Raw genomic sequence first — 72089 nt, 5'->3', positions numbered from 1 at the left:
GTGCACTGTGTACCCCCCCAGTTGTATCCTGCCTGTGGTCTGGGGAGCAGTGGGCTATTTACATTGTTTGCGGGTTTGTGTGTATGTTTCCTGTGTCCAGCTGGGGGGGTGTAAGGTCATGCTACGTGTTTCATGTTTCTTGCTTCGGCCCCTCACTTCCGTTGGCATAGCCTGTGAACATATGTCATTCTTGTGTGCTGTTTCCTATCATAGCTGTACATCTGTGTATATCTACGCACACACACACACACACACACACACACACACATATATATATATATATATATATATATATATATATATATATATATATATATGTATATGTCTGCAACTCTCTCTCTCTCTCTCTCTATATATATATATATATATATATATATATATATATATGTGTGTGTCTGTAAACCAATGCATATCCCATGCAAGCGCACTTCCACACGCTTACTGGTGTTTATATATGCTTAAACCTGCTTACTAGTGCCTTATTCATTATGACACTGACACTTCACTCCAGTTCACTTTTAATTGTTATTTTGCAGGTTCTACAGCAGACAGATGTCGAAATATGTTCATGTACAGATTACCAATGGAAAATGGTATGTGCTGCAGTGGGAATCGCAAAGGGGATGTCTGTTCATTAGGCAAATGCTCTAACCAATACACTATTGCTGTGCTGCTTCATTTGCATATATACTCATATACCCATGACTCCTGGTTCCCCAAACACCCACCCCAACACCTCGCTGACACTGCAGTCATCCATTCTCCAGTTGGATTCGCAGTGTATCCACACCACTACACAATGTCTCTCCCTACTCCTGTTGACCCATCCCATCGGTTGGCTCACTCCACGTATCCTCAGAAATCCCAAACTTTTAGTCCACAAACATTGGTGACATGAGTGACCAAAAGGACACTACTTGCAATTTTTGGGTTGTCCCACATGGGACACGCATGTCTTATTTCAAGAGTAGACTCTATACTTCATTACATCCTTAGTCCCGTTAACATGACACTACAATAAATTAATAAGTATGACTATGTGGTAATGCACAGGTTACACATGAGAGCCTAATTATGTATGATTTCGGCATAATTCTTTTACAAATAGACCGGTTTAGTAACTGGCATTGCCGTAGCAGGCAGATCACAGGAATGATTCCATGTGTGAGAAAGTCCTCACATTTGATTTTTTCAGCACAGCACTGACTTCGGACATTGTACACACTTCTGCATTTTGGCAGTGTTGTCCCTTCTCTCTTATGCACAACCTATTATTCTATCTACTGTCGTGGTTTGTAAGGGCACATTCATGTTATTTATGTCTGCAAATGGAATGAATGTGTTACAGACAATGTACTTCTACATATAGATGTATGCATGTGTGTGTATGCATATATACTTATAGCGAACTCACTGACCTCCACTAGGCGGTCCAATTAGAACCAGCCCATCCAACCCTGACATGCCTGGATCCATAATTTCATACCCATAGTTCCTCCACCCCACCCGAGTTCAATATACACACATACCATCCATTGTCCAGTTCCTATCGCAGCCATGACACACCTCCACACATTGCCCTTTCCCAAGCATTAAGGGCCCTACACGTATGTTGTCCCAACACATGTATTCTCAGGCTCTCCCACCATTTAGTCCTTGAACATACCTGCCCTTGCTTGTGTAATGGTCAGATGACCAAACATCCTATCAATTTTTGAGTAGTCCCACCAGGGACTACCCTCTGATTGTAAAGTAGACTTAAAAGATCAACAATGTTACTCCCACTGGTAATATCCTGCCTGTGGTGTGAGTAGCAGTGCTTTGCTCACTCCTGCTCAGCTGGATATGACATGCTGACAGCGCCATATAATACTGCGATTGCTGTTGATTCCCTTCTCATTCCTTTTGTATGCTTTCTTGTTAAATCATTCATTCTTCATATATATATATATATATATATATATATATATATATATATATATATATATATATATATATATATATATATATATATATATATATATATATTATATATCTGTACATACTTATATACATTTCCTATGCTGGGCACTGCTTACACCCACGCAAGTGCACTCAGACTTGCTTACTGGTACTTATATATGTTTACTGCTGCTTATTTGTGCTTACACCTGCTTACTAGTACTTTATTCATTATGACAGTACCACTTTGATGAATGACATTTAGTTAAACATCTCATGTGATACTCTTATGTTGGTTTTACAGCAAAACGACATTCATTCCACATGTGTTAAGAAAATGTATAACTGCAATGTGCAAGCTTAGATGCATTTAGGGTTAAAAAGAAATTAATATGTTTATTCTGCTTGTTCTGTGTGAAATATGTGCAGCTGCAGGAAACCTTGATAAGAGAACAATTGACGCTTGAAAGTCTACCATAGTCAGCAGAATGTGTATTCACACCAGGCCAGGGTTGTATCTTTACCCTAGGCAAATGTATCATATAAGATATATGTAAGAACTGAACAGCTGAAGAAGTGTGAGAAACAAAGGAGGGCTGAAATAGCCCAAGGCCAGGTTGTTTTTCTCAAAGATGTTTTTTTGCAAGACAGTAATTTTCTGACTATGTCAGCAGTAAATCTAACAATGTCTTTTCTGATCATGTCAGCAGTTAAACTAACAATATTTTCTTGTGTACATGCAGAGAAACTGTATAAGAATAGCATGCTGAACCATGGAAAATCAGACAAACCTTGTACCTACATGCTTTGTCTCCTTGCTGCAAGTAATAAAGGGTGCCTTACTTGAACCTTATGTGCATTGATCTTTGTGTTTTCCTTTACAGATTGGTCCTTCGGACCAGAAACCCTCACTTCACCTCGGATCAGACGGCCAGGTGGCTGAAACCGTACAGGGGAGAAACCAAATCGGTTCTTCTTATGTGAAAAGTCCTCCGACTGAATTGTCGTCAAAAGAGGCCAGCCACTTTCTGATCTGCGACTGAAGGACTGGTTTTCCGCGAATCAGCGATCAATCATGTGGGCTCAGGTAAGGTGAATCTATTTTTTCTGTTTCAAGATCAGGGACTGGATGTGTATTGTTTTCTGTCAGATTGTGTTTTCTTACAGTCAGGGATAGAAAAGGTACAATCTTGTCATAGATCAGGTGAAACAGATCAGTAGGCTTTAGACAGTCATTCTGAAGAGACTTTAACAAAATCCGTGGTACCACGTAAAAAAATATGAAGGCATCAGGTAATATTTTTCTGAACAGTCTATGCAGCAAACAAAATAGGGAAAAAATGGGTAATAATTGTGCAAAAATACCCGGGAACCCACCGTTAACAGAAGATGCAAAATATATGCAGTTGCAGCGCGCAGACAATGTCAGGTATTTTTCAAAATGGGTTATAAAATATGAGTTTGATGGAAAATTAGAAAAATCCTCACTTAGCAAACTTATTAAACAACTCAAAACTGATTCCAAAGGTCGGATTAAAAAACAATGACAGTTAGGAATTCCCCAGGCACACAGGTGGCTGGAGGAAGCAAACCGCAGAGATCAAAAGAACAAAAACGCAAAAACAATGTTTTTAGATAAAGAAGACAATAACTTGGTAGTGGCATCGGCACCTCTGCCTCCCCCTTCACTACCAGAGTACGGAGCAGGTGAGCAGATTGACCCACCCCCATTATATCCTATGCTCACTAAAGAAAGGGATTGTATAAAACTGAAACTAGCTAAAGTTAGAGAACCCATCAAAACTAGGTCTCGATTGAAGGGGAATAAGCAAGGAGAAGGCTCTGAATTATGGCAGCTAGTTAAGGATATACAACCTTTAGAAGAGGAAATATGCTCACTTATAGAAATTCTGAACGCTCAGGCAGGACAGGAAGATCAGACTTCAACTATCCTAGTATATAGACCTTGGACTCCAGAAGATATCCGGAAAGCTACAGAAGGGATTCCCCATCCGAAACTTAATTTCAGAAAATTCTTGGAAGATTTGCAAGGAATGAGGCTAAGTTATAACTTGAATGGGGAAGAGATAGAAAAAGTAGTTTGACAGATTGTAGGACCAGATCGGTACATGATTTGTGGCAACTGGGATCCTCATGATGCTGCACAGAAACCTCTTCCACGCAGCAGTGCAGAATTAGACACTAGAGTAAAGGGACTTACAGACCGCATCTCTGAAAAATGGAAACCTAGGGCAGACTGGGCTTTCATTAATCAATGTGTCCAGCAGGAGGGTGAATCAGTCGACCAATACTTTGCTAGACTGTTAGAGTGCTTTAACAACCACTGTGGAATGCAGGTTCCCGAAGATCAAAAACAAGATTCTCCATATGAGCAGCAGTTGAAAAATGCATTCTTAAAAGGTAGTAGTGCACCCATAAGCAGTTTCATTACAAAACACATGGTTGACCATCGAACAAGCAGATTACACTCACTACTTGAATATGCTAGACATGCCAAAAGGCATTTCAATAGCAAAAAGAAAAGGAAGGCTCAGGTATTCTCCGTGGAAGATGGAGCAGAAGTTTATGTAGTACACCCCGGGAAAAAGGGTAAGAAGAATGTGCAGGGAGGTAGACAGTCTGATCAGCGATCAGAAGATTTTGAAGGATGCAAAAAAGGGGAGAATGTTTTAAATGTGGTAAAAAAGGACATTTGGCAAGGGATTGCAGAAAAAACAAGAAAGCAACAACAGAAGATAAGGAAGGTGAGGACTGACTATATGATAGTCAGGGATCACTAGAAGGGACTAGTAAAGAAGGAACATATGAGGATGTGAAAAGGGAAGTAGAGGAAGTGCAGGAAAGTAATGACGATACAGAAGATGAAGTATTAGACTTAGCTTTATTGAGCTTGGAGCTCTATTTAGCAGATATAAAGCCAGAAATTACACTTTTGGTGGAAGGCAGAGAAGTTAAATTTCTATGTGACTCAGGGGCATCACGGACCCTGATACATCCCTCCGAACTGCCTAAAAAATCAGAGTCGTCTGACTACATATTGGTCAAAGCAGCTAATGGGCAGCTGTATCGGGAGCCGCTCTCCCACAATATCACAATAACTGATCCTGTTTCAGGATTGACGCAAAAAGGTAAAATTGTAGTTTCTGCAAAATGCCCTGTTAATCTCTTGGGCAGGGATCTCATGCAGTTATTTGATATAGCGGTGGTTCCGACTATGCAAGGTATGGAAGCACAGCGACGAGCTGACACCTTTGTGGTGCAATCGGGGGGTGAGACATTTTATTGGTACCGTCAGGACCTGGTTACGACTGGCCCAGGGACTGTGACCAAAGAACTGATGAATGTAGCCGTCAGTTAGTTTTCCTCCCTTGACACTGATAAACAGCACCTGCTGCATTGTACCCTGTATTTTTGTAACACACCAGGGCCTGATAATGAGTATGAAAAAGAATTATTTAAGCATCGTACAAACAGGTTGGTACTGAGAAACTTATACTGGGATGCAGAAGGGAATAGTGTAGCTAGCTGTTCACTGCCCCAGGAATTCTTGACACTCTATAAGTCCAATCAACTACCACATGTAAGCTTGACTAAGAATAAAAACATGCGGTGAGCAGACCTAGGGGAGATAGTTACAAGATGGGAAAAACAAACGGAACTGGAATTGTCAGGACAGGGAATACAAGTGCAAAAATTGAATTGGGTGACTCAAGCAAGCCCAGCTGTACATCTGCAGCCTCGCGGAGACAGCTGATGGATACTCCTGTTGACGGAAGAAGAAAAAGCCTTACGAGGTATACCAAAGACCCTCTGGTCAGCAGGAAAATCAGATGTAGGACTTATCCGTACTGCATGTCCAGTTAGTATCACGCCAAAATCATCATTTAGACCACAAAAAAGACAGTATCCCTTGAGAAAGGATGCAGAGGCAGGAATAAAACCTATCATAGCAGCATTACTTAAGGAAGGGGTGCTAGTAGAATCCCCTTATTCTCCATGTAATACACTTTTATTTCCAGTCAAAAAAGTCAATGGAGAATGGCGTATGGTTCAGGATTTGCAAGCTGTAAATGACACAGTAACACCAAGGGCACCTATGGTGCCGGATCCACACACCTTGTTGAACGACTTGAAACCTCAACAAGAATATTTCTCTGTGGTAGACATTAGTAATGTATTCTTTTCAATACCAATACACCCAGACAGTCAGTATTGGTCTGCATTCATGTTTCAGGGAAAAAGATACACATATACCCGATTACCACAAGGATATTGTGAGAGCCCTATTATATTCTCACAAGAAATGTCAAGTAACCTGGCAGGATTTAACCCACCAAGGGGTAGTCGGTCTTACTTTATGTTGATGACATTCTATTAGCAGCCGCCACCCTGCGGGATTGCAGGGAAGACACAGTAGCACTTTTACGATTTCTAGCTGCTGAAGGCACAAAGTGAATAAGAACAAACTGCAACTTTGGAAAAAACAGGTAAAGCACTTGGGATATGTAATATCCAAGGGAGGTAGAACTTTAGATGAGGACAGAAAGGAAGCAATTTTACAGGTGCCGAAGCCCACCACCAAGAAGGAAATGATGTCCTTCTTGGGAATGACTAATTTTTGTCAAAGCTGGATTCCAAACTATGCCTTGGGAATCTGCACCTTTAACTGACCTTATTTACAAAATACCTATGGTGGCGCAGGACTTGTTACAATGGACAATGAGGCAGAATCTGCTTTCTGTAAACTGAAACAGTTAATAGCCTCCTCTCTAGTTCTAGGTTTGCCTAATTACCATAAGCGTTTTTTCCAGACTGTAGATTGCAAGCAGGGTTATATGACATCAGTACTAACACAACAACATGGGGATAAGCAACATCCCATTGCTTACTATTTATCACAATTAGACCCAGTGGCATGATTTTTGCCACACTGTGTGCAGGCAGTATTTGCGGCAGCAATGGCAGTGCAGGCTTCGGCTTCAGTAGTCTTATTTCACCCACTCACTCTAAGGGTACCTCATGCAGTTGTGATTATTTTATTACAAGAAAAAGTAGCATATCTCTCTTCTGCTAGGCATCTCTCCTGCATGACCATATTGCTGAGCCAAGCTCATATGACAATTGAACGATGTACGACCTTAAACGCTTCTACCCTGCTCCCAACTGCTGCAGATGGAACACCACATTGCTGCCTCCAAATAATCGAGCAGAAGCATTACCTAGAAAAGCCCTCATGGATGTCCCCTTGGATACTGCCAAGGTGACATACTACATGGACAGCTCATGCAAAAGGGGCCCTGCAGGACAGAACCTAGTACGATATGCAGTAGTCTCTGATACTGAGGTTATAGAAGCAAAATCTTTACCGCATCATTTATCTGCACAGGCAGCAGAATTGATTGCCCTGACATGGGCATGTACCTTAGCGAAGGGTAAATGTGTAAATATCTTCACTGATAGCCAGTATGCTTTTTCCACTGTGCATGTGTTTGCACAACAGTGGAAAAACTGAGGAATGATAACATCTACTGGCAAACCTACAAACCATGCGCAGCTTATTTTAGATCTCTTAGAATCTATTCAATTGCCTCAAAGGGTAGCTATTTGCAAATGTACAGCTCATACTAAACAACAGGACATAATTTCAAAAGGTAATGCGAGAGCTGATGCAGCTGCAAAACAGGCAGCTACAGAGGTATTCCTTCTAGATCAGGAATTACAACCCTCTGAAACTCTGAACTTAGATATGTTAAAAACACTGCAGACACTCACTACACATGCAGAAAAACATCTCTGGATGAAACGAGGAGCAGTCCTTGAAAAGGGGCTGCACATCTCTAAAGAAGGAAAACCAATACTACCTTCTAACTTGTTCCGCTATGTGGCATTGTTGAGCCATGGGCAGTGCCATGCCTCAACAGGAGGGATGGTACAGCTGGTGAACCAAGTATTCACAATGCATGGATTTACAAACTATTCTAAAAAATTTTGTTTAATGTGTCAAATCTGTAACAAACACCATGCACGTGGGGCGATAAAGCCTAGGCAAGGGAGTTTTCCCACACCACCATATCCATTTCACACTATCTGTATGGATTTCATAGAACTAAACAAATGTGAAAACAAGAAGTACTGCCTTGTCATTATAGATATGTTCTCCAGGTGGGTGGAAGCTTTTCCAACTAAAAATCCGGATGCAGCTACAGTAGCAAAGGTACTTGTTAAGGACATTATTCCTAGGTTCGGTATTCTGGAAAGAATCTATAGTGACAACGGCACGCATTTTGTAAATCAAACCATACAGCAGCTGAGTAAGATTTTTGGTATTTCTCTTAAAAATCATTGTGCATATCATCCGCAGTCTGCAGGGCTGGTTGAAAGGCATAATGGCATACTGAAAAGCAAACTGAGGAAATTGATAGCTGAAACAGGAAAAACCTGGCTGTACTGTTTACCTTTGGCATTGTTGAGCATGAGAACTGTTCCTACAGCAAAAGGACTGACTCATTTTGAAAAGCTGTAGGGAAGGGCTTATTACACACCCCAGTGGAAACCTCTCATGTCATCAGACCAGGAAGCTGATTTTACACTAGCTGAATATATGAAAAAGTTGTTGAGTTCTAAACATCTGTTGCAGTTTAATTCTGTTTCAGGTCAGAAGCAAGCCGAAACATCAGAAGTGGCAGTGACGCCAGGAGACTGGGTGTGGATCAAAATCGTGAAGTGAAAGAACTGGGCATCGCCAAAGTGGGAAGGCCCCTACCAGGTGCTTCTGTCGACACCTACTGCAGTCAAGATAGCAGAGCGAGCTTCATGGATACACCTGACGCACTGCAAGCTGGTGAAAAACTTCGAGTTGGGCAAAGACCTTACCTCTCCATCGGGACCTTAAGCACAAAGGTCTGGCTACAAAGGGGGGTCAGATCAATAGGAACTGATCCATCTCAAACCCAGTGAGGCAATCATCAGTGCTAAAGGTCCTATAGGGCAGAGAGTAAGATCACATGTCCTGAACAAAATGACTGAATCAAGAGAGATTGAAATAAATCCTTTTGAAAGAACCAGAGAAAACAGGAGTGCAGAACAACCATTTCCACAGAAGTATTACATGACCATCCCGTTGACTGTACTGGTAACAATAATCTTTTTATTGTGGCCATTTCTTTTCTCAGCCATGCAAGTAGAATTAAATAAGCGTGCAGAGTGGCACCCGAACTTCAATACATACCAGGCAATCAAATACGTGTACGCTGAAACCTTTAATGTTTTGAATTGCTGGGTCTGCACAGCTCTACCAACAGCATATGGGGGTTTACTGTTAACTTCAGTTCCCCTAGGGGCTAATAAGACCTGGCAAAACCTAATTCATGACACATCGCAGGTCACATCAAAAGATAAAGTAGCATTACACTTGTCTATTCATCAAAATTGAACTGTGTGTTTTTATAAGAATGATACAGTCAAGGTAGGATGGTGCTATTGCAATGCAACAGTTCCCTATAGATGCTACACTAAACCTAATAACACCAGATCCTATTGCAACACGAACTATGATTCATTTGTCGAACTGATGCATAGGACGATCGAAGAAGTAAAACATGATACTGTTCTCTACAAACAGCTGTCCATAATTGACAGAAAAATGTTTCACGCAGGCCAAGGGTATGTTTATAGTAAAGTTACTACTAAAGTGGAATATTGTTACTTTATATGCAGAAGAAAAGCATATAAATGGCTACCCAAAAACTGGTCCGGTAGCTGTTTTTTGGGGTATCTGGTTCCGGCCATATGACACACGGCAGTTTTACCTCAAGGGAAAATTTGGAATGTCCGAGAAATCAAGAAGCCTGTTAATCCAGTGGGACAAATCAATACACCCTGGAAATACCATCATGACTTAGGCCCTGGGAATAACAAAGGACTGTCGCACATGGATCTGGGTGATGACATCATATCATGGGCAGGCATACTACCAGCATATGGAGCAACAAAATCGATCTGGGAGCTGAGAAAATTGTCTAAACTTCTCGAAATAATGAGTAATGCAACCTTTTCTGCCCTAGAATTGGTAACCGATGAACTGACTGCCATGAGAACAGTGGTACTTCAAAATCGCATGGCTCTTGACTTCACCCTAGCGGCAAAAGGAGGTACATGTGCTTTAATCCAGGAGGAGTGCTGTTCGTACATTCCTGACTACAGACACGAGATAGACAACCATCTTGAAGTAATTCAGCAGGTGTCGGCCATGACCAAACCAGGACCAAATCCATTGACGGACTCTTTTCAGAAATGGTTCGGGGTTGGGGCAGCATCCTGATGAACATTTTGATTGCCATCTGTGTAGGGATAGCCTTACTGATGGTGTGTGGGTGCTGCTGCATCCCCTGTATGAAAGGACTAGTTAAGAATATTGTGGACACTTCAGTTTCAGAAGCTTTATACCAGGATGCTGAACTTGAAGAATTACTCAAAAACTGAAAAATGCTTTCACAGGCTTAAACTGAATGACTCTCGAACTGCAAATCCTAAGTAGGAAATGGTTATGAGAAGAAAAGCTGTTTATGCTTGGTTTGAAGGTAGAATAAAGTACTAAAAGGGGGGAAATGTTAAGAAAATGTATAACTGCAATGTGCAAGCTTAGATGCATTTAGGGTTGAAAATAAATTAATAAGTTTATTCTGCTTGTTCTGTGTGAAATATGTGCAGCTGCTGGAAACCTTGATAAGAGAACAATTGACGCTTGAAAGTCTACCATAGTCAGTAGAATGTGTATTCATGCCAGGTCAGGGTTGTATCTTTATCTTAGGCAAATGTATCATATCAAGAACTGAACAGCTGAAGAAGTGTGAGAAACAAAGGAGGGCTGAAATAGCCCAAGGCCAGGTTGTTTTTCTCAAAGATGTTTTTTGCAAGACAGCAATTTTCTGACTATGCCAGCAGTAAATCTAACAATGTCTTTTTTGATCATGTCAACAGTTAAACTAACAATATTTTCTTGTGTGCATGCAGAGAAACTGTATAAGAATAGCATGCTGAACCATGGAAAATCAGACAAACCTTGTACCTACATGCTTTGTCTCCTTGCTGCAAGTAATAAAGGGTGCCTTACTTGAACCTTACGTGCATTGATCTTTGTGTTTTCCTTTACAACATGGAAAATGATATGTGCTATTGTTGGACTTGAATTGTGAATGCCTGTTCGTTAGGCGGATGCTCTAAACACTACACTATTGATGTTTACATTGATTCCACATGTTTTTCTCTATTTGAATGATTTTGATGTGTAAGCTACGCTTGGCGGAGGGCAGCGATGGGCAAATGTGCCGCGCTTTGCTTACACTTTCGATATTGCAGCAATACAAATGTATAACAGGGACACGCGGAATCTAATTGTGAAAGTTCTAGGGACGGGGCTCAACATTCCACTACGTGCTTGTGTGTTTACTACTTTGATTTTATTTCACTGTTCATGGACACTCTTGTATTCTTAGCGTACATTTTGGTATCCATGGACACTGAATTACTGACTTAAAATTAGGGACGGGCTCTAATAATAAGCATAGTAGGTTGTGCAACTGCCGGGGCATGTTTACACCTCTGTAGAGCACTTGTACATGCCCCCTGCACTCGCACACATTTCCTGTGCACGTCGAGGGTGCGGCGGCGCACCCTCATACATATTCATATGGCGCTACTGCATCATCTGTAATGAGGACACTCAGTGCAAGGCTAAAACCGTCCTTGTGCCGAGCTTCATGAATCCCAGGGATTATCTATCCTTATATCCTTATAGCTCAAATATTGCTTTAAATTCTTTTCTCTTTTAAAAACAAAATGTGGTGTCTCACCTACTAGATCAACCACTTCTTGACTAAATGTAAGTATAGTCCAGTTCTTTTTAAATATTTGCTTAACAAGACCTGTGTGTCGATTATATTTATTTATTTATTATTTATTTATTTCCAGATTGATTAGCGAGGAAGTCCACTGGGCCCAAATGACCCGTTTTCAGTGGAGGCCCGGGTAGAAAAGCTCCACAATACATTATACGGTACAGATACAAAAGTATAAAAGATACATTATATACAACAGTTTACAAATATGTACATTCAATGTCTTGCATAGTCAACAAAATTCATTGTGTTTGGTCTTAAGGGTTATAGAGATTCATTTGAGCAAACACTCTATGTATTAGGTGTGGAAACACTTTACATACACACATTTAAAGTAAATATGGAAACACTTTACATGCACTCATTTAAAGTAAGATGCTATTTACAATATTTTACAAAGTTGAGCCATGTTATAAGTAGCTATAGGAGTTGCAGATAGCTTAGATACACTCATAGGAAAATAGCTATGGGAGTTATAGAGAGCTTAGAAACCTGGGAGAAAACCTCCTGGGTGCACATACTTAGAATGATTTAGGTAGCTATGTTTCATCATATAGTTCAATTTATTCATAGTTCTATTTGGTTTGGCTATCTCCACCACAGCATTATCAACCTTGCCACTCAAATATGGTCAGGATGTATCATGCCTTAACCCAGTAACTATTCCCTTCATTTTTTGTACCATAACTTTATTGTAGCCCCTTTCCATAAAAGAATCTGCCATCTCATTCATGTCCAGCTCAAAAGTTACATCTTTCGTACTAAGTCTGCTAGCTCGCATAAGCTGTCCCTTTAAAAATGTGCCTGGGGTGTAAGATTTGTGGGTGTACATACTAACTCGTACATATTTACTATGAATTTTGGAATTAAAATACACATCATCTCTAGAAATAACTATATCCAAAAAATTAATTTAATCAAAAGATGTGTTCACTTCAAATCTCAAAAAGTTTGTGGTAGTATGCAAGAATTCTACAAATGCAATAAGTTCTTTCTTAGTACCATTCCATAACAGGAAGTCATCATCCACAAATCTTTTAAAGAACACTAGATGTTCATTTTTATAACACATCTCTCTTTCTGAGAATATGTATTGTTCTTCCCATCTTGCTAGAACTATGTTAGCATAAGTATTAGCTGTTGGCATACCCATAGCCACCCCCAGACATTGATGGTAATAGTCATCATTAAACATAAATATGTTATTATTCAAGACACAATCTAACATAGAACATAATAGATTCACTTTCACTATATCATATACCTTATGTGCTGTTAAATATTCCCGTACTGATTCAATTCCATACTCATTGGGAATAACGATAAAAAGTGACCTAATGTCCATAGTTACTAAAAGGATGCCAGAACTTACATTTATTAGGGACCACAAAAAGATGAAGACCTGAAGACAGCAGTGACTAATGTGCTTAATTTATCAAATTGTGTGCTGACTGCAGCACAACTGAAAATTTTGAGTAAAGACTTGACATTTGTGCCTTCAGTGGCAGCTGATTTAAATGACATGCTTACTGAATTAAGGTGCTTTGCAAGAAATCTTGATTTAAAGTTGCTATAAAAAATTCTCAATTTAATAATGTTTTAAAACAAACTAGTACATTTACACCTAATAGTATACCCACTGTAAAAGCTTTTGTGAGTATGTGTGAACAAGTACTGTATGAACTTTATTTTGTTAATCAAAAAGGAAGTAAGTTTTTTAACTTTAGTAGTGAAGAAAGAGATGCACTAACCTCTTTATGTTTGAACAAAGACATAATTATCAAATCAGCTGATAAAGGGGGAAAATAGTTATTATGGATGTAGTGCAATATAATGAATGGATGAATGAATTTCTATCTGATACTTCAACTTTCGTGAAAGTTGATTGGAAGTTTATATCTGATGTTGTTATGAAGGTTAAAACTTTTTTATATGAAATATTGATGGATAACTCCATTACATCAGAGACATATAATTATCTGGATATGGTTAACCCAGTTACACCTTTTATTTACGGACTACCCAAAATCCATAAGAGTTTAGTCAGGCCACCAATGTGACCTATTGTGTCAGGAAAGAAATGGGCCACAGTAGCAATTTCTAAATATCAGTGGTGGCTGGTGACTTCAAATCACAGGGGGGCTGCAGGAGACAGCTGAATGGGTGGGGTCAAGGGGAGGGGTGTGGCCAACCAGAAAGGGGAGGAGCTATGCACAAAACCACAAAAAACTAACTTTAATTAAATACGCTGCCCTGGATGGCAAACCATCATTATGAACGTCCAATCAAGACAAAAATAAGTGTAGAAGAATAAAAATATTTCAATGCATTGGCTGCATGACAGTTTACTTAATATCTAGATGGAAACAAAATGTTGTGAGGCATGAAAAAATAAATTACTTTTTAAATACATTACTGGAATGCCAGTCAAAATCAAGTATAAGAAAAACCAGAAGCACTCAACTCAAACCACTTCTCCTTGCACTGCAGTTCTAATTATAATATATTCAGCTTTATTAAAGTACCAAGTAACATGCTGAAAGTAGAAATCTATGTGATGCCCCCACTTGTAAAAATGTTTCTTATCCAAAAACGACCTGCTGCCTGACAACTTGTTTCATGGGGAAAACATGATAAAAATAAAAAATGAAAAGCAAACAAGAAACAAGCTCAAGATACATTGCTTAAAAGATTACTGTACAGGTTATGGACCACACATGTTTGGCATTCTGTTTAGTTTACGGGTAAAGTCTGTAGAGATGACTGGAAGTCTCCAACAAGTGTAATGAGCTTTTTAAAATAATGGAATCCTGTCCTTTAATACCCAAGGCTTATACATTATCTAGTCAAGTATTCTCTGCATGGCAACAACAGAAAGGCTTTCAATGTTGGCAATTCTTTAACAGTATGCTTATTAAAGCTTACTTGCATCTTACGATCTCAGACAAGCTTACCTTATGGTCATTAAAGCATTGCTACTTAAACACAGAGCAACAGGCACTTTGAGTAATAAGCATAAATCTGAGTAATAAGCATAAATCAACAGTACAAAAATATGACAGAAACCAGACCATTCTGCAAAATCAAGGACAGATGAAAAGCCACTGTAGTACTTATGCAGTGTGTCCTCCCCATCCAAGGTAGATACAACTACTCCTTGCCTTGCTTGGACACATCCAGAGTCACTACATGAGGGAGTGGGGTGCAACAAGCATGTCACAATTTGAAATTTCTCTGGCTGACTGTGATGGCCCTGACACATTTGTCATACCGCTCAACCTCAAGAGCAAGAAATCTGGACAAAGCCATACACAGAAGTGGGACAAAGGCCCAAAAATAAGGACAATTTTTAAATATTGCTCTAATAAACTTAGAAAGATAATAGAATAGGTATTGCATTAGTATGAATTTTCTGAAGGGTATAAAATCTGAAACTCAAATGTCTGTCATTTTCTAACTTCAGTCTTTAGTGATTTGTCACTAATTTGCCAAAAAACACAACTTTATGAAAAATGGACCAAAAATGTGATGCAAAAATAAAATAGACACACAATACAGCTGCTACCTGCCAAAGAAGGGACACTTTAATATTAGTACTGCTACCCTGAGCAGCTGACAAAATAAAAGAATCTACATGCATTTCAAGTAATCTATAACTTTGATTATTACAGTTATTTCTTAATTGTAAACCCTCCATGTTTTCTTCCAAAATTGCTATTTTGCAGAGGGATTATTAGGGGGAAGAGCAACATTTTGAGCCAACAATTGGGGACAGTTGAGAGGTTGGCTATGCCTAATTCTATAAAGCAATTTATTTGCATGTACCTCTCAACCTGTTAATGCAGTAAATCTGAACAAGGCCAAATATATTGGGGGCACATATAAACAGTACTAAAAATTGCTCTTGTATAAATTGAGACAGTTGATAGAACAGCTCTTACTTTAACATGCATTTTTCTGAAGGTTATGAAGTCTGAAACTTATTATTTAGTGACTTAATTCCTAAATGATTTGCCAGAAAACTCCAAATTTTATGAAGAACAAACCAAAAATAAGAAGCAAAAATCTATTCATTCTTTGAAAATCTGGACAGTTGGGAGGTATAGTTAGCTGGGCCTGCCTGAGTTTGCTGCCCTTCCCCCCTGACAAAATAATGGTTGAATGGAGCCTCTGCAGCCATTCCAATGAACCATTACTTGGCTATTTCACTCCATTTACCATAAACACTAATGTGCATACTGCTTTACTTCTATGATGAGTTGGACTTCATTTGAAAGTTTTATTTTGTATTTTACAGCACAAACACTAAGTCATCTGTTAAACAAAGCAATGCAGTCTCACAATGAAAACTTAGCATTAAAACTTCTCTGCCCTAGAAACTCACATTCATTGAAACAGCATTGAAACCCACATTCAAAGAAAATACATTTTGCCAGTGGCAGATAAAGATTAATTTTGGGCTGTTTTCAAATCATAGGCCCCTTGCATATGAAACATACATGTGCTCTTTGATACACATTCCTCATTGTACTAAAATTATATTCCTTGTACAATACAGTACACTTGTTAGAGGGTGTTTTAAATTTGTTTTGAACATTTTTCCAGTAAGCAATGAAAGAAACCATATGCACCCATAATGGCAAAACGCCCAGTTGAGAACATTTATCATAAAAAAGTCTACTCAGACTTCCACAGTCCACCATTATTAGTAAATATACACAATTCTACAGTCCACCATTATTAGTAAATATGCACAATTCCACAGTCCACCATTATTAGTAAATATGCACAATTCTACAGTCCACCTTTATCAGTAAATATGCACAATTCTACAGTCCATTATCAGTAAATATGCACAATCTCTGAAGTAAGTCATCTAAATAATTCCACATTAAAGAAATCTGTAACTAATGAAGCGGTTGCTGCTAGCAATCACCTTTATATTTCATGGTTTCATTGAAAAATAAAGTGTCTGTTGCCCTCAGGAATAAATTGCCTATATTACATTAAAAATGATAAGCTAGTAATAATATTGCAAGAAGAAATGGATGGCAAACTGATAACAGACTCATAGTTAGTATCTTCACCAAGGAGAACATTCTCAGTGCGGCAGCATCCACCCCTTGTGGGAGTAGAACCCACAGCCTTCTGCATCAAAAGCAAGTACACAACCTGTTGTGCTATAGTATTAACTAGGCAAAGCACTAAACTTCTATTCCCCTGCAGCTCTCAGCTCCTTGTAAAATCTACTCAATACTCAACTGCATCTCAACTTCGCAGCTCAAGAAAACTGGAAAAAGCCAAAATGTATTGGGGGGGGGTCAAAAGCCAAAAAAACAGGGACACATTAAACATTGCTTGTATAATCTTGGAAAGTTGCTAGAATAAAATGTTGTGTTGGCACCATACATTTTACTGCCAAGGTCCCTGAGCAAAAAACAGTCAGAGTAACATACCACTACACCACATCAGCTGCTTTGTAAAAGAGAGGAAGACTGAAACTTAAATGGCTATCATTTAGTGAATTCAGTTCTCACCATAGCTGTCAACCTCTTAGTACAAAACACCTGGACAAACCCAGTAATGAGGGAATACAGCCCTCAAACATATTCAGTGAATTCAGTTCTTGCCATAGCTGTCAACCTTAGCACAAAAACCTGGACGAAGCCAATAATGGGGGAATACAGTCCCAAAAATAGGGACAAATTTAAAATATTCATCTTATAAACTTAGAAAATTGCTAGAAAAAAAGGTTGTGCTACTATGTATTCTGAAGAACATGAAGTTTGAAATTCAAATGCCGGTCAATTTTACTGCTGACAGAACAAAAACAATTTTCAGCAGAGACGCAGGGATTAATACTGCAGACACGTCTTTGTAAAATGGCAGGACACCAGAGCAAATCCACACAAACACAGGGAGGAGATGCAGACTCCACGCAGAAGCCACCCCAACCAAGAATCAAACCAGAAAACCTACTGCTGTGAGGCAACAATACTACCACTGCACCATCAAATATGCAAGGAATTAAACATTCAGAAACCTGAAGTCTGAAATTCAAATGCCTGTCAATTTTACTGCAGACAGAACAAAAACAATTTTCAGCAGAGACGCAGGGATTAATACTGCAGACACATCTTTGTAAAATGGCAGGGCACCAGAGCAAATCCACACAAACACAGGGAGGAGATGCAGACTCCACACAGAAGCCACCCCAACCAAGAATCAAACCAGAAAACCTATAGCTGTGAGGCAACAATACTACCACTGCACCATCAAATATGCAAGGAATTAAACATTCAGAAACCTGAAGTCTGAAATTCAAATGCCTGTCAATTTTACTGCGGACAGAACAAAAACAATTTTCAGCAGAGACGCAGGGATTAATACTGTAGACAAGTCTTTGTAAAATGGCAGGGCACCAGAGCAAATCCACACAAACACAGGGAGGAGATGCAGACTCCACGCAGAAGCCACCCCAACCAAGAATCAAACCAGAAAACCTATAGCTATGAGGCAACAATACTACCACTGCACCATCAAATATGCAAGGAATTAAACATTCAGAAACCTGAAGTCTGAAATTCAAATGCCTGTCAATTTTACTGCGGACAGAACAAAAACAATTTTTGGCAGAGACGCAGGGATTAATACTGCAGACACATCTTTGTAAAATGGCAGGGCACCAGAGCAAATCCACACAAACACAGGGAGGAGATGCAGACTCCACACAGAAGCCACCCCAACCAAGAATCAAACCAGAAAACCTATAGCTGGGAGGCAACAATACTTCCACTGCACCATCAAATATGCAAGGAATTAAACATTCAGAAACCTGAAGTCTGAAATTCAAATGCCTGTCAATTTTACTGCGGACAGAACAAAAACAATTTTCAGCAGAGACGCAGGGATTAATACTGCAGACACATCTTTGTAAAATGGCAGGGCACCAGAGCAAATCCACACAAACAAAGGGAGGAGATGCAGACTCCACATAGAAGCCACCCCAACCAAGAATCAAACCAGAAAACCTATAGCTGTGAGGCAACAATACTACCACTGCACCATCAAATATGCAAGGAGTTAAACATTCAGAAACCTGAAGTCTGAAATTCAAATGCCTGTCAATTTTACTGCGGACAGAACAAAAACAATTTTCAGCAGAGACGCAGGGATTAATACTGCAGACACGTCTTTGTAAAAAGGCAGGGCACCAGAGCAAATCCACACAAACACAGGGAGGAGATGCAGACTCCACATAGAAGCCACCCCAACCAAGAATCAAACCAGAAAACCTATAGCTGTGAGGCAACAATACTACCACTGCACCATCAAATATGCAAGGAATTAAACATTCAGAAACCTGAAGTCTGAAATTCAAATAAATGCCTGTCAATTTTATTTAATATTTGTTAATCAGGACAGTCTGACTTGGAACAAAAAAACAATTTTCAGCAGAGGCCCAGGAAGAAATAATGCAGACATGTCTTTGTAACATGGGAGGAAAACACAAAAGCAAACCCACACAAACACAGGGAGAAGATACAGACCCCACAAAGAAGGAACCCCAGCGAAGAATCAAACCTGAGAACCTGCAGCTGTGAGGCAACAATGCTACTACTACGCCATCAAATATCAAGCATTGCAACATTTACAAACCACAGATATTAGGAACAGATCAGATCAAATATGAGGCAAAAATCTGCAATTATTTTACAAATGGTGGTGGGTAGGGAACTCAAGTCTTTAACACCTGCATACAGGGTACAGGGTTCAAGCCTGAGGTATTCCCTACCACACCACCATGAGCACCTGGGGCATTTACACACACAAAGCAAGTACCATACACAACTAATATAAATGAAAAGCAAATACCATACACAACTAATATAAAATAAAAGCAAGTACCATACACATCATTGTAAAAGTAAAAAGCACCATACACGTACCTGTCTGTTGAAGTTCTCCTTCTCCATAATATCCAGCTAACCCGTGTAATACTCCCAAGACCCGTGAGATCCCTGACATCAAACAAACCTCCTGATGAGAGTCCGAGACTGTTCTGACTGCTGCTGTTGCAGTCTGGCCCCGAGACATCATCCCAGCGAGTCTGTGCACTTTAAAAGTGCACAGATGTCTCCATGTGTTCCCTATGGGTCCTGCTGGACTGCCTGGAGCATGCGCATAGACACGCAGTAGTCGGGACTACTGCGCATGCGCGAAGTCCGCGAAAATTTAAAAAAATATTTTTTTTCTATTTTTATTTCATTCTGAGGGGGCTGCAGTCCGGCAGACCGATAGCACGGGCCGCCCCTGCTAAATATGTAGATAGACAACTAGCTCCTGTTTTGAAATGCTGCCATAGTTATATTAAAGACACTCATGATTTTTTTATGGATGTTAAATGAATGGTCCCTAATAAATGTAAGTTCTGACATTCTTTTAATAACTATGGACATTAGGTCACCTTTTACCATTATTCCCAATGAGTATGGAATTGAATCAGTATGGGAATACACAAACCAGTAACCCAAATGAAAACTGAGAACAATACTGATACCAGACACGAATCACTAAACTTGCAAGAAGCACTCATAAACAGCAAAAATCGAAGTGTGAAAAAACACAGCTTTATTTTTAGAGCTTTCATCAGAATATAACAAAGACTTCTTCAGAATACTAGAATCAATGACCACATGTGTCTTAAATACTTTCATTCAATGAGTCATATGATAAAATAATCCAGTAAAAGCCCAGCTGTTACATTTAAAAACATACAAAATGGAAACTCTCTTAAAGAAATAAAACAAAAAATATTGTGTATTAAAACTTGAACACCACAACAATATATTAAATAACAACCACAAAAAAAGTTAAAATATACACTCATTGTCCCTAACTATTTGATGGTGATTAAAAAACTAAACCCTGTATGAGCGCAGTTTTAAAAAACTGACTATAGATAAACCATCATTTAAGCAAGGTGCACATAAGGCATTTAACCTGATCTGCCAACATAGCTCTTTGAAGTCTAACAAATCTTCCCAAGGTCCTCCTCTGGGGTCCTTTGGTACTTTTTCAATGACAACAAATTTGAAACAATGTGAAGGATTATTCTCAATATGCCTATATAGTGCATTGTTTTTGTTTTTGTTTTTGATGTCTCTATTGTGCTCATACATCCGTTCTTTAAGCTTTCTCTTGGTCTTGCCAATATAAAAATCAGAACAAACCTCACTCAAAGCTGCATAAACAACTCCCACATTGTCACAAGTAAATTTTCCCGCTATTTTAATATAAACATTATTAATTTTGATCTTATATACTAATTTAACTACTGGACATTGAGAGAAAAATCCACATTTTTTCATTCATGTGGCCTTTTCTTTTGTGGTGCACTGTCCTTTCTTTTCTAAAAGTCATTTAAGCATATACTCTTTTCTAAATACAATATTGGGTTTAGAACCTAATTTTTCCATAATTCCATCAAAACCCTGAAAAATATGCCAATTCTTGTTTAAGATATAAGATAGAAATTGGTAATCTACACTAAATCTAGTAACAAAAGAACAAATATAGTCCTTGTGATCTGTCTGTTTTTCTTGTCCGTAAAGGCTATCTACCAAAATACTTTTTGCTATCATTATGACATCTAAATAGTTAATGCTTTCCCTACAATATGTATGAATAAATTTCAGGAACTCTACAGTGTTGTTAATGTAATATATAAAGTCCTGAGTTGCTGTCTCATCACCTGTCCATAAAAAAAAAAAATCATCTATATAACGTAAATAAAATATTTATGCTCCCACATTAACATAACACTATTTGCGAAAATGGGGGCACATATCGCAATACATTGTTTGACAGTTTTTGAGAAATTATGCAATTTTGATTTTCGAGCAATGTTAGCTTGTAAAGAAACATGACACACAATTTATCAAATACAGAAAGTCAATTACTAGATGAACTGATTAACAACACTTCAATTCGCATAATGAAGCCAGATAAGGGAGGGGGTGTGGTACTAATGTCTAAAGTTGATTACACCAACAGAATTAATGCATTATTGTTGGAAGATAGTACATATGAAGAAGTTTCTAAAAGGTTTATGAATGTTTCATTCCAAAGAATAGACATGGCTTTACAAGATTTGTATGACCAAGAATTAATAGATGGCAGGTTACTAGAATTTCTTGTAGTAAAATATCCGAGAACACCGTGTATCTTTGGTATTCCGAAGATACACAAAGACAAAGTGGATCCTCCTATGAGGCCCATTGTTAGTGCTAATGGCTCAAAAATGGAATTTATAGGAAAGTACTTGGACCACACAAGAAGTTCTGAAAAATGAAGAGCACATATGTATAGATTCTTGGCACTTTTTGAAAAACGTAAACAAATTACATTGTGATAAGAATGTTTCTTTCTTGACTGTTGATATAGTTAGCTTATATAACTCTAGCCCACACAATATTGGTATTAAGTGGTTTGAAGAATTCTTGTATGGCAGTTCATTGTTTACTAATACCCAGGTGCTTATTCTTGTTACTTTGATGGATATCATGTTAAAAAACAATTTTATTTTTTTTGAAGGTCAGCTTTTTCACCAAAAAACGGGTGTGGCAATTTCCCCCCATTTTCGCAAATATTGTTATGTTAACGTGGGAGCATAAATATTGATTTAATTCTTCATTGGCTGATAAATGGATTCTTTATTTATGTTATATAGATGATTTTTTTTTTATGGACAGGTGATGAGACAGCAACTCAGGACTTTATGTTGTGTCTTTTCGGCTTTTCCAGGTTAGGGGTCGCCACAGCGGAACTCCGGTCCGCTAATGATTGGTAGTTGAGTTTCACGTGCCAAGTTACCAGCCCTGACACACAACCTTCAATGAAGGTACGCCTATTACCATGTCTCCACGCAGAATATATTACATTAACAACACTACAGAGTTCCTGAAATTTACTCATACATATTGTAGGGAAAGCATTAGCTATTTAGATGTTACTATCAGAAAGGAGAATAATGTTTTGCAAGTAATTTATTTAGAAAATCAACTTATAGTAACAGCCTGCTGCATTATAATAGCAGTCACCCTCTGCATGTAAAGAAGAGTTTAGTTAAAGGGCAATTTATAAGATTAGTTCATATGGTTACAAAAGACAAAGATTTTTTGGCTCAATGTCATCTACTTCTGGATATGCTTTCATCTCGAGATTACCCGTTAGAACTTTTGGACAATTCATTCAATGAAGTAGGTACTAAAAGAGAAAACGGTATTATAGTACCCATTCTTAATGATGGCAAAAAAGTATTTTGGTAGATAGCCTTTACAGACAAGAAAAACAGACAGATCACAAGGACTATATTTGTTCTTTTGTTAATAGATTTAGTGTAGATCACCATTTTCTATCTTATATCTTAAACAAGAATTGATATATTTTTCAGGGTTTTGATGGAATTATGGAAAAATTAGGTTCTAAACCCAATATTGTATTTAGAAAAGAGTATATACTTAAACAACTTTTAGAAAAGAAAGGACAGTATACCACAAAAGAAAAGGCCACAGGAATGAAAAAATGTGGATTTTGCTCTCAATGTCCACTAGTTAAATTAGTAAATAAGATCAAAATTAATGATTTTTATATTAAAATAGCAGGAAAAATTACTTGTGACATTGTGGGAGTTGTTTATGCAGCTTTGAGTTAGGCTTGTTCTGATTTTTATATTGGCAAGACCAAGAGAAAGCTTAAAGAATGGATGTATGAGCACGCTAGAGACATCAAAAACAAAAACAGTGCACTATATAGGCATATTGAGAATAATCCTTCACATTGTTTCAAATTTGCAGTCATTGAAAAAGTCCCACAGGACCCCAGAGGAGGACTTTGGGAAGATTTGTTAGACTTCAAAGAGCTATGTTGGAAGATCAGGTTAAATGCCTTATGTGCACCTGGCTTAAATGATGGTTTATCTATAGTTTTTTTAAAACTGCATTCATACAGGGTTTAGTTTTTTAATCACCGTCGGACAGTTAGGGACAATGAGTTTATATTTTAGCTTTTTTTGTGGTTGCTATTTAATATGCTGTTGTGGTGTTTAAGTTTTAATACACAATATTTTTTGTTTTATTTCTTTAAGAAGGTTTCCATTTTCTATGTTTTTAAATGTATCAGTTGGGCTTTTACTAGATTATTTTATCACATGACTCATTGAATGAAAATATTTAAGACACATGTGGTCATTGATTCTAGTATTCTGAAGAAGTCTTTGTTATATTCTGATGAAAGCGCTAAAAATAAAGCTGTGTTTTTGCACACTTTGATTTTTGCTGTTTATGAGTGCTTCTTACGAGTTTGGTGATTGGTGTCTCGTATCAGTATTGAATATTTAACAGCACATAAGGTATATGATACAGTGAAAGTGAACCTATTATGTTCTATGTTTGGATTGTGTCTTGAATAATAACATGTTTATGTTTAATGATGACTATTACCGTCAATGTCTGGGGGTGGCTATGGGTACGTCAACAGTTAATACGTATGCTAGCATAGTTCTAGCTAGATGGGAAGAACAATACATATTCTCAGAAATAGAGATGTGTTATAAAAATGAAAATCTAGTGTTCTTTAAAAGATTTGTGGATGATGTCTTCTGTTTATGGAATGGTACTAAGGAAGAACTTATTGCATTTGTAGAATTCTTGCAAACTACCACAAACTTTTTGAGATTTGAAATGAACACATCTTTTGAAGAAATACATTTTTTTGAATATAGTTATTTCTAGAGATGCTGTATATTTTAATTCCAAAATTCATAGGAAATATGTACAAGTTAATAAGTATGTACACCCACAAAGCCTACACCCCAGGCATATTTTTAAAGGGGTAGTAGAAGGACAGCTTATGCGAGCTAGCAGACTTAGTACGAAAGATGTAACTTTTGAGTTGGACATGAATAAGATGGCAGACTCTTTTATGAAAAGGGGCTATAATAAAGTTATGGTACAACAAATGAAGGGAATAGTTACCTGGTTAAGGAATGATACAACCAGACTGTATTTGAGTGGCAAGGGTGAAAATGCTGTAGTGGAGATAGCCAAACCAAATAGAACTATGAATAAATTGAACTATATGATGAAATATAATCGACACACAGGTCTTGTTAAGCAAATAATTAAAAAGAACTGGACTATACTTACATCCAGTCAAGAAGTGGTTGATCTAGTAGGTGAGACACCAGATTTTGTTTTTAAAAGAGAAAATAATTTAAAGCAACATTTGTGCTATAAGGATATAAGGAGAGATAATGTGTTACAAAAATCCATTAATAAGTTCAGCACTAAACCGTGTTATAACTGCACACATTGTACAGATATTAATATGGATTTATGTTTTATACACCCAATTAGTTAAAAGCTGTTTGAATTTAGAGCTGCTGGAACATGTAACACAGAACATGTAATTTATTTTGCTAACTGTGTATGCTGCCAGTGTTTTTATATTGGTAAAACAAATAAAAAACTAAAAGAGAGAATAAGTGCACATTGTTCTGACATTCATAGAAATGTTCTTACAAATGCTTTGGCTAAGCATGTAGCAACAGTAGGTGTTGAGCATAAATTCCAATTTAGAATTTTGCAAGTAGTATTTAAAATAAAAATTATGGTGATTTAATAAATAAAACAGAGTTGGCTGAATATAAATGGATTAATTTCTTTAGAGCTAAACACATGCCAGGTTTGAATGTAAATAATAGTATAAAACCTATTTTAAAAGGTAGACGTGATAAAATATAAGCCTCAATGAGGCTCAGTTTTAAGGAAACTTTTATAAGATGTGGGGCACTTTAAGGATGCAACTGCTGCTATTATTAAGTTTGTACTCTGATTGGTTGTGCTGTTGTATATATGCTTGTGCTATGGTAGGACAATTTAATTAAGCACTGAAGAAGAGTTTTTTACTCAAAAGCTTTGTTCTGCTATTTGTGCTGTTTATATCCTGAGCTATTAAATTATTTATCAAACGGTGGATTTGGACTGTTTTTTTCCTGGAATTCTGACTGCTTTTCATCCAAGTTCTTTGATTTGCTGAAGACCTGTTACTTTGTATTGTACACATAAAACATAACTATTAGGGCTTCCAGGGACTGGTAATCTCTAGGAAGGCTAGGAAATAATGTTCCTGTGCTCTTTGTTCCATCAGGTGCAAAAGTGAAGCACTACTCCCAACCTGATTTTGAGAAACAGTTTCTAGACTCCTGGTGATCAGTAGAGAGTGTTGTCACGAAATGAAGGGCATCATAATGCAAGTAATCATTCTACATAGGGCTTTGCTCTTTTGGAATGTTATTACAATGTGAATTAAGCATAATAACACATTACTGCTCTCTATTATTGTTTTCATAAAGTGACTAAGACATCATATTGTTTCACATGGTTACAAAGGGCTATCACAAAGTGATTTAAACTGCGGTGGTGGTGCTGCGGTAGCGTTGTCGCCTCACAGTAAGACATCTTGTTCGATTCTCAGTTAGAGCGCCTTCTTTGTGGAGACATGCATGAATGGGCGTACCTTTGTTGAAGGTTGTGCGTCAGGGCTGGCAACTTGGCATGTAAAAATCTACTGCCAATCATTAGCGGACCGGAGTTCCACTGTGGTGACCCCTAACCGGGAAAAGCTGAAAGACACAACAAAAAAAAAAAATGTCATGCTAGTTCTGTGCCCTGCTTTGTTGCTACAGAGAATTGGCATAAAGTGAGTGACATCGTTATGCAGTACTAATTCTGCACAGGGTTTTGTTGTTACAGAGTGCTGTCTCTAACTGACTTGGCTATTATTATGCTCTTCTATTTCTACACATGACTTTCTTGTTACAGACTGATGTCACAAAGTGATTGCTATCATAATCCAGTATTAGATCTGCCAGGGCTTTCTTTTTGCAGTGTGTTTTCTTAAAGGGGCAAAGACATCATTAAAGAATGCTGCCTGTATATGGGACTTCATTGTTTCAGAGGTTGTATCAAAGGGTCTGACAGCACAACTCAGAAAAAGTTCTACATGGGTCCTTCTTGTTTTAGAATGTTACCACAATCTGAATGATGGAAATGATGTCAAAATTCAGTACTAGCTGTGCACAGGGCTTTGCTGTTATATTCTCTACCTCTTCTGTATGGAGATTTGTTGTTACAGAGTTTTGTCACAAACTTACTGACATTATATAGTACATCTGCACAGTGGTTTGCTGTTACAGAGTGCTGTCAAGAAAAGTGACTTTGACATAATTCAGTACTAGTTCTGCAAAGTGCTTTTTGTCACAGGGTGTTGTCACAATGTGACTCATATATATAATGGTTCTACACAGGGCTTTGTTTTACGGAGTGCTTTCATAGAATGACTTACACAGCATAATGCAGTAAAAGTCCTCCAAAAGGTTTTAGGTTCCCCATTGAAATGTCAGCACACAATATGCCGAGTGCCAAAAGTAAAAAAAAAAAAAACAAAAGACCGAAAACACAAGAGAAGAGCAAATTTTGAAAACCACTCTTCTCCTTAACACTTCTATTTGCAAGGAGCAAAGCCCCTCTCACAACTCCCAAGTTTGGGGGCACAAGCTCCCCCTCACCCCCCCCCCCAAATTTATATATACCAAGTCCAAGATCGCCACACCTTGGAGAAAAGGGAATATTCCAAGAAATAGCATCTCAAACTTAGTATATGTAAGTCCAGTCTTTTGGCCATTCAGTCTCCATATTTCGGGACTTGCTCTAGCAGGTCTGGACATTTCAAATGGTTACTAGGATTTTGTTTTTAAAGCACCTTGCCATTAAATGACTTGAGCATCATCATAATAGTGCATTAGGTCTGCACGAGGCTTTACTGTTACAGAGTGTTACAAAGTGACTGATGTCACAATGCAGTGCTAGCTTTGCACATAACTTAGAAGTAGCAGAGTTCTGCTACAAACTGATTTAGACCTCATAATACAATGCTGGTTCTGCACAGTATTATACCATTTCAGAGAGTTGCCACAAAGTGATTGAGACATCATAGAGCAGTACCACTTCTGCATGGAGCTTTATTGTTACAGGGTGATTTCTCGAAATGAGTGACACCATAATACAGTAAAGTCTGCACTTGGCTTTTCTGTTTCAAAAGGCTACCACAAAGTGACTTATAAATTATAATACAACATTAGTACTGCACAAACTTTTTTTTTCAGACTATTGCACAAAGTGACTTATGCACTATATTGCACTTTATACACAGAACTTTGTTGTTTCAGAGTTCTGTCACCAGGTGTCTGATGTCATAACACAGTATTAGTTCTGTACAAGGCTTTGTTTTTCAGAGGATGTCACAAAGCAACTGAAATCATAATGCAGTACTAGTTTTTTACAGCAGTTTGCTGTTACAGAGTTTTGCCACAGTGTGATTTAAACATTACAATCCAGTGCCGGTTCTACACAGGGCTTTGTTCCTTAAATGTGTTGTTACAAAGTGACTTAGACATGATAATGCAATACCACCACAGCCTGCAAACTGGTTATGTTCCGAAGCAGTGGAAGACAGTAGCAGTAATCCCTCTGCAGAAAGCGAGACCATCAACAGACCTTGGTAATTATAGACCCATAAGCTTGACTAGCCTCATCTGCAAGGCCATGGAAAGAATCATTATGGACCTTATTAACAAGGACATAAGTAATCTCCAAACTCCTGACCCAACTCAGTTTGGATTCGTTAGAGGTAGATCATGGCTGTTCAACATGCCTGACTTCTTTGAGAAAGTCACCAAGGCCGTGGACAATGTAAAGAGAGTGCATGCCACCTATTTTGACCTAGCCAAGGCATTTAACACAATCATCCCACTCAGGTATTATAGAAAAATTCTCCCAGTTTGGAATGAATCCCTACATTACCAGATGAGCAGCCAACTGGCTCACTAACAGGACACATACTGTCAAAGTGGGTAACTTTACCTCTAGCAAAAAAAAAAAAATCAGTCAACAGTGGCACACCACAGGGTTCTGGGCTGGGCTCCTTACTGTTTGGAATTTATTTCTCAGAAGTCCAAGCAAATTTGGACTACCTGTGGCTGACCAAGTTCATTGACAATTGCAAATTTGGAGGAATCATTCAATAACCCACCAATGTTAATATACTACAGACAGGGTTAATGCAGAGAAATGATTGGTGCCAATGCCATGGATTAAAGCTAAATGCAAAAAAATGCATTATTATTCCCTTTGGGAAAGCTGACATCCCTGCTAGTTACATTATAGACAGCACCCCCTAAGTGTACATCCAGTGGTACATGATCTGAGTACTCAGGTTGATAGCAATCTGAACTTTGACCACCACATATCCACAGTAGTAAGGAAATCCTTCTATGTGGCACACCTTATAAGTAAAGGCATCACATCTAGATCTAAGAATGTTATAATTCCACTATACTCAGCCCTCAACAGACCAGTAAAGGAATACAAAGCTCCCCTTTGTATGTACCTTACCAGACACCTGCAAAAATTGGAGAGAACACAGAGGTTTCTCACCAAGAAATTACAGGGTACATAAAACAAGTCTTACACAGAAAGGCCAAAAGCCCTGTCACTGTATTCTATCTCCTACAGGTTGCTAAGGGGTGGGGTGACCTGTTCTTGGCTTACATGGCAGCCTCTGACCTAACCCTGATAGAAATGCTACACATTTGTATATCAAACTGCATGAGGGTCACTCATTCCAGAGATCTTAACCTAGCCTCTGACATGAACAGGTCATGCTAGAGAGACAGATACATCTCCCAGAGACTGACACATTTCTGGAACAAGCTTCCAATACATGCGAAATAGAGTCATTCCCTATCCTTCTACAAATGAAACCTAGATCAATGGATGGGTGATAGCAACTTCACTCCTGGGGTGATGCCCATGTCCCTCCTAGACAGAGGAAGTTGGTATTAACTGCCATAAGACCTTACTTCTGCTAACTTCACTCTAATAGCCACCAACAATTGGGGTAACTCAGGATAAATATAACTAGGCTTGTAAGGGCACTAGGGACATTAGCCTAGTAAACTTCTATGAACCTATGAACATTTATCAAAGTACAGTCCCAGTTGTGCATAAGGCTTTATTGTTACAGGGTATTATCAAATTAGTCTTGAACATTAGAACAGAACATTTATGTACACTGCTTTGTTATTTCAGGGGCCATAATAAAGTGCTGCACATCGTAAAGCAGTACTAGTTATGCATAGGGCTTTTTCTTTATGGAGTGTTGCCACAGTGACTCACATCATAATGCAGTATTAGTTCTGCATAGCGTTTTGTCTTTATGAAGTGTTGCTGCAAAGTGACTCACATTATAATGCAGTACTACTTCTGCACAAGGTTTTGTCTTTATGGAGAGTTGTCACAAAGTGACTCACAATACTAATAACTATACTACTAATAATAAATAATAAATGCTATAATATAAGTATGCTAATTAATAATAATAATAATAATAATAATAATAATAATAATAATAATAATAATAATAAATACTACTAATAATAAATACTACTAATAATAATAATTAGGACGGCACAGTGGTGCAGACATGCATCTGGAGTGTTTCTCCCCAGTCTCCTACTAAAAATTGGCTTTGTTCCAAGTCAGACTTTCCCGGTTAACAAATGTTAAATAAATAAAATGCAGTACTACTTATGCATGTAGCTTTGTCATTATGGAGTGTTGTCATAAAGTGACTCACAATATAATATAGTACTAGTTATACACACAGCTTTGTTGTTATAGTGTGTTACCAAAAAAAGACATCATACTACAGTACTAGCCCTGCAAATGGCTTTGCTGTTTCAGAAGTTATTAAAAAGTAACGATTACATCATAATACAATACTAGTTCTGTGCAAGGATTTATTGTTACAGAGTGTTGACAAAGAGTCACAGGCATCAGAACGCAGCACTAAATCTGCAGAATGACTTTGTTATCTCAGAATGTGGTCTCAAAGTGAATTACACATCATAATGCAGTGGTAGTTCTGCTGAGAGATTTATAGTTTCTGAATGTTTATAAAATGTGAATTAGACATCATAATGAATTCATGTGGAGTCATCAAAGGTAATTTCAATGAACAGCAAAATAATGAACATTTGCCAAACCACCTTCAACAATCAACTCAACAATTTTGTTTTTGCAGGGGGCAAGTCCCCCTGCACCCCCTCATCTCTCGGACTTATATATACCAACTCAAGGGTCACACAACAGTGGAGGACAAAATTATTGCCTCACCGACCAGCACTCACTCTTTTTGCTTTTGCTGAAATTATGTTCAATTACACGGCATGTTCCCCATCGTAATGAAGTATTCATTCTGCATAGGGTTTTGTTGCTCCAGCACAGTAATAAAGTATTGGTTCTGCACAGGTTTCGTCATTACAGATTGTTGTTCCAAGGTGATTTAGATACCATGATATAATACTAGTACTGCATAGGTCTTGGTTGTTAAATAGAATTGTCTAGTGGTGAATAATTCTATAATGCAGGACTAATTCTGCACGGCTTTTGTTGTTACAGCATGTTTTCATAACGTTAATGACATCATAATGCAGCAGTATTTCTACACTGATGTTTGTTGCTATACAGTGTTGTCATGAACAGATGATATCGTAATATCAGCAGTTCTACATAGTGCCTTTTTCTTACAGCATGTTGAGTACTGTTACAAACACATTAAAACAGAGCACTGGTTTTGCACAGCTTTTTGCTTTTACAGAGTGGTTCATATCCTGCCTGGCACAAAATAATGCAGTATTGGTTCTACTCAGGGTTTTGCCATTGTAGAATACTGTCCAGAATAACTGCCATCTTAATGCAGTACTAGCTATACACAGGGCTTTGTTGTTAGAGTATTGTCAAAATTAACTTAAGCATCATAACACTTTACTAAGTCTTCTCAGGGCTTTGCAGTCAAAGTGTTGTCGCCAAAATGAAATAGATTTCATAATACATGACTAGTTATGCAAAAGGCCATTTTGTTACACAGTACTGTCACAAAGTAACTGACATCATAATGCAATACTGATTCTGCAGACAGATTTGTTGCAACTGAGTTCCATCACAAACTGACTTAGACATTATGACATTGTTCTAGGTCTGCATAAGATTTTGCTGATAGACTAGTGTCAGAAAATGACTTAGACATCATAATTTAGTATTAATTCTGCATAGTGCTTTACAGTTATAGAACGCTATCGCAAAGTGACGAAGATGTCATAATAGACATATTAGTTCTGCAGAGAGTTTTGCTGTTTCATAGTGCTGTCAGAAAGTTAGTTGTTTCATTCAGTTCTGCACTAGCATTTGTTGTTTCTGTCACAAAGCGATTTAGATATCATAATAATTTACTAGTTCTGCACATGGATTTCTTGTTACAAATTGCAAATTTTAGAACTAGTCATATATGACTGCAAACTTGGCATTGTCAAATTGCCTTCTGATGTCCATTCATTACAGTGGGAAATAACTTCAATTAACACGTGGTGTATAGAAAAGTGGCTAAATTTGAATGTGTGAAAGTGTAGTAGTGTCACATTTGGTAAACAACTCTCTCCCTCAATGCACAGTATAGACAATACCTAATCCAAAATGCTAATGAAGACAGGCATCTTTGAACCTGGATTGACAACTCCTTCCTATTCAACTGCTATATGGCAAAAGCAGTAAAAAATCCTTCTATTTAACATAATAAATGTCTAGAAGCATGTCAGCCAGTTCAAAAGTTATCATTCCTCTCTATGTAGCCCTAATAAGACCAATTATTGAGTACAATGACCCCTTTGCTGTGTACCTTTCTAAACATATAAGGCAAGTGGAAAGGTCCAAGAGGTTCTTAAACAAGAAAATGATTTGCCTAATATCCTTAAGATTCCAGGAATAGCTTGAAGTGCTATCACTGTATTCCATTACTTTAACGCTCTACTTTGGCAGTCTATGCCTTGTTTCCACACCACTGATATATCTATCCATGTTGATGTCCTGTATCAGGGAGTGCAGGGGCTACCTTTGCACATTTCTTCTTTAAAGTAACACTGATACAATATTCTGGTGGTGGTTTTATTACCCTTACAGGTTAGTCTCTCACCATAATTTATGCGCCTTGCATTTTTCCACATTCCCCACATAACTTACTGTCCTTGCAGCATGAAAATATACATACTTTGATTTCCACACCACATCCTTGTAAATAAATAAATAAATAATAAATGTTATAATGTGCATTTATATATTATTCTGCTATTTGATTAACTTGTTACTTTCTGGAGTAAAGAGCTGTTGCTTATGACAACAGTTGGTCTTGGACAATATGCATTTCATCTTTTGTAACTGAAGCTTTGGGAGAAGTAAAACTGAATAGCAGCTGTAAACTTGATTATTAGCACTGTTGTCAATGTATGAAAATCCACCTTGTGTTCTCCTCCATTCTGTATGAGTTAACGCCCCTATCCTGGTTTGCACTTTCAGTTTGCAGAAGGGAAACATTTTTTAGTGAAGAAGTGCCCTGACATTACATTTGGCTGTCAAAATTCCTGGAAGCTGCCTCTGCACAGCTGAATGTGCCAAAGTTATTCCACTAACAATTTCTTAGATAATAACTTTGTGTCAACATCACTAAGTGGAGTTTTCAGCCATTTGTTTAAAACTAGAACCCTCAAGCTGTCCTAATTATTAGTGGTGATGAGATCTTAAACAGTTGTATAGCCCTCCTAATGCTCACCTCTACATCCACAGCATTGTTATTTGGTGCTTAACATTGTATGATTAATTTAAACATGCAGCTTGCAGCCATTCCTGGTCATTAATTAAGTAATTAATTAATTCATTCATTCATTTATTTATGTTGCCAGTTATTTATTTACCTGTTCTACAGAAGAATCACCTTATTTCACAAATGTCTGTATTTCTCTTACATGATACCCAGTTTGCTATTTGCTCTTGTTAGGTGGTCTCACTAACATCCCTCCTAACAAACATAGTTATGCTTTGCAACTTCAGCTTAAATTTCCTGGGCCCAGTGCACTTTGAAATCTTAGAAATCCTTGTTGGTATCAAACTTGTCTACATGGTTACTAAGCCTTCCAGACCTTATTTTAAAACCAACCACCACTCACTCATTGACTTCATAATTACCAACAACATGGACAACATTTCAGCTATCATCAACTCACCCCCTACCTTCAGTGACCACTGCACATTAAACTTTCATGTACAGAATCTAAAAATAAGATATATGTCCATAGTCATTTCCTACATATCAAAAGCTCATCAAAAATATCTGGATTACAAACCTAACTTGTCACTGCTTCCCAACCCTTAGCAGTCCAAAGACTGCTGCCAATCAAATCACACAGCTTCAGCTTGACCATCAAAACACCCACTATCCCATAATTACCAGGACTGAGAAAAAGCTAAAAGTTTATTGCAACTTTATGATGGAGCCTGGAAAAACTGGAAAAATGATCCCACTATGAAATCCATGGATGTATACACCAAATAGCAGAACATTACAAAACAAGCTATGCATAAGCATAAAGTTAACTATTACAAATCAAAACAAATCTCCCTCGATCTTCTCCCCAAACAATTCTAACATGAGGCGAACAACATTAATAGCAGAACTCCTTTTTTAGGCATATTCCTTACAATATTGGTAATACTCTATTTCTCATGGAATTCTCCAGTTTACCCAACTCTCCTACTAATACACCATCTCCCACACAAACACACCTCAGTCTCTCACAATATTTCACTCCCTTCTACAACTGCAAAACCAAAAACAAGCAAAGTGCACCTTTGCTTGAACAAATACCACTAAACTCTCTGGGCCTGACAACCTTTGCCTGTGTTTTCTCTACCACTGTAGACAGTACATAGTGACCCCCCCCCCCAAAACACAACTTCAAACTTATAACCAACTCCATGCTCACTGTCTGGAAATCAGCTTTTTTCAGACTTTTTTTTCAAGATCCCAACTCCCCACAGCCTCTTAGTTCCATCCCATCTTTATCCTCCATACCCCTAACCTTTGCAAAATCCTTGAAAAACTAATTTGCAACCAGCTCATTGTCTATGCTGCCAAGTGTCACTTTCTCAAAAGCATCATGGCTTCAGAGCAAGTAGAAGCACTATGATGACTATATGAATCATCACAGATGACATGCTTATCAACATAGATAAAGGCAACCTCACTGGACCAGTCTTCATTGATCTAATTTGAACCTTTGACTTGATTGACCATTCACTTTGACTAATTTACCTGGAAAACATTGGTATAAGCTAAGAAACTACCAACTAATTCAAAGATTTCCTCAGCAACCGGACTTTCAGAATGATGATAGGTTGACTTCTATCTATCTATCTATCTATCTATCTATCTATCTATCTATCTATCTATCTATCTGTATGGGTCTACTCACATTAGTCAAGTAGCCCATATGTCAACCTCTGAAACATCAACCACAGATTGTTGGCAAACAGATTGTCAACATAGTACCATGCATGCTCAGAGAAAGAACCACAGTGCATGCAATTTGTAAACAAGCAAACAAAAAAACTAATGACGTATTTCTTTGCTGGGGCAACCCCCCCCCCCACATCCTCACACCCCCTGCTAATGATATATACTAACTCTGAGATTACACAGTCCCTGGGGAGAGAGAATATTCCCTTACCACTTGTATTTTAATAAATTAATGTTTTAGCCATGTTTGGCTGCTCTGTTCTCTTTTATTTATTTGTAGCTGCATTTAGTACAAGGCAGCCTTTATCTACTTGGCTGGCTTCTTTGTTGGATACCTCTCAACCTCTTAGAGCAAACAATCTGGATAAAGCCATAAGAAATGGAGGAATAAAGGACCGAAAATAAGGAAAAGTTTTAAATATTACTCTTAGAAACTTAAAACGTTGATAGAATAACAGGTTTTCTCTTAGCGTGATTTTTTTTGAAAACATGAAGTCTGAAACTCAAATGCCCATCATTATTTTCTGACTTCCATCCTCAATGATTTGCCAATCATATGCCAGGAAGCCAAAAATGTATGAGAAACAGGCCAAAAGTATGAGGTAAAAGTCTGGACAATTGAGAGATATACTACCCAGAGACTGTTGATGTCTCACACCTGTTGACCATCTGCATATATCAACCAAATGCAATTGATTAAACTGATGTAAACAAGCCTGTACTTAGACCAAATGCAGGATACCAATAACTCAGCTACATCAGTTAAAATATCATTATCATAGGCCTTGGGGCTGTGAGACTCTCTGTTGGGAACTGTACATTTGGGATGTGGAACTTAATGCCCCAGAGTAGGGGATTATTCCTTATATCCCCCTTAGTCCTCAAGGTGCTGTCCTCACTGAATGTTCTTCTGCTGGAAGAAGACAAGATAGAGAATTAGAAGATCAGACAGCCATGCCATACCATAGAATCCCTTGAATAAAACTAACATGCAGGACATGAGGCAGTTCCATTCTGTATACTCGTGCAGTTTTAATTACAACCAAGATATCTCAGGATTAAGTAACAATCCAAGTAATTGACAGTCAATGAGGGTAGATGGGAATGAGCAGCTATTGTTGGTTTGTCCATCTCAAGGGGGAGTGGGACAGACTGGCACACTTTTTTATTGATCATTAGAAGGAGACAAGGGTTATGTGCAGCAGCAGCAATATGTGTCATGAGGTGCAACTGGATGTGCCAAGGAGTGCAGCAGCAGTGATATGTGTCAAGAGGTGTAAATGGGTGTACCATGTCGTGCAACAGCAGTGCTATGTGCCATGAGGTTCAGCTAAGTGTGCCAAGTAGTGCAGCAGCAGCAATATGTGTCATGAGATGCAACTGAGTGTGCCAAGCAGTGCAGCAGCAGTGGTATGTGCCATGAGGTTCAGCTGGGTGTGCCAAGCAATGCCACAGCAGCGGTATGTGTCATGAGGTGCAGCTGGGGGTGCCAAGCAATGAACAGCACTGTAAACAAAAGTCAATACATGTGCAGATGCATGCATGCATGATTCACAGGCTGATATTGTAGCATGCCACTCTGATCTGCAAGAGTTGAGGTTTTGAGGTTAGGAATTTACATTAGAAAAAAAATCTCTCATCTCACTGTTGTGCTTTAGATTAGAAGCAGGTGCTGGGACCAGGTCTCAGCACTGTGACAATAGTGGCCCATCCTAAAATACAGAAGGCCTTTGCCTAAGTGGGGATAAAGCTAGACCCTTAGACCATTAGGAGAAGAGTAGTAATAGCATGTAAACTGAGTGTAGACTGGTAGGAGATGGAGAAATAATTTCCCCTCATGGATGGCTGCTCTAGCTGATACTTGATCCACTATGAAAAAAATGGGCTAAAGCTAATCGAAGTTGCCCTAATGATTGGCAGGCAATAGGGGGAAAAGCATAGACAACATGCAGAGAATACAGGTGGATGCCACTGAAACAATCTGTCACTATTACTTAGCTGCAGTGGACTTTTGGATATCTTTACGTAAGGGAACATTACATGAAGGTAATATCCCAGCATGTATAACCCCTACAAAGTATCTACAACAATATCAGACTATCACTATGATACCTGCATGCAAAGAATGGAAATGAAAACACAACTGATTCTGGAAATGCCCTGCAGTATGAAGGCTAACATAGTTATGTTATATCAGACAGAGAGGAAATCAACAGTTTCCTGTACATGTAGGTCTATAGTCCATATTTATATAAACTTGATTTACATGAGCAAAACATCCTACAGATATAGTACACGTACATAATCTCCCATCAATCTTCATAAAAGAAACAAAAATAACAAACCACATAAACTGTAACTAAATCAAATCATGAACAGATGCCCCAAGGCAAGAGCTTTTTGTTAATGTGGAAACTGTCAAAAAAGTATACATCAACAAGTTGAAAACTGTAGACCAGTTTCTATTTCACACTCTCTTTCTAAACATCTAGAGAGAATTGCACACTTGCCACTTACTGATTATTTCAATAAGCAGATGACTCTACTACATTCCACAGTATCAAAGCTACAACTGACTTTATTAGCCAGATTCAAAAATAAATGAAACTATTACAACTCCAGCAAACTGATACTTTTTAAATTGTTTTTTGAACAATGTCACTGTTATCAGGCCCTGCATGCTTCTGTAGCCAGACTACCAAAAGTCCAAGGCCGACAATTCCCTGATATGACCCACATTGGGAAGATGTTCCTAATGGGAATGTAGATGAGCATGAAGTTTTCCTTCTTCATGCACAGGCTGACAGGGTTGCAGGCTTGCCAGGCAAGCAGAGCAAGATAGGTGAGGTAGAGACTGTCATACGGTGGCTTAAAAGTGTTTTTCTTATCCAAAGTCCTATCCCTATCTGATGACAATATCATCAAGCTAGGCAAGCAACAGGAAGTAACTTGAGTGCATGTCCAATCTCTGGGCCCATAGACACAGCCATGTCTGGTTTGTCCGCTCACTCATCCCAGCCCATATTCATCTCTCTGAGCTCCAGTCACTGCCAGAGCCCTAAAAGAGACAGTGGTCTCTCTCCTCCAGTTTAGGAATGTCCATTCTCTCTGCCTGCACCATCAAGCACCCTAGCCATTGATTTAACTCATACCACTTGGGTTATAGTCAGGATGTAACACAGGAATCACGGCACATACAGGAGGTAAGTCCTCCAGCTGGTACTGTTAACCGTTATGAGAAAGTTCAGCTTTAGGCAGTTATGACTGTCTCAAGTACATTATAATCTACCTAAGAGTGAATTTAACTTTGTACCAGCAAGCGAATAAACAGAGCTGAACTACTAACTGAGATAGAATTATGTGTTCAAAAGCTGAACTATCTCTTGGCACTTGGCCATGAAAATAAATCTTTTGAAAGTACTAATTTATTAAAGCAACATGACTGCTACAACTGCACCCATATACCCCATGTTAAAGATTTTGGAAAGTCTGTGTGAACAAGATATACAGGTAACAGCTTCAAGAAATGATAGGAAAAGATAATCTTATTTCAACCTCACACTTGAAGAAAGGAAAACATTGCAAAAAGTTTCTAGTGACCTTACCTTGAAAAATATGAAACCAGACAAATAAGGAGGAGTTGTTATTGTGGATACTATAGATTATGTTTTAAAAATGCCCCTGCATTTGAATGATGATTTATTTAATGAATCAGTTTCTCAGAACAAAGTTGTAATATCATGCAAATTCCTTGATGTTTTAATTTATTCATGGAAAGGTTCTATTGAGAAAAGTTTATATGATTTTTACAGGTGAAATATATCATCATTTCTGCAATCTGTTTCATTCCCAAAATATACAAAAACACTTGGATCCACCATTTCATCCAATATTAGCTGCTGACAAACCACTTGCCATTTTACTGACAAAAATGATTTTTTTTATACTACACAATTACGTTTCTTAAATCACATAAACAATGCAGAGTATACTGGCAATAGTTTATTTGTTATAGCAGATGTAGTTAACCTATTTAATTATACCTCATGATACTGGGTTACATTGGTTGAGCCAGGATGTGTTTACCCATTAAGAATTAACCAGTGTTGAGAATGATTTACTGAATGCTTTCATGGAAATAGTATTTTTAAACAGCTATACATTGAAGGCTTGTTGAGTGATTATTCTGATGAAATCCTTTTTATCAGGACTAAACCTCTTCATTACTACAAATAAATTCTAGTTCATGCACCTTGCCTGGGTTTCAATTATTGTTTAGTTTACTTTATATCTTTACAACACTGGGATGACTGACAGTGACGTGAAACTTAACAAGAAAGAAAACAACTGGGATGACTGACAGTGAAGTGACACAAAAAATATCTCTTGAAATTTAGACATTAGATGGTAACTAGTACATCAGCCATGAACATTAATTCCACAGACATAGAAATTGTACATCATTATGAATACCTGGGCATCTCCACTCATTTTAAGATGGAAGGATGATTGGGGCATTCCGGGATCTGTGCTGGGTTAAACTGGACATTGAATCAGCTTTTAGGTTATTACCAGTGTGGAAGCAAGATTGCCCTATCTTAGGTATGCATCTCAGTGGGAGGTTCTACATCCACAAGGCCATGACCATGGGCGGTGTAGTTGCATGTGTCACTTTTGAAAAATTCAGCACAGCATTGCACTGGGTGTAGCAGCTGAGGGAAGCTGGCATAAGGGTGGTGGACTGTTTGGGTGATGTTTTGCTGATTATAGAAAGGAAAGAATCAGTGCTTAAGGCAATGAAGGTGTTTGAGGAGATGTGTGGGGAGCTCAGGGTGCCATTAATAAAAGACAAAGTGGAATATCCACTAAAATGCTAACCTTTCTAGGCTTAGAGCTGCATGTAAATTTGGAAATGTTTAAGCTGCCTCACAGCAAGGCAGAGAAAGTAAGAGGAAGAGTGGAGTCAATGGTGGTAAATGAAAATATGGGGTTAAGTAAGTAATGAAGGTGATGGAATTATTAAATTCTGCCTACAGAGCAGTAGGACCAGGGCATACCTTTACAAGAGTAATGGCCAATTTCTTGTGGGATGCAAAGTGGAAGCATCATTGGTTGCAAGTAGGCAGGCCAGTCAAGGAAGACATGTCTATTTGGCTGGAGTTTCTCCAGCATTTTAACAGAGTTTCTTTTCAGCAAGAGGATTTGATGACTTCACCTGACTTTGATTTGTGTATGGATGCAGTAGGGGGGTTAAGTATGGAAGGATATTTTGGTGGCAGATGGTTTGCTGGAGCAAAACCAGAAGTGTGGAAAGATGAATGTTGTAAGGATATCACTTTTTTTTAAATTAATATCAATTTGGGCATCGTTATTTGTGTCGGAGGAGGACGTTCAGAACAAAAGGGTGATATTTCATTGTTACTTAGAAGGATTGTTTTATTTTGTTTTGCCAGACCATTAACCTTTCTTTTTCAGCTCAGCGCATCCATGACCATTGCAATGTTCTGCCTGATAGCCGGTCCCACTTTCAGTTTTGCAGGTTTCAGCAGTCGGCAGCTGAAGTACAGGTAAGCTGTATTATTGTGCCTGGGAAAGTGTGGAAGATTGGTTGACTATAGCAAATTGGCTGGTTCGGCAGTCACGATCCAAGGTTATCAGAAAGGCATATGGTAATGCTTTGAAAGTATTTAAGCTTTTTGCTAGTGGCTAGCTGTAGAATATGAGGTCTTGGTCAGTTGATTTAGTTTTGAGGTTTTTGGTCAAGAGGTGAAGGATTGATGTGGCTGTCAGGAAGGCTAGGGTTCACCTCAGTATAGTGAGTGCTGAGGCAAAATGTTTGGGTTTAACAAATGTGACCAAAGACTGGGGGATAAGCAGGTTAATAAAGGGATGAAAGTGAGTTCAGCTGAAGAAAGGGGACGGAAGGCTACCATTGGGTAAGCATATGTTTCTGGTATTGTTAGGTTTTCATGTACCTTGGAGCATTTCAGTTTAGTGAATTGTTGGTCAACTGAAGTGGAAAGATCTCAAAACTACTTTGGTGGCTGTGTTGTTTTGGTTACATCATTGTAAAATGGATCAGAAGGGAGTGAGTAAGCAGGTGGATCTGCCAAGAAGTGGAGTGCATTTATTATGTCCAGTGGCTTGAGATACAGGCTGATGGGAGGCATTAAATAATATGCAAGAAGGATTCATTTTTAGGGATTCACAGGGGTAGAGGATGGATGCCAAGAAGTTTATGCCTTATGTGCAGATGACATTGAGAGTGCAAGGGATGACAAACCCCTGACTGACTATGTATTGCTATTACATGTCTATGCATTTATTGTATGCGCCACATAGCTTACATGCTGAAGAGCTCTCCAAACGTATATGTGATGGTGAGTGACATCTGCAACAGTGATATGGTAGCAATACGGCAGGTGTAGTACATGTGCCTGTCCACATGAACTGGTGTCAGCATCAACACAGCCACACTCTCTCAGGGACCCACACATATTGACACACTTGGCAGGGTCTGGAATATACCTTCTCACTAGTTAGTTTGCCACAATACAGTACTGTGCAGATATCATATGCACCAAATGGGTTATACAGAGGTTATATGTGCAAAGGGAATGTGGAGGTGTCTGACATCAAACAGCATGCTTCAGTATGCTAATGGGGTTGTAGTGAGTGTGAATGTGTTCAAAAGCATCATACACCACATACACAGACACAGGGCGCCAGTACTGACATGCATGGGTGCATTGCTTCACGGGTATGTAGTGGTTGACTGTGCCAGAAGGCTATACAAGGCTAGGTGACAGGTATACCTTGACATCAGGCCACATGACAATGGTCTGCAGTGTGGCTCAGGGGTTTAGTGTCTGGATTGGCCCACACAAGTGGGTATTGTATTCACCATCCCGTCACCTGGGTAACTATTGTGTGTGGCCATTGCTGTGCATTGCTTGCCATGTATGTGTTCTTTAGTCCATGACATGGACGGTGTCTGGGATGTGCACACATCCCACATGCATGTACAGTGACATGTGGAACTGTACCTGGGGTGTCTGGCCCATGTAGTGTACACAGATTGTTATCATCAGATGTGCCAGTCCTGGCCTCATGTGGTGGGAACTGGTAATGGACAGCAGGTTGAACCTGCACCTACATTGATAGCATGATACTGGTATTCCCTGGTTTGAATGGCATCTGTCCATACAGGGCATGTGTTTAAGGCATGATGTGTCCTTTGTGGGTCACATTTGATGGTACCACAGGTGTAGCAGATGACCAGTGGGGAACATAGTGGAGGTGCACTGTCTGCATGTACGTGCCTATTGTACTGATGGACAGGGTGCCATGCCCTCTGTAGTTCACTGCAATCACACCATGGTTACTATCTGTGGGCAATATGCAGGGTACTACCAACATAGCGGTTGTTGCCTTGGCAAGCCTGTTTTTGTATGAGACATGGGTTGAGAGTGTTCTCTGGGTAATACAAGGGTTGCTAACTTTGTTTGCCAGGCCTTGGTGTCACATGTAGGGCTATGGATTGGCACCCCAGCCTCTCAGCTATTTCACATATGTTATCCTTGCAAGGTGGACATTGTGAAATATAATAGGGCCACCATATAAGAAATTTGCAAAACCCACTCCACAATGAGTCCAGTTGTTATGAACTCACAGCCAACTCCACACAAGATACAAATGACAAACACAGACACACACACAGACACACACACACACACACACACACACACACACACACACACACACACACACACACACACACACACATACACCTGCCATGTCTTTGATTAGAACACCTGCCTAACTAGTTAATTACACTACAGTATGACACAGTTAGAGGGCACACCACAGAGATTACTGGAGTACTGCTTCCCCAAAGGTTTATTTCACAGTGAATGACATCAGGAGGCTTGCCAAAGTAAGACATTTGAATTGTAGTGAGTATGACTAGCCTAAAAAGCATTGCTCCCTACATAGACATAGAAACACACACACAAACATCCACACTTGCCATGTGTGGGACTAGAACCCCGATCAGCGTATAATATCACACTCCAGTATTATGCTGTTATAGGACACACCACAGAGATTACTAGGCTACACTTTTCCAAAAGGTGCATTTCACAGTGAATGACATCAGCAGCCTTGCCAAGGTAGGGAATTTGATCTATAGTGAGTGTGACTAGCCTAAAATGCATTGCTCCCTACACAAACAAAGAAACACACACACAAACATCCACACTTGCCATGTGTGGGACTAGAACCCCTACCAGAGTACAACATCACGCTACAGCATTACACTGTTATAGGATGCATGACGGAGATTACCTTTCCCAAAGGTGTATTTCACAGTGAATGACATCAGCAGCCTTGCCAAAGTAGGGCATTTGATCTGTAGTGAGTGTAACTAGCCTTAAATGCATTGCTCCCTACACAAACAAAGAAGCACACACACAAACTTGCATGGGTGAGACTAGAACCCCTACCAGCGTACTATATCACACTATGGCATTACGCAGTTGAAGGATGCACCACAGAGATTACTGGGCTATACCTTTCCCAAAGGTGTATTTCACAGTGAATGACATCAGCAGCCTTGCCAAAGTAGGGCATTTAAATTGTAGTGAGTGTGACTAGCCTAAAAAGCATTGCTCCTTACACAGACAGTCGCACACAAGAACACAGTTGCCATGTCTGGGATTAGAACTCCTACCTAACTAGTTTATCACATTACATCAGTACACAGTTATAGGATGCACCACGGAGACTATTGTGTTACACTGTTCCCAAGGGTGTATTTCACAGTGAATTACATCAGCAGCCTTGCCAAAGTAGGACATTTGAATTGTAATGAGTATGACTAGCTTAAAAAGCATTGCTCCCTACACAGACAGAGACACACACACACACACACACACACACACACACACACACACACACACACACACACACACACACACACACACACAAACAAACACTTGCCATGTCTGAGATTAGATCTCCTACATAACTAGTTTATCACACTACATTGTTATGCAGTTTTAGGACACGCCACAGAGATTACTGGGCTACTCGATTCCCAAAGGTGTATTTCAAAGTGGATGGCATCAGCAGGCTTGTCATAGCAGGGCTATGGGGAGGGCACTGTGTGTGTGCATGGGCCATAACCCATTCATCTAGAGGTTGACACACCACATGCAGGCACATGCAGGGTTATATTTTGCAGGTACATGTATACAGCTGCAAGATGATGACTGCCTTGTACAGTCATGTTGCACAGCTAGCACTTGCACCACATAGTCTGTAATGCTGATGGATACCAGTGGCTACTTTCTACAGTGAGTGACATTTACACATCCTGTGGTTGTAACCATTTGGCTGTGTGCTGGGTGGGGCAGGCCTCATGATGGATGGCTCTTTGTCACAGTCACTCTCTTCTGCACATCTATGAATGTCTACATTTAGCTTATTATAGTGTGTTGTCCTTGAACATATGTCTGTATTCCTATCCAATGTGTGTGCAAAGCATGACTGGTGCATACTGAGGAGTGTATGCACTAACATCTGCAGCTGTCAGATATGTATGGTCCACTGTTGTTTGCAGACATGGGCTTCATTTGTTTAAGTGTGTGAGCATGCCCAATATGACCTTTCAGTATGTTGTTGTCTGACATTGCCTTCATTTCCCAAGTGTGTGAGCATATCCAGTATGCCCTTCTGTATTGAATATGTGGATCCATTCCAGGTAGTTTGTACTCCAGTGCAGACCTTTGTGTTGTACACCTACAGGTAGAAAACTATTTCTACAGGGTATCCGTAGATCATTTGGCAATATGGGGACAAACTGTGCAAGGGATAGTGTGTACTGTAGGTGATTGTGTCTGTGCTGCTTCTGCTACATGGTACTGGCATTAACAGAGCTATTCAGACATGTGTACTTTTATACACTGTGATGTTTTATGTCCTCAACTACTGTCAAGTGGACATTCTTGATCACAGTGATGTCTTGGGGGACAACGGTGAATGCATTTGTGTCTGGTATTGTGGGCAGATGCCTACATATTCATGGTAAGTTATGCCATTCTGGGGGGGGAGCTGCACACACTTGCTGTTGCATAGGTTGGTTGGTACTAGGCTATCAGCCCTAGGGCCTATACAAGCCTAGCCATAACAATTCCCTGGCTATTTCTTCCCACACTATTTACTTCCCTGGACCCCTGTCTAGCAGGGTGAGTGACGCGATCCCCAGGGTGAATTTCATTTCTCCCATCCAATCATCAAGGTTATTTTTGAAGAGGGCCAAAGAGGCGCTCTGCTTGACATGTATGGGCAGTCTATTCTAGAGTCTGGGGAGTCTCTGGGTCAGGAACCTATCCCTCCAGCATGTTTTGTTTATTGCGATGACAAGATTTAGATCTCTGGAGTGTGTGTCTCTGAGGGATTGGGATTTCTTTAAGTGTAGCATGTCCAACAGCTCTGGGTTTGACATGGCCTTGTATGTTAAGCACAGATCGCCTCGGAATAGACGATATGCCACAGAGTATAGCTGGAGTTTTTTTAAGGCGGTCAGCATATGGCATCTGCTTTAGGCCTGTGATTCTTTTAATGAGGTATTTCTGCTGCCTTTCCAGTTGTTGCAGATGTCTTGAGAAGTACATACCAAATGGGGTGTTGTATTTTATAATGGGTCTAATGAGGGATGAGTACAGTGGGACAATGACCTCCTTTTTTCTGGATGAAAAGCCATTAGTGATGAGGTGTGCCACATAGAAGGATTTCCTGACTGTTGTGGAAATGTGGTTATTGAAGGTGAGACCACTGTCCACCTGTGTCCCTAAGTTTTTTATCACACTTTCAGTGTTTAGTGTACTGACACCTATGTGATAATTCATGGGTACATGTTTTTTCCCAAAGGGGATAACTATACATTTCTTGGCATTGAGCTTGAGCCCATGGCTCTGGCACCAAGCATCTGTTTCTGTAAGGCCTTTTTGTAGAGTACCCGCATCATTTGGGGATTCAGTAATGACTCCCAGTTTGCAGTCATCTGTGAACATTGTTAGCCAGAGTCCCTTAGTGTTGGCCTGTACTTCAGAGAAGTAGATGCCAAACAATAGAGGTCCCAGGACTGAACCCTGAGGTACTCCACTTGTCACTTGTCTGGAGCTGGATTTGGAGTCAGCTACTTTTACAGTGTGGGTTCTGTCAGTTAGCCAGTTGGCAACCCATCCAGTGACGTAGGGATTAATGCCCAGCTTAGTAAGTTTATCTATGATTTCAGAGTGGGGGATGGTGTCAAAGGCTTTGGCAAGGTCCAGATAGGCTGTGTGGACTGCCTTACCCTTGTCCACAGCTCTGGAGACTGATTCGAAGAAGTCAATAAGTTCAGGAGACAAGATCGGCCCTTCACAAACCCAAACTAGGTGGGGTCCAGTGTTTTAAGGTTGCCAATGTCTTTGTTTATAAGTTCCATGATAATATGTTCCATGGCCTTGTAGACACAGTTGGGTCTGTGCATCCAGTTCAGCACCATGGTACAGTGCTGACAGAGGATCCCATACTTGTGCATCCATCGACTTTGACAGCATGGCCTTATCTTGCTGCGGCAATACCTCACAGCTGTACAGATTCACACAGGTTACCCAGAGGCAGGGGGCCACGAGTCAGGACATTACCTCTATCGTGGTGTATGGGCAGATTTGTAGCCACAGCATTTATGTGTTTGCAACCAGCGATAGTGTGTGCACACAGCTGTGGTGCTGCCCATGCTCCCACCCCTCCCCCTATTATTCCATCCTCTTCCATACATTATGCATACATTCTCTGATACTTTCACTAAGGTTGTCACCTTATCATAGCTGTGTTTTGGTGTTGTTCTACAGTTCATACAGTGGGACATGGTGGACATGTTACTGTGGTTTGTCCACATGGCCTTGCATATGGTTTATGTGGAGTTTGTTATATTGTTATTTGGGTGTCCATGACATAACATGCATTGGCAGTACGTGTGAGACACAGGCATTTGGCAGAGGCCTGTAGGCCATTTGGTGGTGATGTGGGCCAGCTGTGGCAGGCAGTTGCATTCTGTCAGTCCTACAGTCCTAGACCACCATACAGTATATTCCCCTGGGTGACAGGGTAGGTGTGTTAGGTGTTCATGCCAATACTTTATATCAGTATTGATCGTGTGGTGTGGATGCTGGCAGGGTGCAACCTACCACTAGGGACACACCTGCATGGGACACCTGCACTGCATGCTGCATTCTTTTGCTATTGCCATATACAGGTGGGGGTCATATTGTACCCATTCCCAACAGCAGGGATACAACCAGAGAGGTACCTGTGGGTGGTGTTTGGGTGAGCTGGGTGCATTTGTGTTATGGACATTACTTGCATCTAACACACGTATATGCATGTGGCATTCCAGTTATGCTGGCATGTGCTAGTACATCAGCTGTTTCCCAATACATCAGTCCTACCACCATTGTGATCTGCAAGTGTTCGGGTAGATGACACCGGTATACCCAACTACAGGCCCAGATAATGTGATGCATACCTGTATGAGCAATTCCAAGGATGTGTCCATTTCACAGTTACACATTATATACTGTATGTCTGGGGTACTTTCCCCTGTGTACTGTTTGTTTATCTAGCCCAACAGCCATGCCATGTCAATCTTTCCGATGGTGACACATATTACCACTATACATTTACAATGGCTTACTGCTAGCCTGTGTTATACTGGTGGGAATTGACTTTGGCACTGCAGTTGTGAGGACTTGGCCCTGTCATCAGCAGTACTGGGCAATGGCCACCAGGTCATACCTCAACATGCATACATACTAACCACTCTCACACAATATGAAACACACATACCTGCATATTGTACACATGCTACAATCTATCCTGCAACCTTGGCCATCTCTGGGCATCTGTGCTCCACTGGTATTGTGCCTACACATACATGTTACTACATTTCTACATAGGATTGGGGGGCACACCTGACTGTTATTACATGTCTACATAGGATATGGGGGGGCACACCTGACTGTTTCTACATTGCTACACATGATTGGGGGAGGCACACTTGACTGTTACTACTTTTCTACATAGGACTGGGGGGGGGCGTACCTGACTGTTACTACATGCCTAAGTAGGGTTGGGGGGCACACCTGACTGTTTCCACATTTCTACACAATATTGGGGAGGGGGGCACACCTGACTGTTACTATGTTTCTACACAGGAGTGGGGTGGGTCACACCTGACTACTTCTATATCTCTACGCAAGATGGGGGGCACACCTGACTGTTACTACATTTCTACACAGGATTGGTGGGTTCACACCTGACTATTTCTACATCTCTACACAGGATGGGGGGCAGGGCCACACAGCCCCCAACCAATGCCAGGGTCAATGCATAGCACATACACTGAAACAGTTGGGACCCAGGGAATGACACCTCTCTCTGGCTTACACAAACAGTAAAAGGGATGCCAAACATGACACTACCTGTGCTCAACCATGTATAGGGAGTGTACTATGTGCATTCAACATAGGCAGCCTCCAGCACCATCCTCAATACTGGCACACCCACAAGGTAAGTCACTCTCCTTACCAATTGCTGATTGGAGTAGTATGCGTTGTTACTTGTATCTATGGTATGAATGTGAGCATACAAGGGAATTGGGTGGCTGAATGGGATGCCAGCAGATAGTAGACACCTATAGTGGCATCATGAGATCTGTAACAAATACTGGTGTCACCATAGTAGCCATTACTGTACATGGTGACAAAACCCACTGCAGGAAATGTGTTGGCCACATGCCAGATGTGGGAATTGTGATAGCTTCCAGGGCAGCCAGCACACACATTCATTATAATGCCCTGGCCATCGCACATGACCTGGCAGTTGATGGAAGGGAAACCATTGCGGTTGATGTAGACCCTACCCCACTTACCGGGTGGTGCTTTGATGCATATGTGTGTGCAGTCTGTAGCACCCACCACCTCAGGGTATTCTGCTGTTTGGTGGAAGAGGCGCATATCGCTGGCCATCACCTCACCGATGTTGAGGAAATATACGTGTTCACCGGCATGTGCTGACATGGCATCCAGGAACTGAAGGAATATTATGGATGCTGATGCCTGTGAGATCCCCATGATATCCCCAGTTGGGCTTTGGGAGGTACCTGTGGCTAGTATTCTTAGGCCTACACATACCTTGCTATCCACTGGGATGGGTTGCCCTCTGTTAGTTCTGTGTCTCAGGTGTGGCTGGCACAGCTCAACAATTTGCTGTAGGAGGTCCCTGTTCACCCTATAGTGCTCCACTATCTCCAGCTCATGTAGCCCCTGGTAGGTTACCCTGGGTCTGTACACCCTTCTCCATCTCCTCACTGTGGGTTGGTCGACAGCATTCACGTCCTCATCACCCTCAGCCTCTTGCACATGTTGATGGAGGAAAGCTGCTGCAGCCCCTATCATTCTGTTGTTTTTGTTTGTTAAATGTTCCCCGCTTGTATACACCGGTGGTGTAGAATATGTGGGAAAAAACAGAGAGAAAGGTGTTTGCATAGTTTATAGTAGTGTTCTAGGCTGGGCTGCTGCCTGTGTAATTGGCTGATCTTGATACATTTCACCTGCCAGCTATGCTAGTTCTCCTAGAGTATATTCTTACTGCTGTTTTCCCTTCCCATTGCCTTCCTGTTTAAGCACAGGGGTGTGCTGCGCAAGCACAGTGCTCAAATGTGCACAGAGCTGCTATTTCCTGGTTTACATTTTTTTTCCTTTAAAACCTGGTGCGCGGTGCACACACCCGCTTAGGCAATTTAAAGGGCTTTGGTATGTAACTTATCATTTTGCATGTGCAGGGCTTGACTTTCCCGGTCAACAAATGTTAAATAAATAAATAAAATAAATAAAAATAAAGAGTGCTAGGCAGCCTCAGACACACCCCCTTCCTTAGTTCTGCTAAGCTAAGGGCAAACCTGAGCCACAGGACTCCAATCCACTTACAGTATGCCTGACACATCCCTCTATGATGTCAGCTAACTCCTAGACTTGCACCAAGCTATTCCTGCTGTTACACTGTTGGGTGCTGACTAGCATGCAGGGGAAATCGTGGATTCAGTATCATTCCCCTCATTTGCATAGGATTGTCTGGAGATGCATAGTTACAGGTCCCACACTGAGCCTCCCCCCTTAGCAACCACTATTCACTAGCCATGTTGTCTTCTGCCAGCCATTGAGTATAATGGCAAAATATTGAATTTGTTTAGAATGCTTATTTTTGGGGGGGTTTCTTATTTTTCGACCAATCCCATTTGCGGACCACTGCCCAACGCTTAAACATCTGAGATAGGATAAAAAAAATAAAAGTTGATTTTTATATTTTTGAAACTGTGTTCTATGCCAATGGCCTTATATTTGGCCACTGGCATGCTTTCTACATAATATCCACCCTTTATTTGGAGCTGTCATGGCTCCATTTTGCAGTTTGCAGAAATTAACTCTGTTACTGGTGGACTACATTTCTGCAGATTACACTAGTCCTGCATGGCCGGTTTCCAGCTTCATGGATTGCAAATTCACCTCATTTGCATGGATTTCTCCTGCAAATGGAGTAATTTTCATACAGGGGCTGAGTCCGTGCAGGACTAGTGCAGGAGTGCTCATGCACATCCCTACAGCTTATTCCTGGATTGCACGGCAAACATATTGCCTGCTGGAGCTCCTGCACTAGTCTTGCACACCATGCAGGGCTTGCTGAATTCTGGGGACTGTCTCTGTGTTACAAATCTACATTACTGTAAAGAGCATTTAAAAGTTACCATACTCTACCAGCAAACTGATCCTCATGAATTATCAATAGAAATTAAATTATTTTACTTGGCCAGCACATTGTTGCAGTGATTAGCATTGTCGCCTCACTGCGAGAGGTTCTCCAGTTTGATTCTTGGCTGGGGTGCCTTCTCTGTGAAGTCTGCATCTCCTCCCTGTGTTCGTGTGAGTTTCCTCTGGGTGCTCCAGTTTCCTCACTCTTTCCAAAGACATGCAGTAGGTGGATTGGACACTGTACTTTGGCCCTAAGTGTGAGTGTGCATGCGAGTGTGTGTGGTACACCTTGCATGAAGAATTGGGCATCAGGTAAGCAACCCACCCCCATAAAACCATAATTGCTACAGAAACAATTAGTGCCTGGAGGGGCACTTGTTGCCTGATGTACTAAATGGTACAAATGGAACAGAGAGAGAGAAATTATTTTACTATTTCAGGTATTTTCATAAATAATTCAGACTGATAAATATAATTATCAAGAAACTTTAATACAACACACTAGCTATCTTATTTAGCTTATTTGAATACCTTTCTTTTAAATCTATCCTTCATTCTCTGCATATCTCTTCGAACCTATATTTTACATCTCTTACTTTTATTTGCTATTTATTTCCATGTTATATTGATTTCATGGCATCTTCATGTGCACTTGTTAGTGTTAGTTATTTCTACAACTCTTATGTCCTGGATCCCTCTGAATATGGGACTGTCCAACAAGGTAACCCAGAAAAAGGATTATAAAAAAAAATGAATAAATAAAAACTGCATGTTGAAGGCACCCATCCATGTAACAATGCTCAGCAGTTATACAGCATTAAATAATTACTGGTAAAGCCATAATGATGGTAACAGGCAAGGAAAAAGTGATTTGTTGCTGACTGATGCTTCATATTATCTGGAAACATGATACTCTGTCCTTTCCAGAAAAAAACAAAACACATACGTCCTGGTCAGACACTGTGTAGTCCCAGGCATGGCTACCTATGTAGTTCTTCACAGAATGTGATGTCACTCTCATATAACACAACAGCATGCCTGTACCAGCAATTTCATGTACAACAACACTTTGATAGCCCTTTATAAGAGTGTTATACTTTACCAATAATCCACAGCTGGGTGTAGGTTATTCCTTATTTGCCCATGAGAGGCATGGTTTGATCCAGAAGATTAAATCAGATAAATCAGGTAAAAAAACAGCCATAGGATTATAGGAGGTTACTATGCTAATGGCCTGGGGCTCTTACAAGCCTAGCCAAGAGTTTATCCCCAAAAAAGAAACCTCAGTCAGCACCTGTTATTCCTGTTGATTAGGGATACAGGTGGAACCCCTGGGACAAATTAGTGGTTTCCCATCCACTCATCGAGGTTGCGCATGAAGAGAATCAGCGAGTTACTCTGTTTGACATGTATAGGAAGTCTATTCCAGAGATGGGGCAGCCTCTGGAAGGCAAACCTGTCTCTACAGCAGGTTTTGTTGATGTCGTATATTAGATTTAGGATTTTCTATTGGGTAATGCATGAGGAGTTAGACTTATGGATATGGAGCATCTCTAGTAGAGCAAGGTCCGATATTGTCTTGTAGGCAAGACACAGATCACCTCAAAGTAATCTGTATGCTACTGAGTAGAATGATAGCAATTTGAGCCTGTCCACATAGGACAGGTGTTGGAGGCTATAGATTCTCTTTGTGAGGTATTTCTGTGGCCTTTCCAGTTGTTGTGTGTGTTTGGAGAGCTACATACCAAACAGGGCATTATACTCAATTGTTGGCCTAATGAGGGAGTAGTACAGAGAGATAATAACCTCCTTTTTTTGGATCCAATCCCTTTACTTATGATATGAACCAAGTAGAAGGCTTTTCTGACCACTGCAGCTACATAATGGTTGAATGTGAGATTGTTGTCAACCTGAGTACCCAGGTCCCTCGCCACAGGTTGTGTGCTTAGGGGTTAAACACGGATTACACATATTCAAAAATTGATTATATTTGATACACAGGGCCATTATTTAAAAACATGATTTGCTTTTCTTTTATAAATGATAGTATTGTATTTCAGAACTTGTTTATGAATATTCTTTTTTCAACATCATTACCAAGTAGGGATGAATTCAAAATATGCTGTACATACATGAGACATGTACATGCTGACACTTGTATAGTGCATTAGCCTAAGTGCATTTCTGTCATTTTTTTTTCCATTATTGAAGTGAAGAGTTTACCTGCATAGAGCACTAAATAGTAGGATGCTCACACACTCCCGGTATACAGAAAGTATATATTTTGTAATATGTATATTTTCCAGAAACTATATATTTTGTAATATATATATATATCTATATATATATATATATTTTTTTTTTTTTTGAATTATTCCTGTATATTACTCCCCTCTGGGGAGCAGTTAGTTGCTCTTTTTTGCTCTTTGGGAAGACATAGAGGTTGAAACATGGGAACATGGACAGGTAGGCATGCCCCACACCACAAAGAAAATAAATAAGAACAACAGGAATGACAGGAATGAGAATTAATGCAGCTTCCCAATAAATAGATATTCTTCAAGGATACAGAGACTCTAGACTGCCTACAGTTCCTTTGAAGTTTTTCAGTAAACTTACTCCCCACCCTCCTTAAAAAGAAAACATTAGCTGGAAACAACATAATGTGAATTAACACAGCAGTCCAATATATAAACATCATACAGGGACACTGAGAATCTGGGAAATAAAGACATTTTCTTCAGTCTTTCAGTAGACTTGCCCCACCCCAACCCAAACCCCCACAAAAAGAAAAAAAGTTATGTAAAAGTAACAGGAATAACAGGGAATGGAATTAATGCAGCAACACAATAAATATCTAGGGTAGGGCGAAAGAGGCAGCCAATCCAGGTGCAAGGTGTCAGGGGACATGATCAGCTGATGTTGAATGGGCAGTAGTGCAGTACAGGCAATCAGAAATGAATGATGATATTGCATTTCTGGTCAAGGCTGAAGCACTTTAGTGCTCTGCATGTGGTAGTCAGTCTGTAGCAAGACACTTGGTATTAAGACTGTAGCATGCCACTTGTTAGTTAGACTGTAGCAACCACTAGGCATTTAGACTGCAACAAGCCACTTGCATTTTGCTGCAGTTTACAAAAAGAAAACCTTTTTCTTCTTTCTTCTTCAACTTAAACTTGAGAACTACAGGATCAGGTAAACTACAATGGCTGCAAAATAAGCCAGCTGTACAACTTGTCTGCAGTTCTTCATTATACCACCCAACAGAGTAAAAAAAATGAAGTTAGATAAAACAAGAGGCATACCAAGACATGGAATTAAGATAGCAGCCCAATAGATAGACATCGTACAGGGATGCTGACATTCTTGATTGATTAAAACTTCTAGGTAGTCTTTCATTTGACAGCCCCCAGTTTCCACCCCCACAAATTAAGCATTATAAAAAAGAGCATTAACATGAGGCATGAGAACTTACATAGCTGCCCAATAGCTAAACACCGTAGAGGGATGCTGCAACTCTGGATTGCCTAAAGTTTCTCTGCATTAAAGTAGACACTCCCCTGCACCCCCCAAAATGCTAAATAGAAACAAGAGAACAACAAAAATGGAAATTAATCCAGAAGCACAATAGCTAAACATCGTAGATAGATTCTGAAAAATCTGGATTACTTACAATCTCTCTTCAGTAATTCAACAGAAGCACCCTGCCACCCCATCAGAAAAAAAAAGAAAAAGAAAAGAAAAAAATAATAAAAACAACAGAGACAATGATTAATGCAGCAGCCTCATGGATCAACATCAAATAGAAATGCTGAAACTCTGGGTTGCCTGACACTTCTCTGCACTCTTTCATTAAAAGTGTCTGGCCCTAGATAAATACAACAGAAACAACAATTAATACAGCATCCTAAAAATGAATATCCTACAGGGTTGCTGATACACTGGAATACCTATATGTAGCTTCAAAACAAAGTGGATGCTGAGATTCTAGACAGCATGTAACTTATCTGCAGTCTTTCAGTATATAAATCCCTTCCATCCCCCTACCTCAACCCACAAAAAAAAAGATAAAAGCAACTGGACCAATAGGAACAGTAATTAGCACAACAGCAATATAGAGAAATATCACACAGGGATGGTGGGACACTAGACTGTTTACAACTTCTCTGCCTCACTTCAGAAAATGTTAGATAAAGACAATAAAAACAACAAGAATGTGAATGAATACAACACGTCAAAAGATAAACGTCATTGAGACTCTGAGTTGCCTACTTATTTTTGGATGGCATTTCAGTAAGCAGGTATACTTAATTATTTTTCCTTATATACATGCCACTGCTTGTGTACGTTAAATACGCCTGAACTAGCTGAGAAATGACTGTAACTGCCTCTTTCTGCTCCACCTATACTTTGTTCCCTCTTTTCCTCTGCAGCATGTCTAGTTCTTCCCTCAAAACTTTACTTGATGCTTGCTTTATAAGCACATTTGTAATCCTGTAATCCTCCTAATGTGTTAGGTCGACTTTACTCCTTAGTATGTATATATATATATATATATCTATATATATATATATATATATATATAGATATATATATATATATATATATATATATATATATATATATATATATATATATATATATATATATATATATATATATATATATATATATATATATATATATATATATATATATATATATATATATATATATATATATATATATATATATATATATGAGTAAAGAGAGCTATAGCAGATGATCAAGTTTTCAGAAACTCAAAATTCATATGAACAAGACCATATGATTGAGTTTATGAAAACTTAAACATAAAAAAAACACAAAAATCTACTTTTTTTATGTTTATACAGGGTGGAAAGCCTCCCTGCACCCCCTCATTCCCTGCAAATTATATATACCAACTTTGAGATTGCACTACAGTGAGGAAAAAGGTAAATTTCCTGATCCTCACTGTACTGCGATCTCCATTCAAAGGTTTCAAGTTTTCAAAAATTCAGTCATATGGCTGACCATATGAATTTCAAGTTTCTGAAAACTCGATCAACTGACAGGGATCTGAATAAAGGGGAGAGTCCTTTGCTACCAAGAATAATCAAACAGTAGAAATCAAACAGTTAATGGGAATAGACTGGCATGTTGTCAATTGCATCCCTGTTTGTCCTTTGTTACAAATAAAAAGTAACAAGCTAGGAAGTGGCAAATGTTTGAAAATTATAATTGGTTGACTTTTCATGCTTGCAATTAGATATTAGAAAGAGTAAGGGATGATGATATAATTATTTGTGTGCACTGGCTGGGAAGAATGGGGTGCGTTTAGGGGTGGGATATTTTAATTAATGTAATATGAAAGGGAGGAATGAGAAGGGCTTGTAGAAGCAATGTATTACTATTTACTATGGAAACAGTAAAAGTGGGAGTGGTTAGGGAAAGAGATATAATTATTACTTGGAGATGATTGGGTATTTTCTAGTTCAGAGGGAGTTGTCTGGCCAGAAGAGAAAGCAGCACTTAAATATAAAAGTAAAGAAGTGGGGATGGGAATGGGGATAGGGTAGAAAAGGAGGAGCAAACCAAATATGAATTAGTGTGGGTGAGCAGAATGGAGTTTCCCTGGTGCAAGACTCCAGCCAACAATGTCAAGCTAATTAAGCCAGGAGGCACTGTAGCACCTCATAATTTTACAGCAGTGAATAATGTACTTTAGTGGTGGTGCTGCGGTAGCATTGTCACCTCACAGTATGACTCTGTCCGGTTCGATTCTCAGCTAGAGCGTCTTCTGTGTGGAGATATGCGTGAATGGGCGTACCTTCGTTGAAGGTTGTGCGTCAGGCCTGGCAAGCCGGTACATGAAAATCAACTGCCAATCATTAGCGGACCGGAATTCCGCTGTGGCGACACCTAACCGGGAAAAGCCGAAAGACACAAAAAGTAAGAAAAGACATACCCCGGGATTCAATAAGCTTTTTTTTTCCATGCAGGAATAGTGCAGCAGCTCCTGCACAGAATATGGCCACGAAGTGATCCAGTAAACAAGGCTGGGGGTGTGCAGGAGCCTGCCAGCAATATTCTTGCATGGACACTACTGAATAATGGTAATTGCCTCATTTGCTGGTGAAAACCATACAAATGAGGTGAATTAGTGATTCAGTAAACAGACAAGCATCCATGCCAGAACTGTGTGTGGTGCAGAAATATATTTGGTTACTAACCAAGTACATTTCTGCAAAAATCAAAATGGAGGGATAACAGCTCAAAGTAAAGCATGCAGTATAATCATTAGGCATGCCAATGGCCAAAAATATGGTCATTGGCATGAAAAAGTGTTGCAAAAATATGAAAATTAAAGTTTCTTTTTTTGGCCGATTTCAGTCGTTTAAGCATAGTGCAAACAGGATCGTGCTGAAAATAAAAAAAAAAATTGTGAAACAACAACATTAAGTGAAATCTACATTTTGCCATTATAGTGTATGGCATGCAGAATCAAAACAATAACAGGTAACACTGGTTGCTAAGGAGGAAGGCTCTGGTGTAGTGGTGTAACCAGGGACTAAGGCAGTGGGTATGCAAATGAGCAAATTTTACTAAATCACTAAATGGGAGACCATTCTCTGGCTGCACCTAACTGTGTAGGAGCTATAAGGCAGTGGTGTAAGCAGGAGAAAAGCTGACATGAAAAGAGGGTGTGTCATGCTTGGTGTAAGCATATTGGAGTGCCATGGCTCCCATTTGAGCTTAGTTAAGCACAGCTAAGCAAGAAGGTGTGTCTAAGGCTATATTAACTTATTCCATGAAATGAAAAATGTGTTTGAGTCCAAGGGGAGGGTCATTTCTCCTTCCAAGTGTTTACTTTAGCTAAATAGGTTTGTGCATCATGCACCAAGTCTAAAAAAAAAACTGGAAATAGCAGAACTGTTTATATTTGGGCACGGGGTTTGTGCGGCATGCTCTCAGGTCTTAAAAGAGGTGGAAATGGCAAGGGGAAAAAAAGGGAAATAGCAGAATAAAAGCAATCGAGTACAAATAATATACCAGGCAGGAGGAATATATCATAGACAGCCAATCATACAGGCAGCATTTGCAGCACAACATTATGTAGAGTAGTACAGCATGGACAGGTACATACTTCAGCAACTCATTGAGCTGTGCTGGCCTCACCTCAGACCCAGAGCCAACAGAGGGGAACCCATCCCAGTGGATACCAAGGCATGTGTAGCGTTAAGAATATTAGCTAAAGGTACTTTCCAAAGACCTACTTGGGACATCATGGGGGGTCTCACAGGCATCTGCATCCAGGGTACTCCAACAGCTCCTGGATGCCATGCTACCACATGCCGGTGGGCACATTTACTTCCTCAGCATCCATGAGGAGAAGGCCAGCAATATGCGCTTCTTCCGACATGTAGCAGATGACCCAGAGGTACTGGGTGCCATAGACTGCACACACATTTAATCAAAGCACCACCCAGTGAATATGGTAGGGTCTACTTAAACTGCAAGGGCTTTCACTCCATAAACTGCCAGGTCATGTGCAATGCCCAGGGCATTACCATTAATGTGTGTGCTGGCAGCCCTGGAAGCTATCATGACTCCCACATCTGGCATTCATCACAGCTGTACCAAGGATTTGCCAAGGGGAACATCCCATATGGCCATCTGGTGGGGGATGCTGGCTATGCACTGGAGCAGTGGATGATGATTCCCAACAGAAATGCACACACACCCACTCAAGAATGCCATAATGAGGCACATGCACAAACCAGGATAATTATAGAGCATGTGTTTGGGATGCTCAAGTCATGGTTCTGCTGCCTTGACATATCTGGTGGAGCCCTGCAGTATTCTCCAGCCACATGTGCACACATGTTCATAGTATGTGCTATGCTACACAATATGATCCTGCGGAAACAGCTGCAGCAGGAACTGTATGGGGAAGGGCCATACAGCCCCCCCACCATTGCCAAGGTCCCCAAAGGCACAGAGGGACTCAGAGGAGGAACCCCCTCAGCCAGCTCTTGTAAGCAGACGGAGGCATGCCCGGTATGGCCTGGCCTTGGCAAAGAGGCAACACTTAGCACACATACACTGACACTGTAGGGACCCAGGGAAGGACACTTCTCTCTGACTTGCATACACAGTAATATGGATGCCACACACATCATACTACCTGTACTTTACCATGTATAGGGAATGTACTGTGTGCATATGAGATAGGCAGCCCTCAAGCACCATCCTCACAACTGCCACAGGCACAAGGTCAGTCTTCTTAGCAATAAATGAATGCATTAGTATGTTCTGGTAGCATATCTATGGTATTGCTGCATGCATGTAAGGGAATGGGGTGGCCTACTGGGATAGCAGCAGACAACTGACAGCTATATGGGACACCAGGAAATGTTTGCCCAATACTGGCCTCCTCACAACATCTAGTAGTACCCAAAGTGACAAATCCCACTGCAGTATATGTGTGTGTGTGGGGGGGGGGCAGCTAATGGAGGGTCATAGCTCACAGGGATGGATGTCAGTGTGGGGGACCCATACTCACCTCTCAGCCTCACCCAGCAAGTCAGCCATAGAAAGCCATAAAGAAATATCTGGCAAAAGTCCACAAATGGCTACAATGATGAAATACCTCCTACAGACTTACACAGTGATAGCACAGCAGGTCTTGCAGTTGCAGTAAGGCTCTGAAGGGTAAGAAGTCTGAAACTGAAATGTATGCCATTACAATCTGACTTGTGGTCTTTAGTGGTATGCCTCTAGTCTCCAAGACAGGGCACAATACTATGCTAAATGGAACCAAAATGTAAAGCAAATATCAGCACAGTCTGTGCAAATGTGTAAAGTTGACAGGTGTGCCCCCCTCCCACACCCATATTCCCAAAGAAATGCAGTAACATGTATGTTTGCAGGGAAATAGCAGCAGAGCACACATTGCCAGGGCTGTCCCAATCAACATGATAACTTGTTGCATATCCACAATATGCAGGAGTCAATGAGCTATGTATATGTGTGGTTAATACTGTCAGGATGTGGCCAGTACTTACTGCCAGATGTTTTGATGTAGTGGCCTAGGTACAGTCCTGTCTTTGACAGGGCAATGTTCCAAGAATGAACTGCAGTGCCAAGAAGTCTGCATGTCAGCTACACCTACGGTAGGAGTTGTATACACTGTCCAGATGTCAATATCTGTTAATGCAGGAAAGCTGTATGGGTCATGGACATGGGGCCACACATATGGAGAGTACACAGCTTGGAGTAACCTACACAGTGCCTACCATACCTGTCAACTGTACAGACCTATTCCAGAATGTTCAGAGGTTTGTGTCATAGGTGTGGTCTGTATAACATGAAATTCTGGTTGCTTGGCAATTCATTGGCAAATCATGCAAGGCTAAGGTCAGAAAATAATGACAGATTGTAGTGTCAGACCTCAAACCCTATAGAAATATGCATGCTAATGCAAAACCTTTTACTGAATCACCTTCCTAGGTTTGTAAGGCCAAACTTAAAAACAGTCCCCATATTTAGGCCTCTGTCCCCCAATCACTTATGGCTTTGTCCAGATGTCTGTCTCTCAGAAGTTGAGAGGTATGGTACCTAGCAGGACAGCAGGTACGTGAAGGTAAGTGTACTGCCAGTGTATAAAAGGCTGCCACCTTTCTGTGTCAGCATTGACAACATGTCAGTGGCCAACAGCCATATCCCTGGAATGACAAAGGTCGTCACAGAAAGAGCACAAGTATGCCTTGTATATCTGTTCTGCTTGCCCTAACATTGTATTTGCTTGCCAACTATTTGCAAAACAAGAAAGGGTCATGTCAAGACAGCAATGGCAGACAGTGGGGCAGCAGATGTCAAACCCATAAGAGCAAATAAGCCATTACCAAACTGGTCTCCCAACTGTCTATGTTTGGCAGAACAGCATTAACACCCTGTCCCCATGTGTGGGCCTTTGTCTGACTGTCATATTTGGGTCTGTTAAGATGTCAGTCTGTGATGGTATGACAGCTAGGCCCACATGTAGATTCATAAATAACTTATAACCCAAAAAAAGACAATTCCACTGAAATAAAACACAAAGCATAGCTCCGGTGCAATAAAGGCTGTCTTCCAACTTGAAAAACTTTTGTTTCCCCAATAAATAAGTCCGATAAGAAATTCACTATAAATGTAAAAGTTTTATTGTACAGCTTTTTGAAATAGTAAAATAAATTAAATGAAACACGGATTAAGCGCTTTTATCTCCCTCCGGAGACTTCTTCAGAATCACAAGTAAACCATTTACCATTCCTTTTATATCATCCCATTATGTATATCATTGGCTGGCCATTAAAGCTTCAATTAGTCAATTAACTTTTTTAAAAAGATCTTTTTCTTATTGTATATACATGCTCTACTGCATATATGTGAAAGCATATATATAAAAAACATCATATAAGTTTTTCTCTGTTATTCGCTAATACATAAATGAATATAGGCATAAAAACAAATATATTTAATATAAATGCATATACATGTTGTATATATCACACTACCATCCCTATCAAACATTGCAATACGTACATTCATTCGGACAGAATCTTTCTCATTAAGTTGGCTACTCACATGTTGTATGTGAAAAAAACTTCTGCGTAAATGTATATATATATCTATATATATATATATATATATATATATATATATATATATATATATACATATATGTGTGTGGTAAATATAATAAAACTATCATGTAAAACACCATATAATATATATATAGTAAAGACTTGTATCTGTATGTAGGGAGATGAAAGCCCTTAATCCATGTTTCATTTAATTTATTTTACTATTTCAACAAGCTGTACAATAAAAGTTTTACATTTATAGTGAATTTCTTATCAGACTTATTTATTGGTGAAACAAAAGTTTTTCAAGTTGGAAGACAGCCTTTATTGCACCAGAGCTACGCTTTGTGTTTTATTTTAGTGGAATTGTCTTTTTTTGGGTTACTGGTCGATATTGGCGTGTGTTCCGGTTACGAGGAGTCTCCAAAAAGATAAAGAAAATGAAAAGAAGTATGAATAATAGTACCCTGTTAAACGAACTTATCAGGGTTATACAAAATTATTCACAGTCCGACAATCCACTCCCTGAGTCGGGGAACGAATTACCATGTGCGCAGAGCAGTCCCACGGCAACCGTTGAGACGGAGATGACGTCAGACACCAGAAGTGAACACAATGGAGAAGCGAGGAGAAGAGAGATCATACAGGATAATACTTCTGCTAATGCCAATCAAACTAATGGTTGGGTAACTACAAAAAAGGCCAGCAAACATCATGGAGCTGGCATACAAAGTATTTATAACAATTTGGATTTTAATGCTTGGCTTAATAATTCATTTTCTAAAAACAACAGGCAAGCTGACAGAGACTGGCTGGAGAGTAGACTTACAGGGACAAATGTAAGACATTTAAAATACTTTTGACTAGGTATAAAAACCAAGCAGTAGAAAAGTGGTATTTTAATGAATGTTTGAAGGACAAAATTGTGCCGAAAGGACTGAGGATTAATAAGTTCCCAAACAATACAGTTGTTGACACTGAATTTTTTTAAAACTGTTTGTGATATTTTTAATGATTGTGGGCTGGTCATTTTAAAAGTTATGATTAAACATAATGAAGACAAAATGAAACAAGACAAAAAAGAGATAGATAGGTTATACAGTGATATCCATGCAGATATGTTGTTTACAGTGGACGAATACAAAAACATTTATTTTAGAACATTACAGGATGATGATCACACTACCACACGAAGTTACAACAGAAAAATTACAAAACTAGAAAGGGACTTAAACGAATACTGTTGTGGAATAGCTTATTATAGTGAATTTAGAAACACTAAAGGGCAGCAGAGGGTTAGTGATAGACAACATTATCCCCACCAAAACAATTATGATAACTTCAATGGTGGGGAAACTAGTAGATACAAGAGACAAGGTGAAAATAATCACTATGCATATCAGAATAATGAATACAACAATGATAGGGGTAATAACTCTAATGAGAGAGTCTCTTTAGAAGGGGAGGGACCGAGGAGGTCCGAGAGGTTACGAAATTGGCCCCAACAACCCTCTTATGCCCAGGTAACAGGCAATATGTGAGGAGTACATACAGGTGATGGAAGTTGAATCGGATAACACAAGATTAGTGGACAACATTGATGGACAGGTCATTGACTATGATGAACAGGGAATATTGATCCATACTTCAAATAATTTCAACATTTTTAACTATACAGATATCAAAATAAATGAGAATTATTTTTAATTATTTATTAAGGGGTTTACGTTTGTTCCTACAAAGAAAACCAGCATAGAAAATATTTTACTTGATATAAAAATTTTTACTAGAAAATTAAATTTTATACATGTATTTAAGGATGAGACAACAAATGGAAAAGGAAATATGTTAAAAAAGCGGAGTATATACAACCCCCCTTCACTATGATATAATGAATTTTGAAAACTATGTTACAAAAAGAATTTGAAACGAATATAATAAAGATAATAAAGACAATAAGGAGCAGCACAGTAATTTAACAAATGATGAAGTCAAATTACTTAATGAACAGAGTGGAAATGACAAAATTAGGGTAATGAAACCCGATAAGTGGGATGGGGTTGTACTAATGGACCAATGGGACTACACCAACAGAATGCTTGAAACATTAGATAAAGAAAACCGCTATGCGGTGGTCTCTAGAAATGAAATTAATATTTCATACAAAAAAATAGATTTTATACTACAGGACAATTTACTACAGGGATTAATTGACACTGAATTATATAATTTTTTGAAAGTACCTAAACCAGTTATTCCAGCCATCTTTGGCATACCAAAAATACACAAATCAATCAGCAATCCACCTATGAGACCTATAGTTTCTTCCCAAGGATCAAATACGCAGCTTTTAGCTATATATGTAGATACAAAATTGAAAGAATTTTATGCTAAGTATCCACATATTTTGGTGGACTCTTGGGATTTTTTGAATAAAATAGGGACATGTCCATTTGCAGAAGAAATCAAGTTTATTACAATTGATGTAAAAGATTTATTTCCGTTATACTCCACAAGGAGGGTTTAACGTGGTTCGAAAAAATGTTGGAAATGAATTTTTTGACAACTGATGAATTCAAACTAGTACTGGAAAACATGGAATTGGTATTAAAATATAATTATATCTTTCTTAAGGGTGATTTTTATCACCAAAAAGACGGGGTAGCTATGGGGTCAGCATGTGCCCCTATATATGCTAATATTATAATGCTGTATTGGGAAACACAATATATATTTAGATCTGTATTTTACCAATATATCAAAGGCTACTACCACTTTTTGGATGATATTTTCATTTTGTGGGATGGTTCAAAGGAAACAATAGAGGAATTTATATACTTCATTAACCACAGTACTACATTTTTTGCAATTTACGCGTGAAATAGGTTTAGATGAAATACATTATTTAGACATTAAGTTAAGTAAAGATTGTAATAAGAAGACTTACAAGTCTAATATATACAGAAAAGAACATCACTCTAATGCATATTTGCATTTTGAAAGTGACCACCCATACCATATAAAAATGAATATAGTTAAAGGGCAAATGACACAGATAGCCAGAATGATGTCAGATAAAAATGAATTTTTGTATGAAATTGAAAATTTACAAAGAATGTTTCACGAGAGGGGTTACCCTGCTGAATTGACTGAACTGATAAAAGAATATGTTGTAAAGAGATGCGAAACTGTATATACACCATTATTAACTAATAAAAGGAAGGAAATTAAAAGAATTGAAAATAATGATAAACAAATAAAGAGACTATGGCTGTAACCTTACCATATTTAACACTAACCTATTACAATGGTATTGGGTGGTTAACGAAATGCATTAATGAAATGTGGGAAATGTTTAAAACTATGCCCACTAGGGTTAGTGTGTTTCAAAATAACCTGAGATATAGTTTTAGAAGAAATAAAAATATCAAAAATATAATAGAGATGAAATACAAAACCAATGTAGGGGGAACATGTTTGAGAAATGGTACTTTTAAATGTGGAAGATGTTCACAATGCCCCTTTATAGCAGGGGCAAAAGAAATTAGAATTCCAAGTTTGGAAATGACATTAAGAGCTAAAAGATATAATAGTTGTTATTCCAAGGGAGTTATTTATTTGGCATATTGCAAAACCTGTTTGGGGTATTATGCAGGCAAAACAGAACGCCACCTTAGGAAGAGAATTTATTAACACATGAGGGATATTAATAGGAAAAACGAAAATAACGCTTTATACAGACACATTTTGGTATGCAAAGATGCTGATTTTAAGTTTTGGGTCCTTGAAGAGGTTGACCATTTCGAAAGAGGTGGAGACTGGGAAACGAGGCTAGAATTTAGAGAAATGATATGGCAACTAAGGCTGGATGTGTGTAGTGGAAAAGGTATGAATGACCACATTTCCATTACTCCAGCTTTAAAAATACTTTCAGAAGATCCAAAAAAACACAATGCCAAAATTAAGAAGACTTGAGGTTACAAGTATACTACATATAGCATTTTGGTGGTATCGGGTATTAAAACATACACATATATACGAATATGGGTATATCTTATATTTTTTCTATACATATATTTTATATATTTTTTCCACAATTTTATACAATATATACTTTTTATATTACAATTTTCAAGATATTTTTAGTAAGGGAGCATGTTTACACTTATATTTAATATTTATTTATTGTTTTGATACAAGTCTTTACTATATATATATATATATATATATATATATATATATATATATATATATATATATATTATATGGTGTTTTACATGATGGTTTTATTATATACACCACACACACACACACACACACACACACACATATATATAAATATATATATATATATATATATATATATATATACATTTACACAGAAGTTTTGTTCACATACAACATGTGAGTAGCCAACTTAATGAGAAAGATTCTGTCCGAATGAATGTACGTATTGTAATGTTTGATAGGGATGGTAGTGTGATATATACATGTATATGCATTTATATTAAATATATTTGTTTTTATGCCTATATTCATTTATGTATTAGCGAATAACAGAGAAAAAACTTATATGATGTTTTTTATATATATGCAGTAGAGTGTGTATATACAATAAGAAAAAGATTTTTTTAAAAAAGTTAATTGACTAATTGAAGCTTTAATGGCCAGCCAATGATATACATAATGGGATGATATAAAAGGAATGGGAAATGATTTACTTGTGATTCTGAAGAAGTCTCCGGAGGGAGATGAAAGCGCTTAATCCATGTTTCATTTAATTTATTTTACTATTTCAACAAGCTGTACAATAAAAGTTTTACATTTATAGTGAATTTCTTGTTGGACTTATTTATTGGTGAAATGAAAGTTTTTCAAGTTGGAAGACAGCCTTTATTGCACCGGAGCTATGCTTTGTGTTTTATTTCAGTGGAATTGTCTTTTTTTGGGTTACTGGTCGATATTGGCGTGTGTTCCGGTTACAGGAGTCTCTAAAAAGATAAAGAAAAAAGAAAACAATTTTGAATAATAGTGCCCTGTTAAACGAACTTATCAGGATTATACAAAATTATTCACAGTCCGACAATCCACTCCCTGAGTCGGGGAACTATTTACCATGTGTGCAGAGCAGTCCCAGGGCAACCGTTGAGACGGAGATGACGTCAAACACCAGAAGTGAACACAATGGAGAAGCGAGGAGAAGAGAGATCATACATGATAATACTTCTGCTAATGCCAATCAAACTAATGGTCGGGTAACTACAAAAAAGGCCAGCGAACATCATGGAGCTGGCATACAAAGTATTTATAACAATTTGGATTTTAATGCTTGGCTTAATAATTTGTTTTCTAAAAACAACAGGCAAGCTGACAGAGACTGGCCGGAGAGTATGACTTACAGGGACAAATGTAAGACATTTAAAATACTTTTGACTAGGTATAAAAACCTAGCAGTAGAAAAGTGGTATTTTAATGAATGTTTGAAGGACAAAATTGTGCCGAAAGGATTGAGGATTAATAAGCTCCCAAACAATACAGTTGTTGACACTGAATTTTTTAAAACTGTTTGTGATATTTTTAATGATTGTGGGCTGGCCATTTTAAAAGTTATGATTAAACATAATGAAGACAAAACGAAACAAGACAAAAAAAAGATAGATAGGTTATACAGTGATATCAATGCAGATATGTTGTTTACAGTGAACGAATACAAAAATATTTATTTTAGAACATTACAGGATGTTGATCACACTACCACATGAAGTTACAACAGAAAAATTACAAAACTAAAAAGGGACTTAAATAAATACAGTTGTGGAATAGCTTATTATAGTGAATTTAGAAACACTAAAGGGCAGCGGAGGGTTAGTGATAGACAACATTATCCCCACCAAAACAATTATGATAACTTCAATGGTGGGGAAACTAGTAGATACAAGAGACAAGGTGAAAATAATCACTATGCATATCAGAATAATGACTACAACAATGATAGGGATAACAACTCTAATGAGAGAGTCCCTTTAGAAGGGGAGGGACCGAGGAGGTCCGAGAGTTTATGAAATCGGGCCCAACAACCCTCTTATGCCTAGGTAACAGGCAACTACCAGCACGATCAATATGTGAGGAGGACATACAGGTGATGGAAGTTGAATCGGATAACACAAGATTAGTGGACAACATTGATGGACAGGTCATTGACTATGATAAACAGGGAATATTGATCCATACTTCAAATAATTTCAACATTTTTAACTATACAGATATCAAAATAAATGAGAATTATTTTAAATTATTTATTAAGGGCTTTACATTTGTTCCTACAAAGAAACACAGTATAGAAAATATTTTACTTGATATAAACATTTTTGCTAGAAAATTAAATTTTATACATATATTTAAGGATGAGACAACAAATGGAAAAGGAAATATGTTAAAAGAGCGAAGTACATACAACCCCCCCTTCACCATGATATAATGAATTTTGAAAACTATGTTACAAAAGGAATTCAAAACGAATATAATAAAGATAATAAAGACTATAAGGAGCAGCATAGTAATTTAACAAATGATGAAGTCAAATTACTTAATGAACAGAGTGGAAATGACAAAATTAGGGTAATGAAACCCGATAAGGGGGATGGGGTTGTACTAATGGACCAATGGGACTACACCAACAGAATGCTTGTAACATTAGATAATGAAAACCGCTATGCGGTGGTCTCTAGAAATGAAATTAATATTTCATACAAAAAAATAGATTTTATACTAGAGGACAATTTACTACAGTTATGAATTGACACTGAATTATATAATTTTTGAAAGTACCTAAACCAGTTATTCCAGCCATACACAACTCAATCAGCAATCCACCTATGAGACCTATAGTTTCTTCCCAAGAGTCAAAAATGCAGCCTTTAGCTATATATGTAGAAACAACATTGAAAGAATTTTATGCTGAGTATCCACATATTTTGGTGGACTCTTGGGATTTTTTGAATAAAATAGGGACAAGTCCATTTGGAGAAAAAATCAAGTTTATTACAATTGATGTAAAAGATTTATTTTCCGTTATACCCCACAAGGAGGGTTTAATGCGGTTCGAAAAAATGTTGTTGGAAATTAATTTTTTGACAGCTGATGAATTCAAACGAGTACTGGAAAACATGGAATTTGTATTAAAATATAATTATATCTTTTTTCAGGGAGATTTTTATCACCAAAAAGATGGAGTAGCTATGGGGTAAGCATGTACCCCTATACACACTAATATTATAATGCTGTATTGGGAAACATAATATATATTTAGATCTGTATTTTACCAATATATCAAAGGCTACTACCACTTTTTGGATAATATTTTCATTTTGTGGGATGGTTGAAAGGAAACAATAGAGGAATTTATATACTTCATTAACCACAGTACTACATTTTTGCAATTTACGCATGAAATAGATTTAGATGAAATACCTTATTTAGATATTAAGTTAAATAAAGATTATAATAAGAAGACTTACAAGTCTAATATATACAGAAAAGAACATCACTCTAATGCATATTTGCATTTTGAGAGTGACCACCCATACATCTAAAAATGATTATAGTTAAAGGGCAAATGATACAGATAGCCAGAATGACGTCAGATAAAGTATTATCCTGTATGATCGCTCTTCTCCTCGCTTCTCCATTGTGTTCACTTCTGGTGTCTGATGTCATCTCCGTCTCATTGAAAATGTACAAAGAATGTTTCACGAGAGGGGTTACCCTGCTGAATTGACTGAACTGATAAAATAATATGTTGTAAAGAGATGGGAAACTATATATACACCATTATTAACTAATAAAGGGAAGGAAATTAAAAGAATTGAAAATAATGATAAACAAATAAAGAGACTATGGCTGTAACCTTACCATATTTAACACTAACCTATTACAATGGTATTGGGTGGTTAAAGAAATGTATTAATGAAATGTGGGAAATGTTTAAAACTATGTCCACTAGAGTTAGTGTATTTCAAAATAACCTGAGATATAGTTTTAGAAGAAATAAAAATATCAAAAATATAATAGAGATGAAATACAAAATCAATGTAGGGGGAACATGGTTGAGAAATGGTACTTTTAAATGTAGAAGATGTTCACAATGCCCCTTTATAGCAGGCGCAAAAGAAATTAGAATTCCAAGTTTGGAAATGACATTAAGAGCTAAAATATATAGTAGTTGTTATTCCAAGGGAGTTATTCATTTGGCATATTGCAAAACCTGTTGGGGGTATTATGTAGGCAAAACAGAATGCCACCTTAGGAAGAGAATTTATAAACACATAAGGGATATTAATAGGAAAAACGAAAATAACGCTTTATACAGACACATTTTGGTATGCAAAGATGCTGATTTTAAGTTTTGGGTCCTTGAAGAGGTTGACCATTTCGAAAGAGGTGGAGACTGGGAAACGAGGCTAGAATTTAGGGAAATGATATGGCAACTAAGGTTGGATGTGTGTAGTGGAAAAGGTATGAATGACCACATTTCCATTACTCCAGCTTTAAAAATACTTTCAGAAGATCCAAAAAAACACAATGCCAAAAGTAGGTAGACTTGAGGTTACAAGTATACTATATATAGCATTTTGGTGGTATTGGGTATTAAAACATACACATATATACGAATATGGGTATATCGTATATTTTTTCTATACATATATTTTATATATTTTTTCCACAGTTTTATACAATGTATACTTTTTATATTACAATTTTCAAGATATTTTTAGTAAGGGAGCATGTTTACACTTATATTTAATATTTATTTATTGTTTTGATACAAGTTTTTACTATATATATATATATATATATATATATATATATATATATATATATATATATATATATATATTATATGGTGTTTTACATGATGGTTTTATTATATACTCCACATCTATATATATATATATATATATATATATATATATATATATATATATATATATATATATATGCATATATATATATACATTTACACAAAAGTTTTTTTCACATACAACATGTGAGTAGCCAACTTAATGAGAAAGATTCTGTCCGAATGAATGTACATATTGTAATGTTTGATAGGGATGGTAGTGTGATATATACAACATGTATATGCATTTATATTAAATATATTTGTTTTTATGCCTATATTCATTTATGTATTAGCGAATAACAGAGAAAAACTTATATGATGTTTTTTATATATATGCAGTAGAGTGTGTATACACAATAAGAAAAAGATTTTTTTAAAAAGTTAATTGACTAATTGAAGCTTTAATGGCCAGCCAATGATATACATAATGGGATGATATAAAAGGAATGGGAAATGGTTTACTTGTGATTCTGAAGAAGTCTCCGGAGGGAGATGAAAGCATTTAATCCGTGTTTCATTTAATTTATTTTACTATTTCAACAAGCTGTACAATAAAAGCTTTACATTTATAGTGAATTTCTTATCGGACTTATTTATTGATGAAACGAACGTTTTTCAAGTTGGAAGACAGCCTTTATTGCACCGGAGCTAAGCTTTGTGTTTTATTTCATAAATAACATATATTAACACAAACCATCTTAGTACCACAGCAAATGGAGTGGTACAGTGATGGACAACATGCTAAATAGGTACACTCAGAGGTGTGAAGTCCACAACCCTGTTGGCAATGTAATGCCATGTACCCCACCCACATCAGAATTACAAATACATAACAGCAGCCACTGTGGCCAAAGCCTGTGACTGGACTACAGAAGGACATAGAGACACACATAAGGGGAAGGGAAACCACTGGCCAAAAAACATGGAGAATGTGTACACCAGAACAGATTGCGTAATAACATAGGTGCCATACAGTGTAAAGAGTCAGTAAACATCACCTGCAAATACACAAGACACACCCATGTACATGGAGGTCTGCAGCAAAACAAAACCCAAACAATGGACACCTCAGAGGCAACATCACATGAGAATCCCAAACCTACACACCAGAGACCATGTAGACTCTACACACCAGGGTCTTGTAAACACTAAGGCCTTACCCCAAACCCCAAACACCTACCCTACACAGATAGGCTAACAGCACTGTCCCTCTACCCTGCTCCATACAGACTCTGCTGAGTTGACCCCTGTCTGGCATACAAAGCAATCCAGACCCTGCCTTGATGGGACTGTTGCACATTTGGAACTCAAGGCCCACTCC

Source organism: Protopterus annectens, chromosome 7.part0 (genome assembly GCF_019279795.1).
Source record: "Protopterus annectens isolate FY-2018-M chromosome 7.part0, PAN1.0, whole genome shotgun sequence".
NCBI lineage: Eukaryota > Metazoa > Chordata > Ceratodontiformes > Protopteridae > Protopterus > Protopterus annectens.
Note: the sequence above shows the minus strand (reverse complement) of the source record.